The sequence below is a fragment of the Schistocerca serialis genome, chromosome 7 (assembly GCF_023864345.2).
Source record: "Schistocerca serialis cubense isolate TAMUIC-IGC-003099 chromosome 7, iqSchSeri2.2, whole genome shotgun sequence".
Lineage (NCBI taxonomy): Eukaryota > Metazoa > Arthropoda > Insecta > Orthoptera > Acrididae > Schistocerca > Schistocerca serialis.
This window is the reverse complement of record NC_064644.1, coordinates 533,648,600-533,720,688: the sequence shown is the minus strand read 5'-3', so window position 1 is coordinate 533,720,688 and position 72,089 is coordinate 533,648,600. Positions and strand designations below refer to the sequence as shown.

Genomic DNA, 72,089 nt, shown 5'->3' with positions numbered 1-72,089 from the left:
TTGTAGAGATGGCCAGCAGCCATCTGTTGCGATTGTGCAGGTGCACATTCACCATCGAAGAGTCTTGCGGAGAATATGGCAAGTCCATAAACCACCACTTGTGCACTCACAAAGTTTTTGGAATTGTCCTTAGAACCAGCAATGCTGTTATCCAGTCCCTTGCTGAATTAGTAACACACGTGCAAACACTAACAGTCCCAACTTCTCACATATTGTCCATATACTATGACCAACAGAAATGTGTGCAGTGAAATGTAACTAACAAGTTAATAATATCATGAACTGGTGGCAATTACAATTTTATAACATAAGAATACAATAACAAAGGTACAAAATACATCATTAAAAACATAACAATACAGATAACATTTGTAGTACAGGCTATACAAAAGAATCGAACTAACATATACATCAGTGGAATTATGACATGAGTACATACATAAATAAAAGATCACAATAACTTTTGAAACATCAACTTCACACATGAGCATTAACACAAAACAGAATAAATAATGTCTAAACATCTTTACAAAGTAAATAACACATTATTAATGCCAATTGTATTGGAGGATAACAGTATTCCTCATCATAGTGAATGTAACTTAGTATTAGAAGAGAAAAAAGTTCTATGAAACAGTACACAGAGACAGGAAGAAAACAAATACACAAGGGTACACAAACACATAGGGGGATAACACAATGGAAAGGACAGGGTTCGTTTTCAGTGTAACTTTTGGTACTGCAGTATTTTGCGAACAAAACCTTTTTTGTTCTTGGAGATCTCCCTTCGTTCATCATTATTCCCAAAAAGTCCTATCTGTACCTCTTTTCTGTATTCTAACCATATTTCTTTCAAAAGAAATATGGCTCATTGTACAATACTCATTTAGGCCCAAATCGTTTTCATATAACTTTCAAAGCATTCTTTCCCTATTCTCCATAGTTAGGTTCTTATATAGTCTACCCCCTCTTAAGCTAACTTAAATCTACTGAGCTCAGATGCTAAACTAAGGGACGAGGCAATGCAGCATCACATAAAACAATTAATATAAACAGCAATGAAAAAAAAACGCAGATTTGCGAAGCAAGCAGCATTAAGAAATTAGCAAAGCAATTGTAATATTACAACTAATCTAAGGCAATGTGGAGCAAACAATAAAAATGAATCATTAGTAAAACTGGCTTAACAGAATAATGTAAAGTCAAATTCAATAACACTATGCCTGGCAAACAGCAGCAACTTATACCTAAACATGACATAGCTCAAGCAGAAACAATATTACAGTAAAAACAACAATGCAGATAAGGGAAATGTATATTCACATCTTAATGTCTATGTAATTAAAGTGGTGCACCACAACAACTTACTGTAAAAAAAATATTACCATGTACTTGAAAAGAAAATTATAGATGCAGTTACTGTTATTAGTCCCTTCTTATTGTTCTCTCCATTCCAAGAGCTCCTTTTTCGAAGAATGTGGATCAGAAAATACTTATTTAATAAATCTGTTGACAGAAAGTGTTCACATTAGCAGATGCATTTAAGTTTATTTTATAAAACCAATGCTGCAACACAGCTGGAAACCAGATATTAAACAAAATGAGCAATCTCTTAACTACAAAGACAATAGATGTAAAATGTTTCTAATCATTTCGTTAGGCATTTTAGTAAATATCATAAATTACGAGCTCCACGGTATGCTTTCAATATGGAAATGTCAATAGCGAGGACAATGGCCTCCCCTTTCTTTTATTCTACCTGTGCCGCTGAAAGGCTAATGGCTTTTTTTCGGGCGGCTGTCGCCCAGGTGGGTGCCCGCGACGCATTACGTGCAGGTGGTCACTTAACTTTCTTACGGAAATATTTACGACAGCAGTTTCCGCTACAGTGACAGTCTCACATAAAAATTTCACAGGTCGAAAATTTGCGTTACAAATGTGTAGAAACAAAATCCTATAAATATAACAGCGTCCAAAAAATTTTCGCCAGCATTGTGATACATTCACGCATATACACACATAACTCTTAAAGTACGATTCTTGGTTTCCAACAACCTTTCTCACAAATCAGCGTCCCTAACCACTACTCATTATTCCTTACTTTATTCGTCGACACTTCTTCAATATTTCATCATGAGAAATACGTAGCATAATAAACATTCCTCAACAACATAATACACATCGTCGTCGTAATAATAACATCATAACACCTCAGTCAAATCTCAAAAACGTCGTAGCTTTCTGCAATAATTTCAAACCCTAAAAAAATTCTCTGCTCATGTCAAAAGTGTCATCTGCCTCAAACGTACTTTAAAATCATGCTCCCTTACCAAATATATCATTCAAAGCTCTCATAGTATCACAATGGTTCCGAAAAAATATGAGCATTTCACAAAGTACAGACAAAATACAATTTCATAAGTGTGAAGTTATCCAACTGTGTAATTGCGTAAACATCTGTCACTGATGTAATAAAAAAAGTTTATCTCTCAGTTACATGATCAGATAGCTGTGTAATTTGTGTGTTAGAGAAATATGGTACTGGTGTGTAAAGTTGTATAAGCAAATACCATATTAGCTAGGGTTCCTTGTGGTTGCCACACACATGGTACACAAAGTAAGCGTGTACCCCCCTCTGCTCATGTCAAAAGTGTCATCTGCCTCAAACGTACTTTAAAATCATGCTCCCTTACCAAATATATCATTCAAAGCTCTCATAGTATCACAATCGTTCCGAAAAAATATGAGCATTTCACAAAGTACAGACAAAATACAATTTCATAAGTGTGAAGTTATCCAACTGTGTAATTGCGTAAACATCTGTCACTGATGTAATAAAAAAAGTTTATCTCTCAGTTACATGATCAGATAGCTGTGTAATTTGTGTGTTAGAGAAATATGGTACCGATGTGTAAAGTTGTATAAGCAAATACCATATTAGCTAGGGTTCCTTGTGGTTGCCACACACATGGTACACAAAGTAAGCGTGTACCCCCCTGAGGATTAATGTAATTATACCCTCAGGTGTTACAGATTACCGCAATGAAATGAAATGTATCACTGAAAGCCTTTGTATCATTGTACTTCAAATATCTTTAAAAATAAATGTTTTAAGTGCAAAATTAATCACTCAAATGCGTGTCCTGTAGCGCTAAATGTGCGTCTTGCTGTAAGATAATTCTGTGGAAGTGTCGTACTTATCGTCCTCTGAAAGCTAAGTTCTGCAGAAGTCAATGTACTTACCTCATGATAAACAAAAGTGAAATGCTTTATGTATAGATATCTTAGTTATTACGCTTGTTGCCGTGATGAGGAAAGTACTGTGCTGTAACGTATTGTTGTGCTACGGAAAAGGCAATCTCATCGTAGCTATACCACAAAAGTTACTACTAAAACATGTTTTACTTTGTAGAATAAAACAGAAAAACTGTGCAGAAATAAAACAGAAACACTACAAAAGCAACATTGTAAATTGTCACTCATTAGTAGGGTCGTGATAAAATCGTGTAGCTGTCACATAAACTAACCACTGTGCCATCTGGTATCTCACTGAAAGTACTTTAAATCCAGAATATATTTTCAAGTCAACCAGAATGTTGCATTAAAATCTCATTAGCAGTACTGGTAAATGTTCTAAGTATGTAAGCCTTATAGTCGTTCCATAATCGTGCTACTAACAAGAAAGAATGTACACACACAATAACACTGTGACGTCTGTTCACTATAACAATGCATTCGTCATTTCTGTTTAAATAAGTTCTCTTGGTTCTTGATTGAATATTTAACTTCAAACATTGTTGTATGTTAACAGATTCTAAGTCTGACAAAGCATACTAGAAATGTGAAGTGTAAAGTTTTATACCAAAGACTAAGTTAAAAAGCAGATTATCTCTCAATAAATGGTTTTACATGTGAAATGTGGTGTAAACCTTTACTCTTCCTAGTACACAGAGTTTCAACTTCAACGCAATTATCATGTGGTATACGTCGGTAAGGAATACTGGAATTTTTCTCAAGGTTAGCGTCTATGTTATTTTTCTCTGAGCCAGCTGGCGCACGAGGGTGCCTGCGGCGCGAGTCATTGTCTGTTTCGTTGTTGGCGCGCGTTGTTATTGGGATTAGGAGACCTAACTTCTACAAATTCACGTTGTCGAAAGTGCCCTGCTCTGTTTGATTCCCGCCAGTTCTGATGCAATTCAGGTCTGTCGTTACGAATATATCGTCTGTCGTCATGTCGGTAGATTCCGTAGTTTCTTCCTTGTCCATCCCGTGGTGGAGAGTTTCTCCCTGAATCGTATCTGCGCGCTGGACCGTTGCGTCTAAAGTTATTCTGTCTCCCTTGATAATAATTGTTTTGGTTCCCATATTGTCTGTTTCTCTGATTGTCTCTGTGATAGTCATTACTACGGAAATGCGATCTTTCTCTGTAACTCTTATTACTCTGCCAGCAGTTGTCATATGGGTGGTGTCTGTTTTGTTCACGATTTGGTTGTGAGAATAGCCTTGTCGCGTCCAGTTATTATCGAGGAATTGTGACGGATGTGACCTGTAATTGTTGTGTTCCTGTTTCCGCATTCCGCGATTGTCAGTGTCAATTTCCAATTCTTGTAACAGTCCCTGAAAAGCTTCAATGTCGTCTTTGCAACGTCCTGCCAAAATAATGTGTCGTAAATGTTCAGGCAATTTGATTAAGCAAATGCGGATAAGTTCTGAGGGGCTGTATGGGTTTGAAAGATACTGATTCTTATGCAACATGTCTTCAAAATATTTCATAAGGCTGGAAAATTCAGATTGTTCGAAACGTTTCATCATTATGATGCTATGTTTTACTCGGTCTTGTGTGGCTTGAGACCAATATGCTGAGAGGAAGGCATGGTAAAATTCTCCTTCACTGTGGCAATCGTGAATGACCGATCGCATTCTTACAGCTGGTTCATTCTCTAAGTAGCCACACATAAATTCTTTTCTGTGTTCCAACGACCAGTTGGGAGGAAAACAATGAGAGAATTGATGGAGCCACGCTTGTGGATGAATGTCGTTGCCAGAATTCTTAAATGTTTTGAATTTACGTGTAGTAATGAACAGCTTATAGTCAAAATCATCATGTCGGCGAGTCGCATATCGGTCATTGTTAGGTTGTGTTGGCCATTCCATCTCAAAATTCGGTGCACATTGCCAATTTCTTTCATAACTTTCGAAATGCCCTGTGTTATTATTTTGTGGCTGTTCCGTATTTCTGTGTCCCTCTTCCCGTATTGGGGCGTGAGTATCCTCTGAAATACGTAATTCTTGTATTACCTGTGTCAGCTGATCTTGTACTTCCCGGATTTCTCTTTGGTGTTGTGTATTAATTTTATTCTAATTTTGTTTGAATTTCCTAATTTGTTCGTACTCTTCTGTGTCATTAAAGACTACCGGTCTTGCGTCAATCAGATTATCATCTACCTTCGTAGATAAATTAGTGAACTGATCCAAAAGTTCGGCTACTTTCTCCGATAGTGTACTTATTTCCTCAGTGTGTTTTTCTGAACCAAGTTTCAGAGTATCTACTGTGTCCTTAAAGTTTTCCTGAGTTTTTGCAAGTTGCGTAACCGAATCGGTAAATGCAACTGAGTCAGATTTAGCTTGCAAGGTCTCATGATTTTCATGAACAATAATTTGTAGTTCTTTTATGGCTGCTTCGTGATTCTGTAATGCATTTTCATGCCGCGAAAAAATAGGTTGAAAATGCTCACAAATTTGAGTTTTTACGTCATTACAGACTTTTTGACATTTCGATTCAATGTTAAGTAACTCACTAGTTAAATCTTCACGCGTTTGTTCAAGAGTTTGTTCCAATGAGTCTAACCTTTGAAGCTGTTGTTGTGTTTGTCTCTGATTTTGTCTCCAGTGTGTGTAACTGTTGCTGTGTTTGTCTCTGATTTTGTTCCATTGTGTCTAACTTTTCAAGCTTTTGTCCCATTTGTTGCATTAATTGTAATAACAATGCACTGGTGTCTGAAACATGTTCCTCAGTGCTTTTCGGCAGTGAAGTTGCACCGGCAACATTCACATTTTGACAAGCGGAAAATGTGTCTTGACTCATTTGAGAAAACGGTGGGAACCCAAAACCTGAGTCTGCTGTATTTGCAATATTGTGTTCTGTCATTCCCGATTCCTCAGGCGAGCTGTTGCCGACCAATCGATCGATAACGCTTCCCTGTTCACTACCTGTTTCACTGTCTGCACCATTGTTTGCCGCCCGCTCCATTTCCCTATGCGCAATTACCAAATTACTACTTTGAACATTAGTTAATTCATTACTCTGCGGCGCTAACACACTGCTTTCGTCTTCACTGTCATTTCTCAGTTTACTTTGGAGCCTAGTATTACGTTTTTCACACGCCATAATTGTCACAATATTTCACACGATAACACAGAAAAGCGCAATTTGAAGAGCAAAATAAAATAACATAGCAATGGAAATAATGTCTACTTAATTGCCAGCGCAGCTGCGAAATACTTGGTGCAAATCTACATGCATGCCACAACTGTTTTACTGTACAACAATGAAAGACTGCAACTACAAAGGAAATTCTCTCTATGATTACACGCTATCAATAAACAATAGCTACACTAATTACACAAACTACAAGAAAAAAATCAGAAGATTTCAGTGAGGTATCCTCGGCTAAGGGTCGACATATGAAACGTCCCCTTTGAACAATTACACATGACTGTCCTTAAACTGACACACAATATTTTGTTAGCGCAACGCAATCTGACTTTCAATAATCCCTACAAAAGAATGGGCCCTGACTAACAGTAAACTATACCTTTCACAAATCACTTACCTCACAAAAATCTTCGCTACTCAAGCTACTGCAATACAGCGAGCGCCACTACTGCCAGCTAAATAAAAGATTCAAACTACTGAAGGCACTAACTACTGATAGGGATAGTTAGCAAATGAAAGATATTAATAAAGAACAAACAATGTATTTACCTTGATATCATCATATATAAATATAGCAGTTCATGACAAATTTCAAAACTCCGCCATCTCTCTCCCCACATCCACCACTGCTGGCGGCTCACCTCCAACTGCACAACGCTACGCGCTGTTCACAGCCAGCTGCCTAACACTACAATGGCGAGTATTACAACAATGCAAAGCGGCCACAGACTGCACACAGCACAGCCAGTGATTTTCATACAGAGGTGGCGTTACCAATAAAAAAACCTAAACAGCCTACTTACAACTGTTGTTCCTCGGGGAAGAAGGCTGAACTTCACACAGCAGTAACACAACTGGATGTCCAATCAGCGGCGACATGTGGTCTTTCCAGATGATTCACATTTATACTCCATCGGACAGATGGCTGTTAGCGTGTACGGCGTGAAGCTCTGAATGCAAGGGACTCAGGCCGGAGGAAGGAGCATTATGGTCTGTGGAGTGCTTTCGTAGCATTACATGGTGATCTGGTCATTCTGGAAGGCATAACGAATCAACACAAGTATGCATATATCCTTGGGGACTATGTGCGCACCTAAATACAGTTTCTTTTATTTCAGCACGATGGCATCTATCAGCAGGACAAATTGTCCCGCAGCTGTATATGCGTGTTTTGAATATCAGCAGAACAAAAGTTGTCTTAGTGACGTTTGGTTTAGACCTCCTAATGCTCCAATAATACACACATCAAAAAACGTTTTGCATCACCTCGGTTCCCATAACTCCTGAAGATAGACGTTGATTGTGGATATTGTATCACAGACACAGTCCGTTTGACTGTTCAGAGATGACACTAAACTCGCCCAAAGATATAATAACCATGCATGAGTAGGGCCTATTAGATGGAGGGGGTCCGACAGCCGATCAGTTCCACTCATTACACTAGGAAGGAGATACACGGCTCGTGTTGTCTGTAGCTCAACCATGCCCAGAAGGCCAATACCGCGGTTCGATCGAGTTACTTTGTGCCAGGAAGGGCTCTCAACAAGGGAAGTGTCCAGGCGTCTCGGAGTGAACCAAAGCGATGTTGTTCGGACATGGAGGAGATACAGAGACACGGGAACTGTCGATGACATGACTCGCTCAGGTCGCCCAAGTGCTACTACTGCAGTGGATGACCGCTACCTACGGATTATGGCTCGGAGTAACGCTGCCAGCAACGCCACCATGTGCTTTTCGTGCAGCCACAGGACGTCGCGTTACGACTCAAACTGTGCGCAATAGGCTGCATGATGCGCAAATTCCGTCCATGGCGAGGTCCATCCGTGCAACCACGACACCATGCAGCGCGGTACAGATGGGCCCAACGACATGATGAATGGGCCGCTCAGGTTTGGCATCAAGTTCTTTTCACCGATGAGTGTCGCATACCTCTTCAATCGGACAATCGTCGGAGACGTGTTTGGAAGCAACCGAGTCAGGCTGAACGCCTTAGACACATGTCCAGCGAGTGCAGCAAGATGGAGGTTCCCTGCTGTTTTGGGGTGGCCTTATGTGGGGCCGACGTACGCCGCTGGTGGTCATGGAAGGCGCCGTAACGGCTGTACGATACGTGAATACCATCCTCCGACCGATAGTGCAACCATACCGCCAGCATAGTGGCGAGGCATTCGTCTTCATGGACGACAATTCGCGCTCCCATCTTGCACATCTTGTGAATTACTTCCTTCAGGATAACGACATCGTTCGACTAGAGTGGTCAGCATGTTCTTCAGACATGAACCCTATCGTTCACGCCTGGGATAGGTTGAGAAGTGGGACAATTTGGACCAACAGTGCCTTGATGAACTTGTGGATAGTATGCCACGACGAATACAGGCATGCACGAATGCAAGAGGACGTGTTACTGGGTATTATAGGGACCGGTATGTACAGCAATCTGGACCACCACCACTGAAGGTCTCGCTGTATGGTGGTACAACATTAAGGGCGGAAATGATTTTGATGTTGATCCCTATTCCAGTTTTCTATACATGTTGTGGAACTCTCGGATCTGAGGTGATGCAAAACCATTTTATGTGTGTAATTAATAATAATAATTCAGATAATTGTTCTTAATTGAATACCGTACTGCTCTGGTCACCAGAATCTCAGGAATAAAATCCATTCGAGAATATGTGCTTCCATCTGGATCGGGCTGCTTGCGCTTTCGATCCTCAACCAAAAAAACTGGCCCAGCTGAACACTGCACTGGAGTGGGTAACTCCACGTCCCTGTAGGCACCTTTCAGAACCGGCACGTCTCGTGCTGAAGAAGGTGGTTATTCAGGCTTTTGACACGCGGTCGGTGTAAGACGTAGCGCCTCAGTATAAGCAGCATTAGGAAAAAAAATTTTCTTCTTGCTGTTTTATTGAAAACTGACATTTTTAAGGTTGTGTGAAAAGAATGCGGGATTCCTGCAAAGGGGAAAACAGCAATTAGCCAATGTTATTAATGCTATTTACACTGCAAAACGAAAAAGATGATGCAGCCCGAAGGAATTATCCGAATGGAATGGATGTCGGCAGATGTGATGTACATGCAGGGTGTTTCCGTAGGAGGGTGCAAAAATTTAATAGGAGGTAGAGGATGCTCCACTGAACAATTTGAGGTAGGGAACCTGGGGTCGGGGAAGCCAGCTTAAGGAGATAATAGGATAATAGGAATAAAATCACATTAGCGTGTACTTCTTTATTCACATTAGTTAACTGCAAATATCATCACTGACATAATGAATGTACCATTTGTACTGTATGTTATAAAATGTGCTGAAACTGACGGCCATCATGTATGACGTCGGCGAACAAAATTCTGACTCACACTGACAGATATTCCTGGTGTGCTTCTAATCACATCACAAGCAGCTACAATTCCGGCAAATAATTCCATCTCCTTATCCAGTGGAGTCTCATACACAAGTGATTTTAGATATATCATAGGAAATAATCAAGGGCATTCAGGTTAGGTGACCTTGAAGGCCATGGAATAGGACCTCCCTTTCCAATTCAGCGACCAGGGAATACTGTACGGTAGTGCTCCATCGTATTGTAATGTACGTCGCTAAATAACACTGGGTAATGAATGAATGGGTCTGTCGTTGAGGGATAGCACGTTCTGTCATGGGACATTGTAAATACGGTACAATAGAGCCATCTTATGGACAAGTGAACCAAACATAGCCTGCATCGTGACTTCCTGGTAATCAGGCCTCGTCCTCCTTGCTTCCATGCAGGAAATAAGAATGTACTGGCGGAAGTAAAGCTGTGACGACGGGTCGTGAGTCGTGCTTGGGTAGCTTAGTTGATAGAGCACCTGTCCGAGAAAGGCAAAGGTCCCTATTTCGAGTCTTTTCATATGAGCGCACTGTGGTGTCACCGCCAGACACCACACTTGCTAGGTGGTAGCCTTTAAATCGGCCGCGGTCCATTAGTATACGTCGGACCCGCGTGTCGCCACTGTCAGTGATAGCAGACCGAGCGCCACCACACGGCAGGTCTAGAGAGACGTACTGGCACTCGCCCCAGTTGTACCGCCGACTTTGCAAGGAACGGTTCACTGACAAATACGCTCTCATTTGCCGAGACGATAGTTAGCATAGCCTTCAGCTACATTTGCTACGACCTAGCAAGGCGCCATAGCTTTGATAATTAATATTGTGAAACATGTATCATCAAGAGCGATGTTCTACAAATGTGGATTAAAGTTAAGTATTCCAGAAGCTACCTACTTTTCTTTATAGCATTCATTACGTATCCTGTTTCAGACCCCACGCCAGCCTGCGTGAGTTTAAGCGCGTGCCTTTCGGCTTCCTCTCATTGTGTCTAGGCTGTCTTGTCTAGACACAACACGCACATTCCACTACAGAGTGAAAACTTCATTCTGGAAATGTAAATGTAAATGATCAGTGCAGTACGGGTAAGATTGTACGCCTGTCAGATGTAAACAAGCTGGAAAATAGTATTGCTAGACAAAGCGGTAGACAACTTTGCTTCCATATCTCCTTAAGCTGACTTCTACGACCACAGGTTCCCTACTCAAATTTTTCAGTGGAGCACACTGCGTCCTGCTACATTCTCGCACGCTCTTACGGAATTACCAGTCTAACTGTCGCCCACCATAAGTCCCGACAGCGATGGACTCTGGTGGCACTTCATTTCACAGCGCGGCCTCTGTGTTTGTCACTGCCGGCACGCTTACAGGACAGTGATACGTAGACGATATTCCACGACCTACTATGTTGCGCTTCATGGCAATCTATCGTGAACTTAAATTTCAGCAAGATAGTGACCGTCCGCAAATGGCAGATGTACAACATGTACTGCCTGTCCTCGTGCTCGCCGGACCTCACCTTGGCCATCAAGTTTGCCGAATCGTTCCCCAATTCAGAAGCTTTGGGACATTATGGGAAGGGATCTCTCATCCTCTCGGAATGGCGCGATATCATCCAACAACTCTCTCAATCAACGCCAAGCCAAATAACTGCTTACATAATGACAGGTGTGGACCAAAGCGTTATTGACCTGCTGAATTTTTGAAGCTTTTCCTCTTGAACAAATCATCCAATTTTTCTGAAATTGTAATCATTTCTTTGCCTGTACATATACACCACACAACATCTTTTTTTCTTTTGTCTTTTTTTTGTCTTCGAGCGTTTTTACACAAAAAGAGCAGCCCCGGTTTCGAAGCGACGGGTTCATCTTTAGACTTTAACAAAGAATAACACACATATCGTACCCAAGAATTCATGTGATACCCAAGTATTGAACCAATCTTGTTGCCGATCACAGGTCATCTCTCACGTCTGACTCAGCAGAAGCTATCTTTCTGGGGCTGTCTACGGTTTCTTATCGTCAGGTTATGAGAGTTACAATGATACAGCGCAGCTGATATACTATTAATATTTGATACAGGGAGAAAGAGGAACGAGGGCTAAACCCTAACGAAACCCTTAAAGGACATTTTCTCATGATGACGTTTCCAACCCTCAAACAACTGTTTGATACTTATTCCACACATGTCTATTGCTCCCCATGACCGTACTGTCTGAGAACCGCAACTGGTTAATTTTCAGAACTAACGTAACGAAGTAATCGGTCTCAAATATTTAATTAATACTAAGCAAAGTTCCGTCAGTCTATTAGATGTTTGAAATAGTCGGTCACATTGATTCATGTTCTTGCCGTCGTAAAGCGCTTTTGGAAACCTGATTGGCATGTATCACATCTATAACAATTAAGATAATCCAGCAGCTTTTCATAAGCATGATATAAATCATTTGATAATGTGGACAATATGCCAATCAGCCAGTAAGAACACGGCAATTTTCGGTTGTTATTACTCAGTAGAGATCGCATTTAGCTTAGTTTCCATTCAGAAGAGTATGTGCAGTTAACAAGAATGAAATATAAGATCTGTATAAGAACCGGAATAATAATTTCGGCAATGATTTTAATCACGCCAGTTTTCACTTCCTCATTTCCTATCGAGATTATCATGATGGAAAAATCGCTTCGGTTTTTCTCAGTTTCAGCCGGAGTAAACAAAAGGAGCATCAAAATACACAAGGACTCACGTGAAACCACTGTTCCATTCCAAGTTGTCCATGAGACTCCAGGCAGTGTAGCCGATTACTGGAACGCCATCAGTGTTGACAGCTTGTAGAAGCGCCGTCAAGTAAGCCTGTAACCAACATTCAACAGGTGTAAAGAGCTGATTTTGTGGATTTAAGATCGTAATGTTTTTTGAGTTAATGATCAGAACTCACCCTGTAATAAATGATTCTATAGGTGTCATTCGGACCACCATAACCAAGTGCTCAAAGCCGTTTTCGGTGACAGTGATTGGATAACCCGGGTATTCATTAGCAATCCAGTTCAGTATGTTGCGGAACGCCTACGGATATGGCTGGATCAGGAAACAATGAATGTAGCTTGATGTAAGACCACATAAACAAAAGCTATCTTAAAAACAGTAATAAATGCACATAACAAAAACGATCATTGCTACAAACTATTTGTACTATAGACTTCGTTCACATTTCTGCTGATGATAAATTCAAAGAAAGGAAAAACAATAGTGGATTATGAAGCTTATAAACTTATGTGTCCCCAAGGGTACAATGTTAAGCCAAATTTTGTTCCGAATATGTCATCAGTGTCTTGCCATAGAGTATAAGACACGGAGAAGAAATTAGTTTTGTTGATGGTAGTTACATGTTACTGCTAAAACGCCAGAATTCCTATTACAGAAAGCAGTTGAAACCTTGAGCGATATTTTCATTGGACAGTAGATTAAAAAATTATCAATGAACATAAAGAAAACAAACAGTGTGTACTTCAGCATAAAGAGGGAAAGCAACTCTGTACATTACACAGAGATGATAAAGTAACAGATACTGTAACACACGTAAAACTCTTGGGGATGAATATTCATTGTCATTTAACATGGAATGAACACACAAAGATACTGGCAAAAAGAACGTCATCAGTATGTTATGCTCTTAGTGTTCTGTCATTTTGTAATAGCCATTGTCTTCTGCTGACATCGTATTTCTATGTACACTCAGTTCTTAACTATGGGTTTGTTTTGTGGGGATCAAAGGGATAAAGCATGAATATAGTTTTTAAATTGCAGGAAAGTGCCGCAATAGTAATAACTAGAAGTAGTAATCGGGCTCATTATAAATAACTGTTTCAGAAACTGCGCACCTTTTCTGTATTAATTGAGTGCATCTACTAATATGTTGCGCATATCAGAGAAATCATTACCACGTATTTCACTAATAGTTTTATACATAATAATGCATCAATAACCAGTCTGGACTTACATTTACCGAATGCAAACAAACAAAACATTCAAATCACCATTTTCTCGTAGGGAATAAAACAGTTTAATAAATTTCCCAAGGAGAGGAAAAGTATTACTAAAATACATCTGTTTGAAAATACAGCTAAAACATACTTCTTAACTAATGCAGTTCCTTGAAGGCTCAAAATAGTGGTCAATAACTACATTACGAAAGATGCTCAAATGTAATGCTTTTACAAGAAAATAATATGCCGATATCTACAGTGCATGATAGTAATGCCCTGTTATTCACCTGAGGGCGACATCCCAGTTATCATGTGAGAATGCTGGCTCAGTGGGCCTATGAGCGGACATGAAGAACTGCATGTGACAAAAATATTTGCATGTTTACTGGAGTGGAGTCAGTTTCCCGAATAAAATTGGGGGAATTCAAGGGAAATAGCTTAATGTTAATGGTTCTGTAGTTACCATCTTGTGTCCCTTGTGCTTGCAGTGCTGAAGGGTAAAATTATAAGGTATATGGAACAAATTATGTGTAAACAAGACGTTGCACCTTAACGACCAACCGAATGAAACATTGCGGTTGGTAAGACGCTGACCTCAAATTCGGGAGGATGGAGTTTTCACTCTCTAGCCATCTTGATTAACGTTTTTCATGGTTTTCCTAAATTAATTTTTGGCAAATGCCAGGATGGTTGTAGCATCAAGGCCGCAGCCAGTGACCTGCCCTATCCTCATAAAGATATACTTCTATATTCTGTGTGTATGTAGATCGTATATCATTGTGAGATGATCTCTGGATGAATTGGAGTATGAGAATTATTTTTTTCCTACAGATCTGTTCTTGTACTGTACTACAGAAGCAGCGCACTCCCACTACGTCGGCAGGTCAGTGGCCCCGGCGGGTGGAGACAGTTGCGTATGTCCGAGATCAAGTACTTGGCCATTAGAGGTAAATGGCGTTATAAATTGGAAATTTTTCAGCCGTGACCTTAACCGATTCTGTGTGTGGATGTGTGGAATACAACAAGAATTACACATGACCTGCTGAATGAAATGAACAACGAGTTAGGACAAAATATTGATTGACAGTGCATCAAAGGAAAAAGAAAATTTTGAGGAGTAACAGATATGAAATTAGTGACAAAAGTAACATCAATAGTCTGGACTGGGAATAGCTTATGATGGAACCTGGATATGGGAAATCGATTAGCCCATGTAAAGAAAGCTGTCCTCGCCAATTGAAGTGTGCTAGTACCAAAAATTGACCTCAATTTGAGAAAGAAATTCATGTGGATTTATATTTGAACACTGCGTTATATGCGTCAGTGAATCAATGACAGTGAGAAAACTGGCAAAGATGTAAGTCCAAGCGTTTGAGATATGTTGCTACGAAAGAATGCTGAAAATTAAAGGGTATGGTAATGTAAGAATTATGGAGGTTCTCCACAAAAGCAGCAATAAAAGAACTTAGCGTAAACAATTATCTATATGAAAAGTCATGGTGAATATCATCAAGTAACCATAGTACCAGCAAGAGATATAAGGGGAAGGACATAGATTTGAATGTACACAGCAAATAATCGAGGATGTTGCATGCAAGCGCCGTCTGAACTGCAGAGGATGAGACAAAAAAGAAAACTGTGGTGGGCGGTGTGTAACCAAGGAGGAAACCGATGAATATAAATCGAAGGTTATGAAAGCGATGCAGCAGATTGTTTTAAAGGATAAGTCGTGTTGACGTCAAGTAGGACATCCGTAATTGTTACTGATAGTGCCCACATGCAATTAGCTTATAAATGCTACTGCTCAGACAACGCCATCAGAAGCGTTAGTTGCTGTTGAGTTATTAATACAACGTGGTGGGTACGTTCAAGATGAAAAGTGGAATGGAGAGATCTTAATACTCGTTAAACCGCCGCAGTTTTCACGGTATCTTGTTGACATCGAAGTCAAACGGCGTGGTTACGAGGGTGCTATCTTGTCCCTCAGAAATGCCATGCAATGCCACTGGAATGAATTGGACACCGCAAGTAGTGTTACATGTAACAGTGGCACAACTAATTCTGTACAAAAGGGCTGATATTAAACACTGCTCACAAAAAGTTGTTACAGAAACCTGCGACAGTGGAATTGGCAAAAAATGGTTCAAATGGCTCTGAGCACTATGGGACTTAACATCTGAGGTCATCAGCCCCCTAGAACTTAGAACTACTTAAACCTAACTAACCTAAGGACATCACACACATCCATGCCCGAGGCAGGATTCGAACCTGCGACCGTAGCAGTCTCGCGGTTTCGGAATGAAGCGCCTAGAACAGAACGGCCACCACGGCCGGCTAGTGGAATTAGCAGAGACAGATGAAGGTGTAAGCGCACAGAGACGACTCCAGTACCTCTGACAGGGACACAGCACATGTGTTGCCAATATCAAGGAAGCAAATGATCCAACTGAGCCGTAAATATATTTGGTCGCCTAGAGTTTGGACCGTAGTTAAGATTTCAGGTTATGAGCGACTTCTATTGCGTTTATGTAATAACTGCCATTACGCTACTGAGTAATCCCTCTTTGCCTGTATGATGTTCTAAGAGCACGCATACAATACCGTGAATGGGATGTGTTTTGAGCACTTTTCCTTCCGGCAATTTTATTATTTGTTGGCCTCACATGAGAAATCCACATTCGTTTGACCATTCTTTCCTTACCGAGTATGAGCTATGACGGGTACACACAATCAACTAAAGTGACACCACTGCTCGTGATATTCTGCAGTGTCACTGTGAATTACTGTATGTAGTCGCAGAATTTTCAGTGTGACATCATCTGCAGCACCAGTTGATTAGGCCAAGTGTTACTTAGTAGTGCAGACTGTGGTATTAGAACTGATCCAAGAGTAGAATACAAAGAAAAGAAAGAGTAAATATATGGATACGAAAATGGATTTCCCGGAAGTATAATACTCGACCTAGAAATGCGCTTAGAATTAACATTTGAAGAGGAAAATTCTTTGTAGGCCTACACCATTTCCGAGTGACAAAAACAGATTTGAAGTACTTGTTCGAAAGTGTATAGAACTCGGGCACACGTAATTCGAATACTTCTTGTTTTTGCGTTTGTATCGGCTACATTAAGCCCAGAGACGTTTTCACAGATATTGCTCACAGTATCAATCTATACTTATTATCTCAAGCAACATTTACTTTTAATCATTTACGTATTTAAAATTTAGTTTCTAGTAATCACGTCGACAGGATTAGATATATGCAAAAGCGATGGAAATGATTTACACCTTGGTTAAAAGCTGGTAGTGGCCAAACATTTACATCACATTATTATTATTATTGGTGTTTTGCCCTTAAAGAGCGCATTTGGACTAAACTACATGGCCAGTTCCTTTTGCCGCCTTCCTTGCTGCCCAAACTTCCCTCATTCGCTCGCTGTGTTTCTGTTTCCGGTCCTCTGTCCATGCTTCTTGTCGGCTTCGTGTCTTCGGCTTCATCTTGATTGCCTTTTTGGTTGCCCATATTTCTTTCATCTTCTGGCTGTGATCTTGCTTGCGTTCTTCGGTCCATTTTATGCCTGTTCGTTTGTCGCATTGTTATCTCATGTAGTTTACTTTTCTTAATGATGTTTCTGAACTTTATTCTGTCGTTTATTGTGTCTGCTGTTATGCTGAGCTGGTTCAGGTCGTTTTCTGCCTCTGCCACCCATTTGTTGTTTCTAGTGGTTACCCAGTCAAAGATCTGTTTGGTCAGCCTGTGTGATGGCATTCTGTATAGGTGTCCATAGAATTGTAGTCTGCGTTTTCTAATCTTTTCTGTGATTGTCTCCGTATGTTTGTACAGTTCCTCTGTAGGTTTCTTGATCCATATTCCATTGTTGTTAGTTGCGCCAAATATTTTCCTAAGTATTTTCCGTTCTACTTTTTCTAATTGTCTGATACGTGTATGCCCTCGGATTAGTGTGGTCTCTGCTGCATATAGTGCCTCGGGGAGCACCACCGTGTCGTAATGGCGTAATTTGGCTTTTTGTGAGATAGACTTATTGTTGTAATGATTCCACACTACTTTGTATGCCTTGTCCAGTTTAGTCTTTCTTTCTTCATTTGAGTCTCTGTTATGTCCACTCATTTGTAGTGTTTCACCGAGGTATTTCAAGTTTGCTGTTTTGTAAATCGTGCCATACTTTGTGTTCAGAGATGAGTTTCTTTGTGCTCATAAACTGTGTCTTTTCGTAAGAGATCTGTAGTCCAGTTTTGGAAGCGATTTCGTGCAGTTTTTCAATAGCGTCTTTTATTTCCTTTATACCTTTCGTGACAATCGCCAAATCGTCTGCAAAAGCCAGGCATTTAATCTGTAGGTTTCCTAAGGTTATCCCCTGTTGTGATGTTTCCCATTCTTTTATGACCTTATCTAACACCAGATTGAAAAGGAGAGGTGAGAGGCCATCGCCTTGTCGGACACCTGTGCGAATTTCAAAGGGCTCTGATAGTTCCCCACAGAACTTTACTTTGGAGGTCGTGTTGGTTACAGTTTGCTCTATGATAGCCCGTGTTTTGTTGTCTACTTTGTATTCTGCTAGAATTTTGAAGAGAGTTTTCCGGTCGATAGAGTCGTACGCCTTTTTGAAGTCAACAAAGGTAATGATCAGGTTCTGTTTGTGTTGTAAAATCATTTTCAGGTTGCAAATTTGTTCCGCACAAGACCGCCCTTTACGGAAGCCTGCTTGGTATTCCCCAATCAAGTGGTCGGTTTGGCATTCTAGTCTGTTCAGTAAAGCTTTAGAGAGGATCTTGTATGTGACCGGTAGTAGGGATATTCCCCTGTAGTTGTTCGGGTTAGTCTTGTCACCTTTTTTGTGTAGTGGGTGTATCAGGGCAGTTTTCCAGTCGTCAGGAATTTTCATGGTCTTCCAGATGTCTTCCAAGATCCTGTGGATGTCTTTGGTGAGTTCTGGGTCTTGTAACTTCCAGATTTCCGCGATGATGCCATCTTCTCCTGGTGCTCTACGATTCTTGAGTGACTTTATTATTTCTTTAACTTCTTCTAGAATTGGAGGTTCACTATCTGGATTGTATGTGCTCGTTTCTGTCATCATTTCTTCCATGGGGGGGTCCGTGTTGAGCAGTTTTTCAAAGTACTTTGCCAGAATGTCACAACTGTTTTTGGTATTGGTTTCTAGGGTTCCATCCGGTCTTCTGAAGCACAAGTTGGGTGGTTGATATCCAGTCATATTTTCTCTGAACGTTCTGTAGAAGTTTCTTGTATTGTTCTTCATGAAGTCCGATTCCATCTCTGTCAGTCGCCGTTTGTCATACTGTCGTTTTTCACTGCGAATGATTTTGCTTGATTGCTTCTGTGTTTTCAAGAAGTTCATCCAATTCTCTTGGGATTTATGGCAACTAAATTTTTTCCATGCACTGATTCGTTGGTCAATAGCTTGGTCACATGTGTGGTTCCACCAACGGTGTTTCCGTGTTCGTGGTGCTTGTGCTGGTTTCATGGCCTCTCGGATTCTTCGTGAAAGTTGTGTCCAGTCTGTCGTTTTCTCCATTTTAATTTTGTGTAATATTTGTGTCTGGTTTAAAGTAACATATTTTGGATCTGGTCTAACAATTTTGTTCTTCTGGAGCTTTTTCTTGGGCAAAAGACGAATCATAATCTGTAGTAGGTGGTGGTCTGAGTCGAAGTAGCCTTTACGGGTGTCTATGTTCAAAATTCCTTTTTGTGAGTCTTTCTGCACTATTACGTGGTCGATTTGTAGTTCTTGCTTTCCGCTGGGGAATTTCCATGTGGTAAGTTTTCGTGTTGGTTTCTTGAATATTGTTGACATAATGGCGAGGTCGTGGCTTTTGCAAAAGTCTATCAGATGTTTTCCGTTTTTGTTGGTGTCCTTGTGTGGAGTATGTTTTCCTGTGATATGTCTGTATATCTTTTCTTTTCCGAGTTTGGCGTTGAAGTCTCCCAGTATTATTTTGACTCTATGTGCAGGAATTTTTCTGATAGTTTCTTCCATTGTCGTCCAGAAGTCATCAATTTCGTCCGGGTTTTTCCTGTTGTAGTCATTAGTTGGTGCATGTGCGTTGATTATTGTGTAGGATTTATTGGCTGATTTCACTGTGATGGTGCTGATTCTTTCGTTTGGTGACGAAAAGTCGATTATGCTGTCCGTGATGGACCTGTGTACTGCAAATCCTGTGCCAAAAAGCCTTAGGTTTTTCAGTTGTCTAGATGGTTTTCCTTTGTATATTCTGAAATTCTCCGTGTTGAAATGGTCTTCGTCTGTGAATCGTGTTTCTTGCAGTGCACATATTTTGATTTGAAATTTTTCGAGAGTGTCTGTCAGTTGTTTCATCTTTCCTGTCTTCATCAGTGTGTTCACGTTGAGTGTGCCGATGTAGTGTTTGCGTTTGGTCTTGAGGGAGTTTGAGAAGCTCCGATTCTTCTCATGATGTCCGTGAGCCCCCGGAATCCGATGCTCACGACAATCCCAGTCTATTGACTGGGGCCCGGCGTAATGAGATTTTTCTCGTTGTACCATCATGATGTTTAGTAGTTGGATGTTGCCGAGCACAACCTGACTTTCCAGATCAGGAGGTTGGTTGAGGCCGCCACTGACATGTGGAGCAGACGCCTTATGTACCCGCCCACTGTGGGAACAGACGCTACTAATAGTTTTGGTCCGCCCCGAGTATTTCATTTCCTCGGTACCACCTGTATCTAGGAGGCATTCCCCTATCCGCCACATGGGGAGGCGCTCGGATGCGGGTCTACTAATCGCGCCGAGGTTCAACATCACATGTTCTATTAAATGTAGTATATAATGGTTTAATATTGCGTTTGATCCGCACTGACTACTAAGGCTTATCTAAATTTGAACTCAATGTCGAAATATTTTTTTTTTTTTTACTTTATTGTTATTTTAAAACCTGTACAACAGGCAGGCTGTCAGCAGCACACTACGCTGCTCTTCAGCCATAGAAGACACAAGCAGCAAAAACAGGGAGAAGACACATAAGTCACAGAGCGGTGGGCAATAAAACAGGAGACACATAGAGACAATCACGGAGCCGTTCACACTCGTCGATAATCCGCACTGCCAGCTGATGAGACGACGCACAACCACGGAAGATGATGATGGCACTGATGGACGATGGAGGGGACGAGGAACACTAAACACTAAACACACAAAACACTGATGGCGGCGACCTCCGGCGCGCGAATGTCCACGTAACATGTGCGAGTCCGGGGACCTGCCAAGAGGGGTGGAAGGGGGGGGTGGGGGAGAGGGGAGAAAAGGGATGCCAATGGCTGAGAAGTCGGGGGCAGGAGGGGAGGAACAGGGGAGGGGAGGCCCGGATGAGAAGGGGGGGGAGAAAAGGAGGAGGGAGGGAATGTCGAAATAAAAACTACGACGGTAATATTGACACACAAAGATATAGTGGCTGCGAGTGGCAGCAGCGATGCTAAGCATAGACTGTTGTACATTGTATCTCTGGCTTTCTTAGCCGACTTGGATGTAATTTCGAAGATTTTTTTGTTCCGTATTGTTTTCCGCGAGAGAGTAGAGAGAGGTATATATGGTTGTGTGGTGTCACCACCAGACACCACACTTGCTAGGTGGTAGCCTTCAAATCGGCCGCGGTCCGTTAGTATACGTCGGACCCGCGTGTCGCCACTATCAGACCGAACGCCGCCACACGGCAGGTCTAGAGAGACTTCCTAGCACTCGCCCCAGTTGTACAACCGACTTTGCTAGCGATGGTTCACTGACAAAATACGCTCTCATTAGCCGAGACGATAGTTAGCATAGCCTTCAGTTACGTCATTTGCTACGACCTAGCAAGGCGCCATTACCAGTTACTATTGATACTGTGAATAATGTACCGTCAAGAGCGACGTTCACCGTTAATGGATTAAAGTTAAGTATTCCAGCAGCTACGTCCGTTTTTTCTAAATTCTAATTTCCTTGTCCTGTTCCAGACCTCACGCCAGCCTGCGTGAGCTAAAACGCGTGCCTTTCGGCTTCCTCTAGTAAACCGGTGTTGGCTCTCCTGCCAACCCACAACAGGTTGTATGAGAGGGGTAGTCTGCCATTGCAATCAGAATTGTGACTTTAAGGTTTGGTGTCTATATAGAAAAAGTGTAAGGATTAAAAACCATTGTAATTCGAAGTAGTTCATCTTGATGAACAAACGACGAATATAATCCTCGTCAAAGACAACGAAACAGAAAAAGGCAATTCATTCTTTCAAAACCCCACCACTTCACATTGGATATTAAATATGTTTAAGTTTACCAGCAAGATATACATCATGTGGCGAAAATAATTTCAAGAGCCTGCATCGATCACGGATCAAAACTAGCGACGAGCGACATTGCCGTCTTTTCTCAAAAGTAACAGTCAGTAGGCAGGACGTGGATTTATTCTCGCTACAACGATTAAGTATCTGCTGCCATTTTCATTCCCCTCCCGTTTTTCTTTCAGATTTTGCAGAACCATCAATATTAAAGCGTTGAGTTCCGGATCGACATCGCCGAGATTCAGAAGAAGAATTTTTCCTCCAGCGAAACTATATTGCTGGAGAAACAAAAGTAATAATAATGATAAAAATAACAACTATTTTCAGAGAATCTTGAAGATCTTTGTTGGAAAAAGTCCTGCAATTAACTTCACGAACATTCATAAAATTCTTATTTTTTTCATTTTTTTTATCTGCACATTCGCCCCGTACAGTAAACTTTCGTTCAAGAGAAAATTAGTACATTATTCCAATTAACTCGAAGAAACACATTGTAAGTTCTTAAGGCATGGGCGTTCCGCATACGTTTGTAGAAATTTAATGATTGTAGCTGATGACCAGTTTTTAGACATGTTATCCTCACAGAAACACAAAACACACAAAATCACAACTCGTGAAAGACAACTCAGTGAGATGGTTCTAAATTTAACCACGAAACAACAGCCGAATGACTCCACCCTGTGATGGGGAAAGGAAGTGGCGTCACAAAGTACACTCGAATTGAACTTTTTGTGGCATGACAAAAGCGACTTGGGTAACGCCACTGAAAGTCGGTGTATTTAACCTGCAGCATCGCTGGTCGACCAAATGCTCACTGCGATCTTCCTCAGTAGAGGATATTGAGCTGATTTGTGTTTCGAGCTGCGAACATTGTCGCTTGTCATGTGACTGCTTGCTTCAAAGTCACCCGAGCAGTGTTGTTGTTCAGAGTATTCCTAGGTGTCTGCGATCGTAATACACTTACACACGAAATATTTCTCTCTAGAACACACTTCAATTCTTCTAACTACGCTGAGCCGTGACTTTTTGCGATGCTCTTGGCAGAACAGTTCCTCTGTCCAAGTTACGCGCTTTGCGGCGTCCTGGTTGGCTAGCGCCCTCTATTTAGGACGACCGCGGCTCGCGAGGAGGGAGGAGACTGGGTGGGGGCAGTGTGACGGAGACTCGGTCGGCGGCAGTGACAGAGGGAAGACTGCGCAAGGATCATCGCGGGCAGTCAGTCGGCGCTTGGTGTACTGCGAGGATGCACCGTGTTGACATTCCGACGCCTGGCGAGCGGAACTGGAGTGCGGAAGCAGTCACAGGTCAACATAGGCTCTGTTTAAGAGCCGTGTCTACCTCGAATCCCGAGGAGAGCACGGGGTTTACCCTGGCGTGCATGTAAATGGCGAGCCCCTGGACTAACTGTAAATGGTGAGCCATTTTGTGGTTAAACTTTTGGATGTCACTGCTCCGTGTAGCCACTTTGATTCTCGCTAATCATTCCGTAGACCACCTGGACGTGGGTCCGGCTTCTAATGGCTCTGAACACTATGGGACTTAACTTATGAGGTCATCAGTCCCCTAGAACTTAGAACTAGTTAAACCTAACTAACCTAAGGACATCACACACATCCATGCCCGAGGCAGGATTCGAACCTGCGACTGCAGCGGTCGCGCGGTTCCAGACTGTCGCGCCTAGAACCGCTCGGCCACCCCGACCGGCGATGATATTCGGCGATTCCGTCTTTTTTTTTAATTGTTAATACGTTAAGCGGTCAATTTTAAAAATCAAAGTTTATTCTCTGTATAAAACGTCACCCGCCAATTTAAATTGGAATTGCAAACTACTTTCTTGTTGGCAACTACGAGGGTTGTTTTTTAAGTAAGGGCCGTTAGCGCGTATAGTCCCGTAGATCGCGCGGACGCCGCAACAAGCCACCGCGCCACTTGCCGGCATTCTTCCCGTTCACACTGATGCAAGTTGCAGCTCTTGTGCTGATGTGTACGCATCGCTGTGCTACTTTGTAATGTTTACGATTATTGAATCGCCCGCCGCGTGTGAGATACGGTCAGTGATACGTTTTTTGACCGCGAGAAGCCTATCAGTTGCAGAAATTCGTCGTCAGTTAACAGAAGTTTATGGCTTGAATGCAATGAGTGAAGGTAAAGTGCGTCAATGGGTTACAGAGTTTAAAAATGGCCGTCAAAACGTCCATGACGAAGAACGCTCAGGCCGGCCCTCTGTGATCACTGATGATTTGGTGGCTGCAGTCGAAACAAAGATTCGTGAGGACAGAAGATTCACAATTTCCACTCTTTCTATGGAATTTCCACAAGTTTCAAGAGCGGTTTTGTACAAAATTGTGTCTGAAAACCTAAACTTTAAGAAACTGTGTTCTCGGTGGGTACCCAGACTCCTCACAGAGGACCACAAAGGGAAGAGATTTGCCACTTCATTAGACTTTTTGATTCGTTACGAGGAAGAAAGGGATGACATGTTGAGTCAAATTGTGACTGGAGATGAAACATGGGTATCCCATATCACTCCCGAAAGCAAACGACAATCGATGGAATGGCGACACACAACCCCACCCGTCAAGGTCAAAGCCAAACAGACGCTGTGAAAGCGCAAGATTATGGCAACTGTGTTCTGGGACCGGCGCGGTGTTTTGCTAGTGGACTTTATGCCACGAGGAACGACAATCAACTCAGATGCCTACTGTGCAACTCTAAAGAAGCTCCGCAGAGCAATCCAAAACAAAAGGCGCGGCATGCTGACAAAAGGAGTTTTGCTCCTGCACGATAACGCTAGGCCTCACACCTCTTTTGGCTGGGAAGTTCTGGTCCATGCACCATACAGCCCCGACCTTGCTCCTAGCGATTTTCACCTTTTCCGGTACCTGAAACACCATCTTGGCGGGCAGCGCTTCAATGACGACGATGAAGTGAAAGCGGCCGTGAACTCTTGGCTGTCGGAGCAGGCGGCCGAATTCTTTGAAGAGGGAATTAAAAACTTAGTTGTACGGTATGACAAGTGCTTAAATAAACAAGGCAACTATGTAGAAAAATAGGTAAAAGTGTGTAGAATCAGAAAATAAAAGTTTTTTTTACAAAAGTATTTGTATCTTTTTTTAAAAATAAAAACGGCCCTCACTTAAGAAACAACCCTCGTATAACAATAACAAGTTTGCGCCGTCAAACGTTGCTTTGGTATTTAAGGTTATGTGCAGGTTGTCTGGTCATTATCACCTTGAGCTAGTCGTGGTTTATAAATTTATCAAGTGAAATTTCACGTCATTGGCGATTGTTTAATGAACTATTGCTATAATACTAACTTCGGTTGTTACATTATAACGTTTAACATCTCTTCCGGCATTTGGTGCTACTCAGTGCTTGGCTATTGGTTTTAGTATTTTAGTGAATTACGTATTAATACTAGGTTTGTGTGTTCTAGAAGCCGTTATCAAGGTTCGCAAGCTCTCCTGCCTGTTGTTGTCACTCTAGCTCTCGAGCACTGAATTCAGACGCGCGGCCGATGTGAACGCCAAACGTCGAGAATATGCTGATTGCTGTGCAGATCTTTCAGGGTATCATAACGTCATTTTGCCGAATGTTTTCCATAACAGATAATACATGTATTTATGAGATCTTATCATTTTATTTTTTTAACTTAATAGCTGTTACAAATTGTTATATTCATATTCACAAGCCCTGTTAATTGACTAGTGAGCTCTGATCTGTAATTATGTTAAAGTTATATTTGTGCAAAGTAATTGTTTATTAAAGTTGGGTCCGCAGCTCGTGGTCGTGCGGTAGCGTTCTCGCTTCCCACGCCCGGGTTCCCCGGTTCGATTCCCGGCGGGGTCAGGGATTTTCTCTGCCTCGTGATGACTGGGTGTTGTGTGATGTCCTTAGGTTAGTTAGGTTTAAGTAGTTCTAAGTTCTAGGGGACTGCTGACCATAGATGTTAAGTCCCATACTGCTCAGAGCCATTTGAACCATTTTTTGATTAAAGTTGGGGCCATAAGGCTGATTTTCCTTTAAAACTAATTTGTATTATTCTCATTCCTTTTATACTATTGAATACTCGGAGTAGCTCACCGCAATTTGCAAATTCTAATTAATCACTGTGTTGTTACCAGTGCTCTGTTTTAGTTAACGCGGTGAAAACAAAATTTTGCATCCTCAAATGGGATCAGCATCCCATGTGCCCTGCTTATTAATCAAAAAATGGTTCAAATGGCTCTGAGCACTATGGGACTTAACATCTATGGTCATCAGTCCCCTAGAACTTAGAACTACTTAAACCTAACTAACCTAAGGACATCACATAACACCCAGCCATCACGAGGCAGAGAAAATCCCTGACCCCGCCGGGAATCGAACCCGGGCGTGGGAAGCGAGAACGCTACCGCACGACCACGAGATGCGGGCACTTATTAATCCTAGACCTTACCATATGCGTTTCGACAGACTGCCATCACCAATATTAGCTTATAATCAGTAAAATTACAAACTATTTGACGACATATGTTGTACTAATTCTTTAAGTCACCGAACTGATAATGGCAGCCTCCCGAAACGCTTAATTAAAAGAAATGAAGCGTGATCTGGACAGAAAATTTTTGCTGAATGAGTCTTACGGAAGTTATCAGTCTTCAGGCCCCTACCGATTCAGGTTCTATAATATTTGCGTGCCAACCTCCCGCGTGTCAAATTAACCCGTGACCATTCGAGCTTCCCTTCCTCACATACGTTCAATGTCTGCTGATTGTCCTGTTTGGTATGGATCCCACATGCTTGTGCGATATCCCCTGATGACTCGTAAAACTGTTTTGTAAGCAAGATCATATGAAAATTGATTCCATTTTCCAAGTAGCTTACTAAAGAAACTAGCAAACGCAGACACCAGTATTTGTTTTGAGCTTAGATCATTTCAAGGGTGAGAACTAAGAGTAAAGCATTCGAACAGGCATTTTTTCAGGCGTTTTCTAATGCGAAACTGTCTGAGACCAGCAAATGCACCATGTAGGATAATATGAGATGTAATAAATTTTTTAAGTCAGTTCATCTGTTTCACATAATTTATCCATTACATTTGGCGAATACCAAGAGTAAAAGTTACAGATGGCAGAGATAGTTGATGATGTAGATTTAGATGAAAACTGACGAAAGATTATATCAGAGTGAGTAGCTTCACAAATCACACGTCTCCATAAATTGTGTTACTAATGTTGCGGGCCGAATGTTCATATTTTAACTATTTATCATTCAATAACATGTACCACAAACTGGAAAATTTGTTACATTCGTAACAGTCTGTAAAAATTCACTGGATAATTATTGAGCTGTTCTTAGAGCGCTGTAATTTGAACTTTCTGCATTCAAGGGGTGCATTCATAACTCCTCTACTTTCTCCACTTCGGTAATCAAATTTGTATGCATACAAACCACTATCATCATCTTCAGAAGATGCTGGGAATACCATTTTCACTTCAGGCTAATGCAAGTAATCAAGTACCAACGTGCGGGATAACCGCTCCCTGCGAGCGGTGAAGAGCCGGCAGTGAAGCCGCAGTATAGACCAACACTGATGGCTCAGAAACATCGTCTGGTGTTGGCAGTGCCTATATTGTTGGTGACACCCCAAATGGATTTCGGCTTCCCGACCAGTGTTCGGTTTATACTGCGGAGCTCCAGGCTGTCCAATACATCAGTCTCCATCAGCGGATACAGTGTGTTATCTGCTCAGACTCTCTCAGCTCTCTCCTCAGTCTCCAAGCTCTCTACCTTGTCCCCCTCTGGTCCACCGGATTCAGGACTGCCTCCACTTGCTCCACTTGAGGGGCGTCTCTGTGGCGTTCCTCTGGATCCCAGGACATGTTGGTATCTGTGAAAATGAGGCGGCCGATATAGCGGCCAAGGCAGCAGTCTCTCTTCTCTATTCGCATTATTCCCTTCGCCGATCTACGGACTGTTTTATGTCGTCGTGTTGCTCTTTTATGGCACGCACATTGGTCGACACCTCCCAATAATAAATTGCGGGACGTGAAAGCTCTTCCCTGTGCTTGGACCTTTTTAACTAGACTCCGGATAGGGCACTCTCTTTTTAGCCATCGACATCTTTTAAGTGGCGATCCTCCCCCACTCTGTCCCCACTGCTCTCAACTGTGGACGTTGAGACACCTTTTACTTGAGTGCCCCTATCTTACTCCGTTACGCTCCCGTCTACAGCTGTCGCCTGATATATCTTCCATTTTAGCAGTTGACACGCGATCAGCCGATCGCGTTCTCGAGTTTATTAGTGCCAGTGTCAGTAATTTGAAGCTCTTTTGGAGACAAACAACCCCCCCCCCATCTATAGTGGTTTTTTAAGCTTTCCTTCTGTTTTTCGTTTCCCCACTTTTTTGAGTTTTGCTCTCATTGCTGCTGGTTTCCAGTTTCGTTTTTTAGCTTTTCCTAAGTCACAGACCGGGCGCTAATGACCGTAGCAGTTTTGCACCCTAAAAACAAAAAAAAAGACCAACACTAAGGCCCTCCCCAGCACACTGGCGTGGCGGGGCACCAGCGCTTCTACTGGCGGCAGCACAGGCACGCAGATCTGAGTGGTCGTGAAGCACTGGATGCCACGCTGCGTCCACTGTGAGTCTGTCTTTGCAGTTACATTGAGATTTCGACTCTTATCCGGAACTCAGGAACTCGTGGGCCTTTTATGTTTTCGTAGGTGATGAACATTTCCGTTTTTAAAAATTTTAATGCTACCCTACCCGAACTGCAGATGTACCGCTAATGCCAAAAATGCAGTTTCAGCTAAGGCTTTCTCGTTGGCGTCAAACTGTAGCGTGTGCATTTCATACACAGGGTGTTTCAAAAAGAATATACGTATTTCGAATTCTTACATTAATTTAACTTTAAGACATACCAGTATGAAACTTTACGCACGTATTTACGAATCTCTCAAGTTCAGATTATAGACGTTCAGTTTGTCCTCCATCAGCGACGCGAACAGTATCACATCGGTACTCAAATTCCCCCCATACTCGGGCAATCATGTCCTTCATCACTGATGTTACAGTGGTACGGATCCGGTTCTTCAACTCTTCCAGGTTCTGTGGGAGTGGCGGTACATAAACGTTGTCTTTAACGAAACCCCACAGGAAGAAGTCAGAGGGTGTCAAATCCAGTAACCGTGTAGTCCAATTGAGACATAGTGACTTGGAAGAAATTACATGTGGTGTTCCCCAAGGTTCCATACTAGGTCCACTACTGTTTCCTGTGTATATTAATAACCTGTCATCTGTTACATTACCAGATGCCAAGTTTGTCTTATTTGCAGATGATACAAACGTTGCAATAAATAGTAAATCAAATATAAATTTAGAAAGGACCGCTAATCAAAATTTTACTGACATTAATAAGTGGTTCATAGCCAATTCACTGTCATTAAACTTTAAAAAGACCCACTATATGCAGTTCAGAACTTCCAAGAGATTTCCTTCTGGTGTATATAAAATATGATGACATGGAAATAGGAGAAGTCGAGAGTGTAAAATTCTTGGGATTACAACTTGATAATAAATTCAATTAGGAACAACGTACTAACGAACTGCTAAAGCGCCTATACAAGTATGTGTTTGCAATGCGAATGATGTCAGACATAGGAGATATAAATATAAAAAAAACTGGCCTATTTTGCTTAATTTCATTCCATTATGTCATATGGTAATTGTAATTCTGTCAGACAGCAAAGGAGGAGCAGTTGAATGGAATGGACAGTGTCTTGAAAGGAGGGTATAAGATGAACATCAACAAAAGCAAAACGAGGATAGTGGAATGTAGTCGAATTAAGTCGGGTGATGCTGAGGGAATTAGATTAGGAAATGAGACAAAGTAGTAAAGGAGTTTTGCTATTTGGGGAGCAAAATAACTGATGATGGTTGAAGTAGAGAGGATATAAAATGTAGACTGGCAATGGCAAGGAAAGCGTTTCTGAAGAAGAAAAATTTGTTAACATCGAGTATAGATTTAAGTCTCCGGAAATCGTTTCTGAAAGTATTTGTATGGAGTGTAGCCATGTATGGAAGTGAAACGTGGACGATAAATAGTTTAGACAAGAAGAGAAAATAAGCTTTCGAAATGTGATGCTAAAGAAGAATGCTGAATATTAGATGGGCAGATGACAAAACTAATGTGGAGATATTGAACAGAATTGGAGAGAAGAGGAGCTTGTAGCACAACTTGACTAGAAGAAGGGATCGGTTGGTAGGACATGTTCTGAGACATCGAAGGATCACCAATTTAGTATTGGAGGGCAGCGTTGAGGGTAAAAATCGTAGAGCGAGACCAAGAGATTAATACACTAAGCAGATTCAGAAGGATGTAGGCTGCAGTAGGTACTGGGAGATGAAGAAGCTTGCACAGGATAGAGTAGCATGGAGAGCTGTATCAAACCAGTCTCAGGACTGAAGACCACAACAACAACAACATGTCATATGGTATCATATTTTGGGGTAAATCCACAAACAGAGAAAAAAATTTTAGGGTACAGAAGCGAATAATAAGAGTAATCAGTAATGTAAATCCAAGAATATCATGTCGAAACCTACTCAAAGAATTGGTCATATTAACCACAGCTTCTCAGTATATTTATTCCTTAATGAAGTTTGTTGTAAATTATACATCTCTTTTTCCAACTAACTGCTTAGTACACAGTATCAATACTAGTAATAAGAACAATATACATAAAGATTTAAAATCACTAACTCTTGCCCAGAAAGGAGCCCAGTATTCAGCAACGCACGTTTTCAGTAAGTTACCAGCAACCATTATGAGTTTAGTTTCAGACAAGGCACAATTTAAACATAATTTAAAAGAATTTTTGGTGGCCAACTCCTCCTATTCCATCCATAAGTTTCTCAACAAGTGCAGTAGACCATTTTAATGAAAATTTATTATTCTTTGGTTTTTGACAATACTTGGTTGTAACAGCCAAGTAACTACCTACTCTGTGAATGATGGATGTATGGAATGCAGATGTAAGTCTTAAGTCTGTAAATAGTGGAAGTTTAATTTAAATCTTGGACATAATCTGACTGTTCTTAACGGAGGATCACTGAAAAGAATACTTTACTTTAATTTTTGGCAATACTTGGTTGTAATAACCAAGAAACTAGCAAATGGATTTAATAAAAGCAGATGTAAGTATTAAACCTGTAAATATTAGAAGTTTAAATTTAATTCATGGACATAATTTTACTGTTTATTGACTGAGGAGCATTAAAATTAATGAAACTCAAGTTTTTCTAACTACATTTTTGTAATGTGTTTATATGACGTGTTCCACACTCAGGAGGATTTCCTCTTTTATGGGTGTATGGCCACTGCCTAAATTTTGATAAATAATCAGCATTGGCGGCCGAAGACTTCCGGCATAAGAAGTCAGCCTCATTCTGCCAACGGCCTTGTCAAAGAGGGCGGAGGAGCGGATAGAGGTTCAGGGCACTCTCTTGTCCTAGGGGTGGGAAATTGCCCCTAAAGGCGGAAGAATCAGCAATGATCAACGACATGAGGATGCAGAAGGCAATGGAAACCACTGCATTAAAGACACGTAACGTGTATCCACAGGACATGTGGCATGTAATTGAAGAAGTGTCATGATGATCTCTCCATTGGCAAAAGATTCCGGAATAGTCCCCCATTCGGATCTCCAGGAGGGGACTGCCAAGGGGGAGGTTACCATGAGAAGAAGATTGAATAATCAACGAAAGGATAACGTTCTACGAGTCGGGGCGTAGAATGTCAGAAGCTTGAACGTGGTAGGGGAACTAGAAAATCTGAAAAGGGAAATGCAAAGGCTCAATCTAGATATAGTAGGGGTCAGTGAAGTGAAGTGGAAGGAAGACAAGCATTTCTGGTCAGATGAGTATCGGGTAATATCAACAGCAGCGGAAAATGGTATAACAGGTGTAGGATTCGTTATGAATAGGAAGGTAGGGCAGAGGGTGTGTTACTGTGAACAGTTCAGTGACCGGGTTGTTCTAATCAGAATCGACAGCAGACCAACACCGACAACGATAGTTCAGGTATACATGCCGACGTCGCAAGCTGAAGATGAACAGATAGAGAAAGTGTATGAGGATATTGAAAGGGTAATGCAGTATGTAAAGGGGGACGAAAATCTAATAGTCATGGGCGACTGGAATGCAGTTGTTGGGAAAGGAGTAGAAGAAAAGGTTACAGGAGAATATGGGCTTGGGACAAGGAATGAAAGAGGAGAAAGACTAATTGAGTTCTGTAACAAGTTTCAGCTAGTAATAGCGAATACCCTGTTGAAGAATCACAAGAGGAGGAAGTACACTTGGAAAAGGCCGGAAGATACGGGAGATTTCAATTAGATTACATCATGGTCAGACAGAGATTCCGAAATCAGATACTGGATTGTAAGACGTACCCAGGAGCAGATATAGACTCAGATCACAATACAGTAGTGATGAAGAGTAGGCTGAAGTTCAAGACATTAGTCAGGAAGAATCAATACGTAAAGAAGTGGGATACGGAAGTACTAAGGAATGACGAGATACGTTTGAAGTTCTCTAACGATATACATACAGCAATAAGGAATAGCGCAGTAGGCAGTACAGTTGAAGAGGAATGGACATCTCTAAAAAGGGCCATCACAGAAGTTGGGAAGGAAAACATAGGTACAAAGAAGGTAGCTAAGAAGAAACCATGGGTAACAGAAGAAATACTTCAGTTGATTGATGAAAGGAGGAAGTACAAACATGTTCCGGGAAAATCAGGAATACAGAAATACAAGTCGCTGAGGAATGAAATAAATAGGAAGTGCAGGGAAGCTAAGACGAAATGGCTGCAGGAAAAATGTGAAGACATCGAAAAAGATATGATTGTCGGAAGGACAGACTCAGCATACAGGAATGTCAAAACAACCTTTGGTCACATTAAAAGCAATGGTGGTAACATTAAGAGTGCAACGGGAATTCCACTGTTAAATGCAGAGGAGAGAGCAGATAGGTGGAAAGAATACATTCAAAGCCTCTATGAGGGTGAAGATTTGTCTGATGTGATAGAAGAAGAAACAGGAGTCGATTTAGAAAAGATAGGGGATCCAGTATTAGAATCGGAATTTAAAAGAGCTTTGGAGGACTTACGGTCAGATAAGGCAGAAGGGATAGATAACATTCCATCAGAATTTCTAAAATCATTGGGGGAAGTGGCAACAAAACGACTATTCACGTTGGTGTGTAGAATATATGAGTCTGGCGATATACCATCTGACTTTCGGAAAAGCATCATCCACACAATCCCGAAGACGTCAAGAGCTGACAAGTGCGAGAATTATCACACAATCAGCTTAACAGCTCATGCATCGAGGCTGCTTACAAGAATAATATACAGAAGAATGGAAAAGAAAGTTGAGAATGCGCTAGGTGACGATCAGTTTGGCTTTAGGAAAAGTAAAGGGATGAGAGAGGCAATTCTGACGTTACGGCTAATAATGGAAGCAAGGCTAAAGAAAAATCAAGACACATTCATAGGATTTGTCGACCTGGAAAAAGCGTTCGACAATTTTAAATGGTACAAGCTGTTCGAGATTCTGAAAAAAGTAGGGGTAAGCTATAGGGAGAGACGGGTCATATACAATATGTACAACAACCAAGAGGGAGTAAGAAGAGTGGACGATCAAAACCGAAGTGCTCGTATTAAGAAGGGTGTAAGACAAGGCTGTAGTGTTTCGCCCCTACTCTTCAATCTGTACATCGAGGAAGCAATGATGGAAATAAAAGAAAGGTTCAGGAGTGGAATTAAAATACAAGGTGAAAGGATATCAATGATACGAATCGCTGATGGCATTGCTATCCTGAGTGAAAGTGAAGAAGAATTAAATGATCTGCTGAACGGAATGAACAGTCTAATGAGTACACGGTGTGGTTTGAGAGTAAATCGGAGAAAGACGAAGGTAATGAGAAGTAGTAGAAATGAAACCAGCGAGAAACGTAACATCAGGATTGATGGTCATGAAGTCAATGAAGTTAAGGAATTCTGCTACCTAAGCAGTAAAATAACCAATGACGGACGGAGCAAGGAGGACATCAAAAGCAGACTCGCTATGGCAAAAAAGGCATTTCTGGCCAAGAGAAGTCTACTAATATCAAATACCGGCCTTAATTTGAGGAAGAAATTTCTGAGGATGTACGTCTGGAGTACAGCATTGTATGGTAGTGAAACATGGACTGTGGGAAAACCGGAACAGAAGAGAATCGAAGCATTTGAGATGTGGTGCTACAGACGAATGTTGAAAATTAGGTGGACTGATAAGGTTAGGAATGAGGAGGTTCTACACAGAATCGGAGAGGAAAGGAATATGTGGAAAACACTGATAAGGAGAAGGGACAGGATGATAGGACATCTGCTAAGACATGAGGGAATGACTTCCAAGGTACTAGAGGGAGCGGTAGAGGGCAACAACTGTAGAGGAAGACAGAGATTGGAATACGTCAAGCAAATAATTGAGGACGTAGGTTGCAAGTGCTACTCTGAGATGAAGAGGTTAGCACAGGAAAGGAATTCGTGGCGGGCCGCATCAAACCAGTCAGTAGACTGATGACCAAAAAAAAAAAAAGGGTCTATGGAATGAATAATTAATGTAATCTAATCTAAAAGGTCGCCAGCTCCTTGACGACCAATCCAACTGTTCGGTAGAGTTTCATTCAGATATTCACGCACTTGGCGACTCTAGTGAGGGGGGGGGGGGGGGGGGGCGCCTTGCTGGAATATAGTGTCCATGCAGCCTCGGAAACAACCACTTTTGTAGCGTAGCGAGATACAGATGATCGGGATATCGCACAAAAGTATTGACTTTGGGCGAATCTCGTACATGTTCAATGGTTGCATGTGGGTTCTGTAGGCCCCAAATTCGAACATTGTGTTTCTTTACCTTACCACTAACATGAAAAGTCGCTTCATCACTGAACACGATGCGTGGAGCGAAAGTGTTATCATTGTCAATAGCATCAAGAATCTCGTTACAAAATGTCACATTTTTGCATTTGTCATCAGAATTCAGAGCTTGTAACAGCTGTAACTTGTACGGTTTCTTAACCAATCGAAGACTCAAAACACGCCAAAATGTTGTTGTAGGCTGCTGTAACTCCCGACTGGCGCGAGTTGATTTTGAAGGACTACGTTGGAAAGCAGTTCGTGCAACATTTTCTTCAGGAACAGGAGGGCGGCAAGGACTCTCCTTTACATACACACCTGTATCTAGAAACTGTCGATACCATCTGCGAATGTTCCACCCATTCGGAGGATCAGCTTCGTACCTCAACCTAAAACCTCTTTGCACTGCAATCACGGAATTGCACTTCCCGAACTCGAGAACACAAAATGATTTATGCCGCGGAGTAGCCATTTTAAACATATCACGGTTACCGATCAAAACAGAAGGCAACAGACATCTAGAAGCTATTAATATAAACTAGACTATGTATTCGTTTCTCCAACAGCCGAGCCGAGACGCAGCGATCGATAGTTTGGACAAAATAATACTTTGTAATACGTATATTGTTCTTGAAACACCCTGTATTGAGATCCAGATTTCGTGTGTTTAAACGACTTTCTGAGTGTAAACTGCAGACTGTATATAGAACTTGCGTACGCCATAATTAGGCTACTTGAGAACTGAAAACATTATGTCAAGTGATATCACTGAGGAAGAGGAGGAAATGAGACCACTGATCACCAACTAGCTTCTGTCGCGTGTTCCAAGTGGGTGTAGCAACAAGAGTGAAGCTGTAATTCACCGGAATCAAAGATAGTATGTAACTATAAAAAGAGGTCAATACTAAAGTGAAGAACATAGCGCTGTTAATATTAAAAGTTTACTGTGAAGAGGCATATGAAATAAACAAACACATAAATCAAATAATAACAATACTTGCAATTGCTGTAACGCAATTCTTCTGCAACCTCTTTCCAATTTCATCCATTATTTCAGGGAAACAGTCTGTAGTTGCGTGAAGATAGCTATAGATACAGAAATTTCACGTACTGATTATATGGAAAAATGCTACCCTCTTTGTGTGCTATCATTTGCCAAAATCTTGCTCCAATATGTGAAACCGTTTATGACGTACGAGGTATTTTGTGAATATTTCATTCTGGCTTTTTCGCTCGCGCACTCATTCTGGACGAAGCGTTTACATACAACAGTCTTGAGACTGGAGACAGACAGCGATATCCTTCCAAGTTTAAAGAATAATTCAACGTCTGAGCATCATTTCATACATATGACCTAACATGCACCAAATGGAAAGTCATAGCGACCCCTATTTTCCAATGGAAACTAAGTTTTTTTTTTGTAGTAGTTTACGTAATCTCACTATAACCATTAACGAAATGATAGGCAGTTCGTCACGAAGTCAACGAATGTGACTATGAGATGTGCTAGAATCGATTTTGCTTATTGAATAGTTCCGTTACAATCGGTTGAGAATGCAGATCGTCCGGCCTGGCCCACTTTTACCGTTCACTCAGTCACGCACGCCTGCTAATTACCGCGCCGAATCAGCTGAAGTGGGTGCAGGGGAAGGAAACCTGTGCGGCTCGGACAGAGGGCTGCCCCAGCTAATGTCCTGCCCTGCGTGTGGACTGCGTGTAACGCGTAGTGTTTCTTTGGCAAGCGTGTTTTAGACAAGCCCCCAGTCTCTACTCTGCTCCTACTGTGTGCAGTGTGCGGCGGACCATATGGCGACCCTGACATCAAACCCTCTACCCTCGGCCGCGTTTAACCGTCGTAACTTCACTTTTCTGGCTTGGCTGTAATTTATATTCTCATCAGACAGTCATCTACTTTTCGAACTATTTCAGCAAGAAGCGCAAGCGTCTGAAACTACTACCTTCTCCGATACTCCATTACAGAAATTTGTTATGCATTTAGTGTTCTGTTGCTTATGAACTTGCTCTCAGCACAAGAGGTTCCTCGACAATTATTCCCGCTTTCATGCGAAACACTTCTTACTTCACATAACAAGTACACACTCTTTGAGGTGGGAACGGACTTGGCTGTACGGCAGAAGAAGAAATGTGTGTGCTGTAGCTAACATGGTTGATATATATACTGGTGCCCAGAATTAAAGCAACAAACCGCCACTTCCCCGTCCTGTGTCCCTAATTCACGATATAATCATACAGACTATCAACCAGACGTCCGTACGATCGTGTTCTGCACAGAAGATGGCGTTCCGGCCAACGATGACGTCAGGGCACCTATGAAACGAGGTAGTGTTTACCGGGTAGCCTCACATCAACAATTGCTGTGTACATTGTCACAGACGGTGCAGTGTGACACAGAGAAGATGCCTACCAGACTCTCTGCAGTGGAGGGCCAGAGAAAGAAAGGAAGCAGGACAGTCGCAAACTGATGTGAACCGATGGCTTAGTGTGAATCTTCTGTTGTTGTGGCGACAGTATACCAAAACTGTGTCCCGAAGACCAGAGCAGGGCGGCCACGTGTGACTTCAGAAGACATGACCGGTTTTTGGCTGTAAGGGCACGACAGTTCCGCCTTGGTACTGCACGGCAATTGGCATGTGAGCTCGCAGCATTCACACGAGAAGGCTTCAGCAGAGTACTTTCATTGTCGGAGACCTTCTGTATGTCCATCTCTGTCGCATCATCATAGAAGGGAAGGTCTGAAGAGGAGTCATCATCATACCACCTGGGTAGTCGAAACAGCAGGCCAATGTTGTTTTCAGAGATGAGTCCTGATTTAGTCTGGAGAGTGGTTCTCGGTGGATTAGCGTATGGAGGGAACCCAAACATTGTTCAAAGAGACCGATATCGAGAAGGATCTCTAATGGTGTGGACAGAGATTATGTTTACCATTCGAACAAATGTTCATGAAACTGCAAGGGTGAATCGGCAAGGTTTAACTGCTATCAGGTATCATGACGAGAAGTTGGGACTTCATTTGCGGTTGTTGCGAGTTGCTGTGATTCCACACTTCGTGTTGATAGACGATAATGCTCGACCTCATAGAGCACAGGTGGTTGATGTTTTTCTGGAAACGGAAAATATTGCACACATGGAGTGGCCTGCTGGCTCTCCCGACCTGAATCTCATAGCGCATGTCTGAGCTGCATTAGGGAGGCGGCTTGCATCACGTCACCATCCGCCAACCACTCTCCATGACTGCGAGCACCTCCGCAGGAGGAATGGGCGTTATTGCCTCAACATGAGACTGATATCATTCACAGCATGACTCGTCATTGTCAGACCTGCACTGCTGCCAGAGGCGGTCTCACCCAATACTGAGCACATTGACCAGTTGTCGGAATGTGTGTGCAAATGCATTAAGTTGGAAAAGGCGAAGAACATTTTTGTCTACCGTTATGCTCGATGCAATTGTTTACGTTCTGTATTCTTTACATAGTTTCTACTTTCCATCATCCATTTATAGTGTTTTGTGACAAAATAAACGCAACGTTACAAAATTTCCGTTTGTTGTTTTAGTTTTGGATACCGGTGTATAACCTGTTATCGATTCACTAATCATTACAACATATCGACAAGTGGTAAAAGGCGATCAGTCAGCATCTATACAAAATTGCTTTCGCCTATAGAGTACTTGAATCTGGAAAACCACCTAATAAAACATCTACTTCAATTGATCCAAGTATCAGTTTAAATTACATATCTTGTTTTGGACTTCCGGAGCTTACGTACCCGAATAGCGGTGCTGACAATGCCGGAATCCCTTGTCTTGGACGGAGATACTCCAGATTCCCCTGATGTCACAATGTTCGTGTGGTAATGATTCACCCCGAAAAAATCAGACGAACCTGTAACAGATTTTTTTTTACAGAGGTGCACATATCCGAAGAAATCATTTAGCAGTGGCTTAAACGAATTAATTTACAAATAGTTATAGAGTCTAAAATCTTTACGCTTAATGATCTTATACTGTACAGGCAGTTTGAAAACCACGGTCTCAAGTCTTATAAAAATGAGATAGGATACTATACTTTTTGAGTGACATGAAACATTTCTAACTGTAGATCAAAAATATGTGCAATGCCAACTATTAACAAAACCAAAAGACACATCAAAATAGCTGTTTGGTAGGTTCCATTTATACTTTCATATTTATAGACGTGGATTGCACACATATTTGCAGTGACTAAAGGCGAACTGCTAAATAATATCTACCCAGAATCGTCAAAATAAAGCTTTCTACTGAATCACGATACGAAATTTTATAATGAAACCCCATCAGTCTCAATTGTAATTCCGTTCAAGGCTTTATCAAAGCATCTGATTCCTCTGAACATAAATCAACAGCCGCTAAAATGTGTAACTGTGTTGTTGTTGTGGTCTTCAGTCCTGAGACTGGTTTGATGCAGCTCTCCATGCTACTCTGTCCTGTGCAAGCTTCTTCATCTCCCTCGCCCCCCCCCCCTTCCCCTCTCGCCCCCCCCCCCTCCCTGTGGGTCCGGGGTAAGAATAGGCCCGAGGTATTCCTGCCTGTCGTAAGAGGCAACTAAAAGGAGTTTCAACCGTTTCGGCCTTCCATGTGATGGTCCCCCTTGGGGTTTGACCTCCATTTTTTCAAAATTCTACAGAAGTACAAGCCTTTTGGGGAAGGACGCCTTACGTAGTGTATCACTGGTCCTCACTGCACTAAGACATTGGCATTCAGCATTGTAACGGCGTTGTAACCATACCCACTATTCCTCAAATTGGGCCTAAACGCCTGATGGGTTGTACAAGTTACGCGCAAAGTGCATCCCCATCTGCACCTACGATCATGATGGACTTTCCATGGCACCGAAATCCAGCATGGTAGCCAGCCCGTTGTGGTGGGGTCGTCATGTACCCTCTAGGTTGTAGCCCCCTGACAACACAGGGATCGTACTGCCGATACCTGAGCTGCACCCTCCCCACGTCAGCCAAGGAGTAGATGCCCATCTCCTTGGGGCATCAGGACTCCCAGCAACGGTCATCCTGCCAGGTGGCCCTTGCTGAGGCTGGGTGGCGCCTGTGGGGAGAGCCCCTGGTCGTAGTGGGTGGTATCGGGGCAGACGTTTCGCAGATGAAACGTCAACATATATCAGGTCGCTCTGCGGCCGAGTCTTTTAAAAAGAAAGGTACTGTCTCTGGTTCTGGTTCTCCTGCCCTTTCCCCCTTGGCCACTCCCTGGGAGGAAGGACAGGCCCACCGGCTTGGGGCGAAGTACTTCCCCCGCTATTTCGTCTGTTCTCGGACCAATGGGGGGACGTTCGCCACCTCCAAGCCCATGTTCTTTGTTCAGCACATCGAGGATATCTTCGGGGAAATCGAGGCTCTCAGTAAAATGCGTTCGGGGTCCGTTCTTATAAAGACCACCTCCGCCACACAGTCGGCGGCGCTCCAGGCGTGCGACCGACTAGGGGACATCCCAGTGTCCATTGTCCCGCATCTGGCACTTAATAGGAAGCAGGGGGTTATTTTTCATCGGGACCTCCTGCTGCAATCTGATGAGGAGCTCAGGGCCAACCTGGAGCGCCGAGGCGTGCATTTCGTCCAGCGAGTCCAGCACGGCCCCAAAGACCGTCGCATCGACACTGGGGCCTTTATCCTCGCCATCGTGGGGGACGTTCTCCCAGAGAAGGTAAAGGTGATGTGCTACCGGTGTGACGTGCGACCTTACGTCCCACCTCCTATGCGCTGCTTTTGGTGTTTGCGCTTTGGGCACATGTCGTCACGGTGTGAGGCTGAGCCCCTTTGTGGCGATTGTGGACGTCCTCTTCGTGAGGAACATACATTCACCCCACCACCTTGGTGCATTAATTGTCCTGGCATCCACTCGCCTAGATCTTTCGACTGCCCCGCGTATCAGAAGGAGAAGAAGATTCAAGAACTCAAAACTTTGGATCGTCTCTCTTATTCTGAGGCCAGGAAGAAGTATGACCGCCTCCATCCCGTGACGTTGGCAACTTCGTTTGCCTCAGTCCACTCCTTCCACAGTATCCTCACCCCTATCCTGTCCCCCTCCACCTGCTCCCCCCATCCAGGGTCTACACTTCCACCTCCCAAATCCCTCCCTTCCAAATCCTCCACCCCCGTGGCCCCCATCCCCTCTGCCCCAGGGGCCACCCTTCCTCCTCCTCCCCCCCCCCCACCGCCTGAGAAGCGATCCTCTTCTCAGGCGTCCATCGGGGATACATTCCGGACCCCGGCTTCAGAGGTCCGGCGTTCCAAAACGGACGCCACGCGTGAGGACCTTCTTCGGGTCCAGCCCACCATCCCTGTGCCTTCTCGGACTTCCAAGAAGGCCTCCAAGAAGAAGTCTCTATCCCCCTCTCCACCCCGGCGCGTGTCGTCTGACACTCCATCCGTGAGTCGCTGCTCCCGGCCGTCCTCAGTTTCGCCGGGACGCTCTGCTGCCAGATGCTCAGCTGGCCTCTTGTCGGCAAATGATGCTGCCCCTCCTACGCAATCCAGGACAGCGGCCGCAGCTGGCGATGACTCAATGGAACAGGATCCGCCTCCCGCCGGTTGTAGCGTTGTTCCCGCGAAACCTGGCCCTCCGCGGCCGTCGAGGTGACCAGCTCTTCCCCTGTCTCGTTCCCCCCTTTTTTCTGACTAGCGATGGCCTTGTTACATTGGAACATAAGAGGTATTCGATCTAATCGGGAGGAATTACAACTGCTCCTCCACCTGCACTGTCCGCTCGTCCTTGGTCTCCAGGAAACCAAGTTGCGCCCAACTGACCATATTACCTTTACCCACTATGCCTCGGAGCGGTATGACCTCACCCCTGTGGACGGTATTCCAGCTCATGGTCGGGTCATGTTGGTCGTTCGGGACGATGTCTATTACCATCCCAGCCCACTGACCACCCCACTCCAAGCAATAGCTGTCCATATTACTCTTCCTGCCTTTACTTTTTCAGTTTGTACCGTCTACACTCCATCGTCATCCGCAGTTAGTCGGGCTCACATGATGCACCTGATTGTTCAGCTTCCTCCGCCGTTTTTATTGTTTGGCGACTTCAATGCCCATCATCCCCTTTGAGGCTCTCCTGCATCCTGTCCAAGAGGCATCTCAATCGTGTCTGCCTCAATACTGGCGCCCCAACTTTCCTCTCAGAATCTACTCATACCTACTCCCACTTGGACCTTTCGATCTGTTCTACCACTCTTGCCCATCTGTTCGAGTGGTATGTCCTTTCTGACACCTATTCGAGCGACAACTTCCCCTGTGTCGTTCGTCTCCTGCATCACACCCCATCCCCACGTCCTTCGGGCTGGAACATACCGAAAGCTGACCGGGGACTTTACTCCTCCCTGGCGACCTTTCCGGACCACGATTTTCTCAGTTTTGACAGTCAGGTCGAATACCTCACGGCTGTTATCGTCAATGCTGCTGAACGTTCCATTCCTCATGCTACCTCTTCTTCACGTCGCGTTTCCGTCCCCTGGTGGAATGAGGCTTGTAGATACGCCATCCGTGCTCGACGACGTGCTTTACGCACCTTTCGCCGCCATCCTACGTTGGCGTATTGGATACAAAAGACTCCAAGCGCAATGCCGTAGAGTCATCAAAGACAGCAAAAAAGCTTGTTGGGCCTCTTTCACCAGCTCCTTTAATAGTTTTACTCCCTCTTCTGTCGTCTGGGGTGGCCTGCGCCGGCTGTCGGGCATTAAGGCCCACTCCTCGGTACCTGGCCTGACCTCAGGTAATGAGGTCCTTGTTGATCCTGTGGCTGTCTCCAACGCCTTTGGCCGCTTTTTCGCGGAGGTTTCCAGTTCCGCCCATTACCACCCTGCCTTCCTTCCCAGGAAAGAGGCAGAAGAGGCTCGGCGACCTTCCTTCCACTCGCTGAATCTGGAAACCTACAATGCCCCCTTTACTATGCGGGAACTCGAACGTGCGCTTGTACTGTCCCGGTCCTCTGCTCCGGGGCCAGATGCCATTCACGTTCAGATGCTGGCACACCTTTCTCCGGCGGGCAAAAGCTTCCTTCTTCGTACCTACAATCGCATCTGGACCGAAGGTCAGGTCCCATGCGTTGGCGTGACGCCGTCGTTGTTTCTATACCCAAACCCGGGAAGGATAGACACCTTCCTTCTAGTTACCGCCCCATTTCTCTTACAAGCTGTGTCTGTAAGGTGATGGAGCGCATGGTTAATGCTCGGTTAGTCTGGATTCTTGAATCTCGATGGCTACTTACCAATGTCTAATGCGGCTTTCGTCGCCGCTGCTCCGCTGTTGACCACCTTGTGACCTTGTCGACATTCATCATGAACAACTTTTTGCGAAGGCGCCGAACGGTAGCCGTGTTCTTCGATTTGGAGAAGGCTTACGATACCTGTTGGAGAGGAGGTATCCTCCGCACTATGCACAGGTGGGGCCTACGCGGTCGCCTGCCCCTTTTTATTGATTCCTTTGTAACAAATCGAAAGTTTAGGGTACGTGTGGGTTCCGTATTGTACAACGTCTTCCTCCAGGAGAACGGAGTGCCTCAGGACTCCGTCTTGAGCGTAGCCCTTTTTGCCATCGCGATCAATCCAATTATGGATTGCATTCCACCTAATGTCTCAGGCTCTCTATTTGTCGATGACTTCACGATCTACTACAGTGCCCAGAGAACATGCCTCCTGGAGTGCTGCTTTCAGCGTTGTCTCGACAGCCTATACTCATGGAGCGTGGCAAATGGCTTCTGGTTCTCTGAAGAGAAGACGGTTTGTATCAACTTTTGGCGATATAAAGCGTTCCTTCCGCCATCCTTACATCTCGGTCCCATTGTTCTCCCATTCGTGGAAACAACTAAGTTTCTAGGGCTCACATTGGACAGGAAACTTTGTTGGTCTCCGCACGTCTCTTATTTGGCGACCCGTTGTACACATTCCCTTAATGTCCTCAGAGTTCTTAGTGGTTCATCTTGGGGAGTGGATCGCACTGTCCTGCTTCACTTGTATCGGTCCATAGTCCGATCGAAGCTGGATTATGGGAGCTTTGTCTACTCGTCTGCTCGGCCATCCCTCTTACGCCGTCTCAACTCCATCCACCATCGGGGGTTACGTCTTGCGACCGGAGCCTTCTACACTAGTTCCGTTGAGAGTCTTTATGCTGAAGCTGCCGAATTACCATTGACCTACCGGCGCGACGTACTGCTGTGTCGGTATGCCTGCCGGCTGTTGTCAATGCCCAACCACCCCTCTTACCAGTCCTTCTTCGCCGATTCCCTCGACCGTCAGTATGGGTTGTATGTGTCTGCCCTGCTGCCCCCTGGAGTCCGCTTCTGTCACCTGCTTCGCCAATTGGATTTTGCCCTCCCTACCAACTTCAGAGAGGGTGAGAGCCCGACACCACCTAGGGCTCCAGGCTATGGTTCATATTTATCTCGACCTCAGCTCACTCCCGAAGGAGGGTACTCCGGCTGCAGTGTATTGCTCACGGTTTGTCGAACTTCGTGCTCGACTTGCCGGTCACACCTTTATTTACACCGATGGCTCCAAAACTGACGATGGTGTTGGCTGTGCCTTTGTCGTCGGGGCCGTCACCTTTAAATACTGGCTCCTCGACCAATGTTCCAGCTTTACGGCCGAGCTTTTTGCTCTCCATTAGGTCGTTCAGTATGCCCACCGCCACCGCCATTCATCGCATGTACTCTGCTCTGACTCACTCAGTGCTCTTCAGGGCCTTGGAGCCCCCTATCCGGTCCATCCCTTGGTGCAACGGATCCGGCAGTCCCTCCATTCTTTCGCTGATAATGGTTCTCCTGTCAGATTTCTGTGGGTTCCCGAACATGTAGGAGTGCCTGGGAATGAGGCTGCTGATGCTGCAGCCAATGTTGCAGTCCTCCTGCCTCTTCCAGCCTCCCATTGTGTCCCGTCATCTGACGTTCGTGGGGTTGTTTGTAAGAGGCTTGTGTCGTTGTGGTGGAATGCTTGGTCATCCCTTCAAGGAAACAAGCTCCGGGCAGTAAAACCGCTCCCAACTGCTTGGACAACCTCCTCCCGACCAACTCGGCGAGAAGAGGTCCTTCTGACCAGGTTGCGGATTGGGCATTGCCGGTTTAGCCACCGCTACCTGCTCTCCAGTGACCCAGCCCCGCAGTGCCCTTGTGGTCAAGCATTAACAGCGCGCCATGTTTTATTGTCGTGTCCCCGCTTTAGTCAATCTCGTGTTGTCCTGTCCCTGCCATCTACTTTACCGGATATTTTAGCTGATGACGCTCGAGCAACTGCTCGTGTTCTGCGTTTTATAACTTTGACTGGCTTGTCCAAAGACATCTAACTCTTTTACTTATTTTATCTGCATCTTTGTAAGGACTTTCTGGTGTCCCCGCCCCCCCCCCCCCCCCCCCCCCCCCTCCCCTTGAGTTTTACTAGATTCCATGTGCTCTAACGATTGTGACTGGGCGCTAATGACCTCAGTAGTTGAGTGCCCTTAAACCCCAACAAAAAAAAATTCTTCATCTCCCAGTACTTACTGCAACCCAAATCCTTCTGAATCTGCTTCGTGTATTCATCTCTTGGTCTCTCTCTACGATTTTTACCCTCCATGCTGCCCTCCAATGCTAAATTTGTGATCCCTTGATGCCTCAGAACATGTCCTACTAAGCGGTCCCTTCTTGTTGGCAAGTTGTGCCACATACTCCTCTTCTCCCCAATTCTATTCAATACTTCATCATTAGTTATATGGTCCACCCATCTAATCTTCAGCATTCTTCTGTAGCACCACATTTCGAAAGCTTCTATTCTCTTCTTGTCCAAACTATTTATCGCCCATGTTTCACTTCCATACATGGGTTGCACTCCATACAAATACTTTCAGAAATGACTTCCTGACAGTTAATTCTATACTAGATGTTAACAAATTTCTCTTCTTCAGAAACGCTTTCATTGCCATTGCCAGTCTACATTTTATATCCCCTCTACTTCGACCATCATCAGTTATTTTGCTCCCCAAATATCAAAACTCCTTTACTACTTTAAGTGCCTCATTTCCTAATCTAATTCCCTCAGCATCACCCGACTTCATTCGACTACTATGTAGCCATCCAAATTCTCATTGTAAATTTTTCGTTATGCTAATTTTTTTCTCCTAAACTCTATTCAGTACCTCCTCATTAATTACCTGATGTACATACATAATCTTCAGCATTCTTCCGTAACACCACATTTCAAAAGTTTATATTCCTGTTTCACTATTTCGTCTACACTCCAGACAAATACCTCCAGAAAAGATTTCCCAATACTTAAATCTAGAATCGATGTCACTAAATTTCTCTTCTTCAGAAAAGCTTCTCTTTCTATTGCCACTGCACGTTTTACGCCCTTTCTACTTCAGCAACCCTCAGTTATTTCGCGGACAAATAACAAAACTGTCTAATACTCTAAGTTTCCCGTTTGCTAATCTAATTCCTTCAGCATCACCTGATTTAATTCGACTGTATTCCATTATCCTGGTTTCGTTTTCGTTGATGTTCAGCTTATATTCTTCTTTCAAGAAACTGTCCATTCCGTTTAGCTGCTCTCCTAAGTCCTTTATTGTCTCTGGCAGAATTACAGAGTCACTGGCAAACCTCACAGTCTTTATTTTTTCACTCTGAACTGTAACTCCTACTCCAATTTTTTCTTTGATTTCCTTTACTGCTTGCTCAGTGTACAGATTGAATAACATCAGTGACAGGTTACAACCCTGTGTCACTCTCTTCTCAACCACTTCTTCTCTTTCATGCCCCTCGACCTTCTGGTTTCTGTATAAGTTCCAAATAGCCTTCCCATCCCAGTATTTCAAAGAGAGTATTCCACTCAGCAATTTGAGAAACTTTCTCGCAATCTACAAATGATATAAACTTAGGGTTTGCCCTTCATGAACCTGTCTTCTAAGAGAAGCCATAAGGTCAGTATTGCCTCGCGTTTTTCTTCGGAATCCATAGTGATGTTACCTGAGGTCAGCTTCCTCCTGTTTTTTTCCCATTCTTCTTTAAAGAAGTCGCGTCAGTATTTTGCAACTATGATTTATTAAACTTGTAGCTCGGTAATATCACAGCAGTCAGCACATGCTTTCTTTGGAATTAGGATTATTTCATTCTTCTTGATGTCTCAGGGTATTTCGGCTGTCTTAAACATCTTGCACACCAGATCAAAATGTTTTGTCATGGCTGACTCTCCAAAGGCTATGAATATGGTAGTTCTGACGGAAAGTCTTCTACTGCTGTGGCGTTGTTTCGACTTACGTCTTTCATTGCTCTGTCAAGTTCTTCTCGCAGTATCATATATCCTATATCATCTTCGTCCACGGCCTCTTCATTTCGGTAACATTGCCTTCGTCATCCTCGTGTAGACAGTCTGTACACTCCTTCCACCTTTCAGCTTTCTCTTCGCTGCTTAGGACTTGTTTTCTGCGGCTTAGCGTATACAGTTGTGAATTGCTATCAAGCATGCTCCCTGAAGATAATAGTCGCAGAATTGTTCTGCAGCTCAAAACTTCCGTGTTGTAGATGGTGTGTACTATCTATTTGTTTAATGTGCATAGCGTTTTAGTTGTGTCAATAAAAGATGAGTCTTTTAAAGAGAATTACAGAAGGGAGGGGTTCAAGCCATCATTACTAGTTTAATCGTGTTAGAATGTGTGGAAGTATCTCATAGAGACTTGGATGGAGGAATGGATAGTGACGCAGCACCCAGCTTACCTGTCCTCTAGGAGCTGGATGCATGGGGGATTGTAGCGCACAGCAGGGATGGCGGTTATCGCTGGAACAATTGGTTTTCGAATAAATGATGACTAACTGAAAACCTCAGCTGCCGACAGGTGTTTCAACAACCTCGATGTGGACAGCTGAAAATGTGTGCCCCGACCGGGATTCGAACCTGGGATCTCTTACGTTACATGGCAGACGCTCTACCCATCTGAGCCACCGAGGACACAGATGAATAGCGCGACTGCAGCGATTTATCCCTTGCACGCTTCCCGTGGGACTCACATTCCCAACTGTCCACAGTTCTACATACACTCCTGGAAATGGAAAAAAGAACACATTGACACCGGTGTGTCAGACCCACCATACTTGCTCCGGACACTGCGAGAGGGCTGTACAAGCAATGATCACACGCACGGCACAGCGGACACACCAGGAACCGCGGTGTTGGCCGTCGAATGGCGCTAGCTGCGCAGCATTTGTGCACCGCCGCCGTCAGTGTCAGCCAGTTTGCCGTGGCATACGGAGCTCCATCGCAGTCTTTAACACTGGTAGCATGCCGCGACAGCGTGGACGTGAACCGTATGTGCAGTTGACGGACTTTGAGCGAGGGCGTATAGTGGGCATGCGGGAGGCCGGGTGGACGTACCGCCGAATTGCTCAACACGTGGGGCGTGAGGTCTCCACAGTACATCGATGTGGTCGCCAGTGGTCGGCGGAAGGTGCACGTGCCCGTCGACCTGGGACCGGACCGCAGCGACGCACGGATGCACGCCAAGACCGTAGGATCCTACGCAGTGCCGTAGGGGACCGCACCGCCACTTCCCAGCAAATTAGGGACACTGTTGCTCCTGGGGTATCGGCGAGGACCATTCGCAACCGTCTCCATGAAGCTGGGCTACGGTCCCGCACACCGTTAGGCCGTCTTCCGCTCACGCCCCAACATCGTGCAGCCCGCCTCCAGTGGTGTCGCGACAGGCGTGAATGGAGGGACGAATGGAGACGTGTCGTCTTCAGCGATGAGAGTCGCTTCTGCCTTGGTGCCAATGATGGTCGTATGCGTGTTTGGCGCCGTGCAGGTGAGCGCCACAATCAGGACTGCATACGACCGAGGCACACAGGGCCAACACCCGGCATCATGGTGTGGGGAGCGATCTCCTACACTGGCCGTACACCACTGGTGATCGTCGAGGGGACACTGAATAGTGCACGGTACATCCAAACCGTCATCGAACCCATCGTTCTACCATTCCTAGACCGGCAAGGGAACTTGCTGTTCCAACAGGACAATGCACGTCCGCATGTATCCCGTGCCACCCAACGTGCTCTAGAAGGTGTAAGTCAACTACCCTGGCCAGCAAGATCTCCGGATCTGTCTCCCATTGAGCATGTTTGGGACTGGATGAAGCGTCGTCTCACGCGGTCTGCACGTCCAGCACGAACGCTGGTCCAACTGAGGCGCCAGGTGGAAATGGCGTGGCAAGCCGTTCCACAGGACTACATCCAGCATCTCTACGATCGTCTCCATGGGAGAATAGCAGCCTGCATTGCTGCGAAAGGTGGATATACACTGTACTAGTGCCGACATTGTGCATGCTCTGTTGCCTGTGTCTATGTGCCTGTGGTTCTGTCAGTGTGATCATGTGATGTATCTGACCCCAGGAATGTGTCAATAAAGTTTCCCCTTCCTGGGACAGTGAATTCACGGTGTTCTTATTTCAATTTCCAGGAGTGTATGTATTGTACCTTATAGACATTTGCCCGGTCGGGGAACACATTTTCAGCTGTCCACATCGAGGTATATCAACACCACCTGTCGGCAGCTGAGGTTTTCAGTTAGTCATCATTTACTCCAGGGAAAAGCTGCACGGTCATCAACAGTAACTGTTCTTTCGAGAACAAGTTACTGTCTTCGTGTAATTGGTTTTCGGTTGTATCGTTTTTTTCTTTATTTTTAAACGCCAGTTTAAACTGATTGTTAAAACCGATCAAAATAACAGGTGAAATAACCGATTTTCAGCTTTTTCTTCATGTAGTATATGCAGAAATCGAACAGTGTCTGAAAAGTTTTGTCTCCCTTAGTTTCAAGATACATAGAATCAAAATACTTAATTAAATAGACAAACGAAAGAAAACTTAGTCCGACCATCGTTCGCTGCTTTTCTCGAAAAGTGGTAAGTGGTTGAATGCTACGAAAAGTAAACAGTATTCTCCTACTGATTCAAATTTTTTGAAACTCTGCTCAAAAATGATGTTGTAATCGAGGAGCATAACACTATTTGTTTCGTGTTAATTTGTCCGTTTTCTAGGGCTACAAGCAGATAAATGCGTAATAATGTAGACACAGGCAGCAGATAAGCTACTTTATATTTTTATCGTAATCTATGAATAAATTGTGAAGTTTTAAGTTTTCTGCTCACATGAAGTCGTAAGTTGGTTGTGGTTCCTCCCGAGTTAGAAACTACCATATAGAACAGATGGGGTAAGTGTTGCACATTGCATGCATACGTGTACCATGTAACAGGCCACGCCACAGGGTAACAGTTACAGTATTGTCTCAGCAATGGTGTACCTATTGTTATGCCACATGTTTGTTGTCCGAATTGTTGTTAAAATAGTACTGATAGCATTTCCCATTTTCTACAACTAAGCAATATTTCACAGCAATGGAAAGCTCAAAAATAAAAATTCCTCGCTATTTAAAAAAGGTTTATTTAAAAAGCAAAAATTTTAGGACTGATGCAATGACTAATTGATATTTCGGTTCTTTTACCCGGTTATTAGTGAATAATAAGACACCTCTTATAACTGAGGCAAAAACACCGAAAAATATCAGTTTTTCAGAGCTAAAAACCCGCTATCGGTTTTAACCAGTCGGTTTTTCCCATCCCTAGCGGAGAATTCAGCTTCTGGCAGGAGCAAGTATCGGCAGGTTGCCGTCTGACTACGTGCCCACTTCTGTCACTTGTTGTCTGTGCACGTGTGGAGACCCTGCCCCATCTCCTGCCTGGGTATTGACAGTCGTATCCAAGGCGCTGACCGTTGTGAGAAGAAGCAGCAGGCGCACGCAGTGGCAGCGGACTGGGCCTGAAGGAACTGTGATGCGGAAGCCGCCGGCTGTAGTTTCCCAACACAATGCAATACAGATGCCGTAAGAGCCGTTCCTGCATTTTGCTAATGTTTTAAATAAAAGAGCATATCCCAATCATTCGAATCCTATCCCCCCCCCTCGTAGTGGTGGTGGCAGCAGCCGCAAGTGTGGAAAGTTGTTTACAGTGTAACTGAGCGATGTATTGTGCCTCCAGAATCTTAAGCCGCGGCCACTCTTCCACTGGAAATATTTTTCAGTTGGAAACATAGTTTCCTGCAGCGTTTCGCACCTGTTTCCGACTTTGTTTCTTATTTCTGTCCACACTGGCAGCAAACATTTCTCAGTGTGTTTCCATCGTCTGCAACGCTATTTGTTGTATTGTTTCCGTACTAACTGCCACGTCATGTCCAGAGACGTGGCAGCTGTAACATGTGTTCCTGCATGATTAAGACTCGAAGGTCCGCGCAAACAAAATGAAAGACGTCGCCGTCATTCTTTCTTTTTTTTTTACTCATTTGTCGTGACTTTTAACCGTCGCTCAGCGTTTCGGAGTTTTACAGAAAGTTGTGTTTATCAAAGAATCTAGTTATTGGTTTTAAAACTACGATACTGATGAAGGAGAGTTTGTATAGTAGCTAGTAATAATTAATAACATTGAATTAGTTGTTACATCAAATCGATTTGCTGGTTTGCATACATTCGTCGTCGTTGGTCAGCAAAAACACACTACAGAAGAATTAATGGTAAAAATTTGCTACATATAGGAAATGAATGACAGCTCTAGTTTCCTAAATTCACTCGGATATATAATAATGATGTTGGATTTCTGGCAAATATGGTATCACCATTTCCTAAAAAAGATAGAAATTTCAGGAAAACAGTTACAACCAGACGTGCTATTAATCTTCGTTTTTTGACAACGGGGGATTCATTCCAGAGCCTTGAGTATTTATTTCACATTTCGAAGCAAGCGACTACAAACGACCTTATTTTCTTTTCTATGCAGTCTTTTTCTACGAAAAGTAGCAGCAGTTCTCTGCAGAGCATCTTGCATTTTATTGCTATTCTTGTGCTGCTTGCTTCATATATTCCACAAGAGTCCTCAGCCTGTTACAAAGATAACAACTCGACAATCTCCTGCCTAGTCCACAGCATTTTTTGTTTGTTTGTTTCGGAAACGCTTATTACAGCATGGGAAAACAAAAAAGCGTAACAGTTCTATACAACAGACGACACAATGCAACATACTAACATACAGTAGCGCTATGCACCGGTGACATGCGGTAACTGGCCTGGAACATTGTTTCCTTTGATCTGTGCCGACACTGTTACAGGTAGCTGTTTCCGTGTTTCGAAACTTGCTTCAAAGCATGTTTCAAAACGGTATCAACGTCAAGTAGTCGGAAACGGGTTTCGAAAACATGTTGCAAGCTCAGTGATTCAGAATCCCATAAGGCAACCTGACAATGACTTCACTGCTTTTTAACGCACTAACAATGCAAAGACGACTTCCGTACAGTGGAGCATAACAAGAGCGTATTTTCTGCACTGTGCTGGAAACTGATGACTACTCATAATATTGTTCATTCCATTCAGAAGATCACGTAATTCTTCACTTTCACTCAGGATAGCAATGTCATCAGCGAATCGTATCACTGATATCCATTCATCTTGAATTTTAATTCCACTCCTGAACCTTTCTTTTATTTCCATCATTTTCTTCCATGTACAGATTCAACAAGAGGGGCGAAAAACTACATCCCTATCTTACAAACTTTTTAATCCGAGCACTTCGGGTTTCCCTCTTGGCTCTTGTACATAGTGTATATTGATCGTCTCTTCCTTAGCTTACCCCTATTTTTCTCAGAATTTCGAACGTCTTGCACCATTTTAGATTGGCGAACGCTTTTTCCAGGTCGACAAATCCTATGAACGTGTCTTGATTTTTCTTTAGTATTACTTGCCTGCTTGACCGCAACGTCAGAATTGCCTTTATCTTTTCTAAAGGCAAACTGGTCGTCATCTAGCACATCCTCATTTTTATTTTCCATTCTTCTGTATGTTATTCTTGTCAGCAACATCGATGCATGATCTGTTAAGCTGGTTGAGCGATAACTCTCGCACTTGTCAGCTCTTGCATTTTTCGGATTCTGTGGATGATATTTTTCCGAAAGTCAAATGGTATGTCACCAGACTCAGACATTCTACATACCAGCGTGAATAGTCGCTTTGCTGTAACTTCAACCAATGATTTTAGAAATTCTGATGGGATGTTATCTGTTCCTTCTGCTTATTTAATCTTAAGTCCTCCAAAGCTCTTTTAAACAGATGGTATGGAACCTGGATCAATGGTGTCGTTTGACCAATGAGTGCATGGTTTGACTAACGCCAGGATTGTCAGAGAAGAGTGCAGAGGCGACAGCGTGTCAGTAAACCTCTCAGGCATTCACTAATATCCTTTCGTTTGGGAGGTACTCACCCATCTCTTAGGTCAATATAATGTACTCGTATTTACGCCGAAACATAATGATCATCTTAAACATAATGACCATCTCTTTGATAGCGTGTTGGTCCACATTTGGGACCCATAGAGCAGCACTTGTGTGCAATGGCTTTGAAACGTTCTTTATAATTTTATGGAAGCTCCTGTCACCGCATGTGTATGCACATTGTAAATTGTGGGCCGATAGTTTGTGCATTTGGAGCTGGTGCCAGATAGTGTCTCAGATGTGTTCCATCAGGTCCTTATCAGGCGAATTTGGTGGCCAATATATCGACGTAAGTTCACTATCACGCTGCTCATACTATGTTATCATGATCGCGATCTTTCGACGTGAACAATTATCCAACTGAAAGATGCTGTTACTGTTTTGGAAGACATCAAACATGACAGGATGGAGGCCGTGTGGAACAAAGTCCGCAATGAACATAATTGTCATAGACGGTTTGATTACTAACGCAGGCCCTATATAAGCCCTGGGAAATGTCCCCTATCACGTAATTACTGTCCCCTCTGGCCTGTGTCCATGGACTGGTTCAGGTTCCGAGCACCTGTTCACTTGGACGATGGCATATCTGGATTCGACTGCCAAACTAGTATAACAAGACACGTGATTAATCCAAGCAGGTGACACGTATCCATTCATCCACGGCCCAACCTCGATAATTCCGTGCTCACTGCAATGATAGCTGACTGTATTGTGGCAACGTCGGAACGCTATGCGTCAAATGTGGAGTACCATGCTCAACAATGTGTGCAGAATGGTGTGTTCTCAAGTACTTGTGTCTGCACCAGCATTGTATTCTGTTGTCCGAGTTGCCACAGGTGGCTGCCTATCGTGCTTTACAGAGTGGGAAAGCCACCGACCTCCCAATTCTGTGATGAGGCGTGGACGTCCAACACCATGTCGCCTATTCGCGTCTTCACCATTCTTCAAATACTTTCCACAGATTTTCACGTTGTTTGTTCTTGAGCAACAGATCAGCTGCTCGTTCCTAGGCGCCAGGCTATAACATTCTGCCCTTTGTCATCAAAGTCGGCCATGTTAGAGAATTGTCCCCATTATAATCCGCATCGTCGCTAGGATTATTCCCCATTCGTCTTTGTTTTGTTGCATATTTTCCCTGCCTCGTGGTGGGCAGTTATCATAATGGTGGTGATAAGTTCCTTTGGGACCAAACTGCTGAGGTCATCGGTCCCTAGGCTTAATCTAAATTAATCAAAATTAAACTAAATTTAATCTAAATTAAACTATCTTACGCTAAGGACAACACACACACCCGAGAGAGGTCTCGAACCTCTGACGGGCGTGCCGCGCGAACCCAGGTAAGGTGCCCGAGACCGCGCGGCTAGCCCGCACGGCTGATCATAATGTTATGGCTCATTGATGTATAACTATTGCAACATTACGGTCTTATAAGTTCATATTTTACTATCGTGAAACTCTATAATACTGTCTTGCAACTTGTATATACAGTACATAAATCACAGCTTTCTCTTAGCATAATTCACAATAATAAGCGAGACAGTCAAAACATTGGAAGTTAACATATATAGGTGAATAACTGATCAGGAACTATTTGCCCTTCCTTCACCTTCCTATACCTGTCAATTATGGTCTTTTACAGAGGAATGATGACCGACGTTTATCGTCCTGTCTATAATTAAGTCGTTAGCGACGGAGGAAAAGGATAGGGAAGGAAGTTCGTTGTTTCAGGTGATTTATGTAAGCCATGGAAATTCTTCAGCTGGATAAAGTTTTTGGTCGCCGTCCAAATACTTCTGGATCTGAAGGCGCTGGGGTGATTACCAATCACAGATAACGAAACAGATGGCATATAAGATGTGATGAAACTCCAAAAATGGTGGATCATATCTGCAGTTTTCTAGCTATGTTTGCTGCAGTTCGAAACATTTACTTGAACAGACATGGAATAGTTTGTATTAAGTATTTGTATAACAGTGGTGGTGCTGGTATCGACACATTAAAATGGGTTAACAAAGCGAAATATATCTTATACTTAAGCAAGAGATGTTATTATTTAGGAGTAGTGTAGACCATACTTGCATCAGTATAGTAAAATACATTTAGAGGTCCTTTCTTTGTCTGGTTGCTAAATGACATTAAAAGAAAATAAAGCCATGTAGAAAGTTCATGAATAATTATTGAACATGTGCTTCGGAAATTAGTACGTAAATGTGAACTAACAGAAAGACAAGATTGTGCACTATGAAAGAGAAAGCAGCAGCCTCTGCTTTCGGAAGTTCTTGTAAAGCATAGTTCTTGAGTCTGAAGGGACAGATGAAAAAAGAAGCAAAGAAGAAGAATGCGATGCAGAAGGCTAGAATGTACAAGAAGCAAAAGAAGAGCATAATATTGTTAAATTGGCAGCTGTGTTCGATATACCACGGCGTGGTTGTTTTTTACTGTGCTTCGATCGAAGTGAAGCTGGTAGAACGACATAAGCTTACCTCTGAGGTATGCTATCTCCTCCTGAGTGAAAGTTGGCAACCGCGAGCGGGGCCGCCCCTCTGCTGCGCTGTTGGCGTCCACCCTCTGACGCATTACGGCTGGGTAGTCCCCGTCCTGGCTGAAGATGGGGTGTGCGTAGTCTCCCGCCTCATCAGCACCAAACATAAAAGTCTCTGTCATAACCAGTACTCTTCCCTCGCCGTCAGCTTATCCATACACATAGAAACACACTGACAAAGAGCAAAACTGGCGAATGTCCGAGCATAATAATAAATCATTTAACCTGAGTTTTAAATCAGTCTTCAAATTTTATAGTCACACTGTATTTGTCATTTTAATCATAGACACAGCTCTACACTGAAAACTGTTAATGAAGGTCCAAGCATACAGAATACGTGCCTGGACTGGCAGTGGCTCGAAGACATTCAAGTAATAGATCCTATTAGTTCCGCTTGGATGGTGAACATAATCGTAGATCAAGATATCATTAGGACTGCACCATATAGCGACAGCAGCAATCTCGGTTGCTTGCTGATGACGCTGTAGTTTATGGGAAAGTGTCGTTATTGAGTGACTGTAATAGGATACAAGCTGAGTAAGAGAAAACTTCCATTAGGAATTTGCTTTGAATCTGAGAAATGTAAGCTAATGAAGATGAGTATAAGAAACAGTTCTGTAATATTCATATACGGTATTAGTGGTGTGTCACCTGACCTAATGACGTCTATTAAATATCGAGGGGTAACGTTGCAAAGCGTCATGAAATTGAACAAGCAAGTAAAGTCAGCTGTAGGAAAGGTGAACGGTCGGTTTGGGATTATTGGGAGAATTGTAGGAAAGTGTAGCTCATCTGTAAACCATACCACGTACTAAACACTTCCGCAACCCAGTCTTGAATACTGCTCGAGTGTTTGGGGTCAGATTAAAGGGAGACATCGTAGCAGTTAACAGGTGTGCTGCCATATTTCTTACCACAACGTTGGATCAACACGTGCGTATTTCAGAAATTCTCCATGAACCAAAGTGTGTATACCACGAAGAAAGAAGACATTTATTTCGTGAAATGCTATTGACGAAGTTTAGAAAACTAGCATCTGCGACCGACTACGGATCTATTCTACTCCCATCGAGGTACATCTTCCGTAAACACTGTGAAGACAAGATAAGAGAAATCAGAGCTCATACAGAATAATACTCTCCAGGACCAAAAAACGAACGAATTATACCACTAGGATAGAAATCGACAGATTTCCGAAAAACTGGATAATTTATTCAGGAGAAAGAGATTCGCAAATTGGGCATGTCGATAACGCATTGGTCCACCTCTCATCCTTGTGCTAGCAATTATCTGGTACGGCTTTGGTTGACAGAGTTGTTGGATGTCCTTCTGAGGGATATCGTGCCACTTTCTGATCAACTGGCGCGTTACATCGTGTAAGCAGTGGAAAATCCCACAGTGTGTGGGTGGGCATTATCTTACTGAAATGTAAGCCCAGGATAGTTTGCCATGAAGGGCAACAAAACGAGGCGTAGAATATTGTCGACGCACTGCTGTGATGTGAGGACGATAACCAGAATGTTCCTGTTATGAGTGAGAGTTTTCCACTTCTCTGTCTTCGTGCTTACCAAACCCTACGTTGGCCAGCAAGGTCGCCGGATCTTTCCCAAATTGGACAATTATGGGCAGGGCTCTCCAACCAACTCGGGACTTTGACGATGTAAATCGCCAGCTGGACAGAATTTGACATGACATCCTGGTCGTCGGGTAGGATAGTGGGCTACAATCGGGTTTGCGTTCCATATGGGTCCGCGGCGTCTCCAGACATGTCCTCGACCTGGAATCCCATTGACAGAAGTAGAACTATCTTCAGTGATGAGTGCCACATGCAACTGAGCCCCGATGACCCACGAAGACGTGTCCAGAGACGCTCCGGACGGCGACGGGTTAGCAGCCTGGTGTCGCCCGCCATACGGCCCAACAACCAGGACTGATGGTTTGCGATGCCGTTTCGTTACATAGCAGGTCACATTTGGTTTTCATTCGCTGCAGTCTTACACCATAGAGGTACGTCGACGATATTCTACACCCAGCTTCGTTGGTCCTTATGGCAAGCCATCCTGGGCTTACATTTCAGCAAGAAAATGCTTGCGCACACGCGGCGAAAGTTTCCACTGCTTGTCTTCGTGTTTACCAAACCCTACATTGGCCAGCACGGTCTCTCAGTTTCAGAGGCCTTGGAGGATTATGGGCAGGGCCCTCCAGCCAGGTCTGGATTTTGACGATGTAACGCTCCAGCTGGACAGAATTTGGCATGATATCCCTCGGGAGGACATCCAAAAACTGTCAGTCAGTACCAAGTCGAATAACTGCTTGCATAAGGGCCAGATGTAATCCAAAGAGTTATTGACTTGTTCAGTTTGTAAAGTCCTTCCTCTTGAATAAATCATCTAATTTTTCTGAAATTGTAATTATTTTTCTGGCTGTGCACGGTCCACCTGATTGGCTGGATGGTAACATGCTTGCCTTATGGTAACATGCTTGCCTTCCGTGCAAACGGACCTGGGTTCGATTCCCGGCCGGGTTGGGGTTTTCTCCGCACGTGGACTGGGTGTTGTGTTGTCCTCATCATCATTTTATCCTCATCATCGGTACGCAAGTCGCCCAGTGTGGCGCGACTGAAATAAGACATGCACTCGGCGGCCGAACTTCACCGGACGGGGCCTCCCGGCCAACAATGCCATACACTCATTTCCATTTTGTCTGTACACGTAAATAACATGTACCTATTACCGACCCATTCGGATAATTCCTTCTTGATGCGTCGTTTTTTCTTTATTTTTCATTTGTCTTTCAATGTATATACAGAGGTCTGTCTTCTTTCCACAGTTTGTGAGCAGAAGGGAATAGGGAACGGCTCTGCTGAGCATCGTGTGGTGAGTTGTGCAATATTAAAAAAAAAAGTTCAAATGTGTGTGAAATCTTATGGGACAACTGCTAAGGTCATCAGTCCTTAAGCTTACACACTACTTAACCTAAATTATCCTAAGGACAAACACACACACCCATGCCCGAGGGAGGACTCGAACCTCCGCCGGGATCAGCCGCACAGTCCATGACTGCAGCGCCTCAGACCGCTCGGCTGTGGAATATTCAGTGGTACAGCAAGTGGATATGGCGATATAGTGTAAACGGTAACTGCTTACAACGCACCACAGTGAAGTAGAGGAAATGGAGATGAACAAAGTATGTAAGACGCTCGTGAACTATCAAGCCAGGAAACAATGTCAAGTGCCATGAGTAACATGCACCACAACACCCTCGTATCAAATTCATCTCTGAACATCGAACAGATGAGGGCATCAGCTTTCTACGTCTTAGAATAAGAAGTGGAATCCATAGCATGAAGTTCATAGAAAACCCACCTGCACAGCTCAAATGCCTTATTTCAGATCCATGTTAAACTGCACACATAAAACTCCCACTAGAACATATGCCAGAGTAAAAGACATCAATATTGTCAAATTATTACCTCCATCAGATACACTCTTTTCCTAGGCACTGTCTCACAAACACTTGCACCACATAGCACCATAACAATGACCATATAAAAAAAAATAGAGACCAAGATCAGTACACTAAGCAGATACTCAGAATACTCCAATCACAAATAATTTTAATTTTTAATATCTCCTCAAACATATATTTATATTGGTATAGCCACTTACGATGTCAGTATAAAGTTAATTAAATTTAAACTGTAATTCTGAAGAACTGTTTTGACCTCCTTCCACCCACCGCCTTTTTTAATTTTGTGCTGCCCTCAAACAACTTAAAAAGTCTAATTATCATCAAAAGTTCTGTACATAATATAGGTATGTGTGTGTACATACAGGGTGTTTCAAAAATGACCGGTATATTTGAAACTGCAATAAAAACTAAACGAGCAGCGATAGAAATACACCGTTTGTTGCAATATGCTTGGGACAACAGTACATTTTCAGGCAGACAAACTTTCGAATTTACAGTAGTTACAATTTTCAACAACAGATGGCGCTGCGGTCTGGGAAACTCTATAGTACGATATTTTCCACATATCCACCATGCGTAGCAATAATATGGCGTGGTCTCTGAATGAAATTACCCGAAACCTTTGACAACGTGTCTGGCGGAATGGCTTCACATGCAGATGAGATGTACTGCTTCAGCTGTTCAATTGTTTCTGGATTCTGGCGGTACACCTGGTCTTTCAAGTGTCCCCACCGAAAGAAGTCACAGGGGTTCATGTCTGGCGAATAGGGAGGCCAATCCACGCCGCCTCCTGTATGTTTCGGATAGCCCAAAGCAATCACACGATCATCGAAATATTCATTCAGGAAATTAAAGACGTCGGCCGTGCGATGTGGCCGGGCACCATCTTGCATAAACCACGAGGTGTTCACAGTGTTGTCTAAGGCAGTTTGTACCGCCACAAATTCACGAAGAATGTCCAGATAGCGTGATGCAGTAATCGTTTCGGATCTGAAAAATGGGCGAATGATTCCTTTGGAAGAAATGGCGGCCCAGACCAGTACTTTTTGAGGATGCTGGGACGATGGGACTGCAACATGGGGCTTTTCGGTTCCCCATATGCGCCAGTTCTGTTTATTGACGAAGCCGTCCAGGTAAAAATAAGCTTCGTCAGTAAACCAAATGCTGCCCACATGCATATCGCCGTCATCAATCCTGTGCACTATATCGTTAGCGAATGTCTCTCGTGCAGCAATGGTAGCGGCGCTGAGGGGTTGCCGCGTTTGAATTTTGTATGGATAAAGGTGTAAACTCTGGCGCATGAGACGATACGTGGACGTTGGCGTCATTTGGACCGCAGCTGCAACACGGCGAACGGAAACCCGAGGCCGCTGTTGAATCACCTGCTGCACTAGCTGCGCATTGCCCTCTGTGGTTGCCGTACGCGGTCGCCCTACCTTTCCAGCACGTTCATCCGTCACGTTCCCAGTGCGTTGAAATTTTTCAAACAGATCCTTTATTGTATCGCTTTTCGGTCCTTTGGTTACATTAAACCTCCGTTGAAAATTTCGTCTTGTTGCAACAACACTGTGTTCTAGGCGGTGGAATTCCAATACCAGAAAAATCCTCTGTTCTAAGGAATAAACCATGTTGTCTACAGCACACTTGCACGTTGTGAACAGCACACGCTTACAGCAGAAAGACGACGTACAGAATGGCGCACCCACAGACTGCGTTGTCTTCTATATCTTTCACATCACTTGCAGCGCCATCTGTTGTTGAAAATTGTAACTACTGTAATTTCGAAAGTTTGTTCGCCTGAAAATGTACTCTTGTCCCAAGCATATTGCAACAAACGGTGTATTTATATCGCTGTTCGTTTAGTTTTTATTGCCGTTTCAAATATACCGGTCATTTTTGAAACACCCTGTATATAGGGTGAACATAAAGAAAACCGACAAACTGCATGGACGGATTCCTGACGACAAATGGGAGAATAAATGTCTTATCAACATGTGTCCGGAAATGCATCGTTGTCATTGTAGATGGCGCTGACCATTAAAAGTTCCTCTGACCACGTGCCGTGTGTTCCTTGTGTGTTGCAGGCTGTGCGAGTGACGCAGCGTACTGCAAGCAGCAGGATGGCCCGGTGTCCATGTCGGGAGTGTACGGCCAGGCAGATGGAAACGGTCGAGAGGCACCGAGGCTATACAAAAGCGAGTACCCTCGCAGACACCGACCACATCACACAACATTTGAAGCCCTTTTGGGGCGTTTTTGTGCTGTTTTCAGACAGTCGAGTGTGCAGCTAAGCGGCGGACTGTGTGTACATCAGATGTGGAGGACAAGGTTCTACAAGACATTGAGATGAACTTCAGTAGAAGCTCCAGGCAAGCGGCCAGCCAATATGGTGTAAGCCAAAGTACGGCTATGTGTGTCATGCATGACAACCACCACCATCCCTATCAATCAGGACAGCGGATTTCGCTATACAGGAAAGAATTTGTCGATGGTTTTTGCACTAGACCATCACAATTGTGGGATTTCTGTCTTCAGTTTCCTCTACCGACAAAGGAAATTTTACCAGAACTGACATCAGTCGACATAATCGTTATGTATGGGCTACAGAAAATCCTCGGAGAATGGTTGAGGAGTAAGAACTTTCTGAGGAATAGCCTGCCTGGGCTGCTTGAGAATCTGCTTTTGGCAATACGACAAGTTATGTGCTTTTTGCACGACGCAGCACCACCCAACTTCCGCGTTACAGTTCGCCGACAACAACATTTCCCCCGGACTTTACATAAGACACGGAGGCACTGTATCATGGCCTGTTAGATTATTGGAATTAAACCCCTTAATGTGCAGACCCTTCCACAACGCGTTCACAACGTCTGTGACGGTATTCGGAGAGAGGCCGGAACGTGCGAAAGAGTGTAGCAGATCATGATGCGACGTGTGAATGCGTGGATCGCATCCCATGGGGGCCACTTTGAACATGTGTTGTGACGTGTATGCGATGCACTTCTGTACAGTGTTCAGGGATGATCTGTTATCCAAAAAATGAAAAAAAAAATTTGTGTGAAATCTTATGCTGCTAAGGTCATCAGTCCCTAAACTTACACACTACTTAACCTAAATTATCCTAAGGATAAACATACACACCCATGCCCGAGGGAGGCCTCGAACCTCCGCCGGGACCAGCCGCACAGTCCATGACCGCAGAGCCTTAGACCGCTCGGCTCATCTCGCGCCACACCGTCCATTTTCTGGACCTTTTTTCCTCCATTTCCAGGCAGAAATCCCCTCCTGCAGTTTGTCGGTTTCATTAATGTTTACCCTGTAGGTATAATTTATAGTATCCAATCTGATGTCTCTGATATGTTTTGTTAAAATTTCCGCTGCCAATTGATACTAAAAACAATAAACGAAATAAAAGACGATGCTGAAAACAAATTGTCTTAGAGTCTTTAACTAATAAGTTCATTTTTCGAGCAAAAGTCTTTTCTGTGCCTTCGACATATTTCCTTTGCTTAGCTTAGATCTTTTCTCAATAATAAAACCAATTATGTATTTGCTAAATGGTAGCTCTTTACTTTGTAGCGGGCCTGGGTGGCCGAGCGGTTCTAGGCGCTACTGTCTGGAACCGCGCGACCGCTACGGTCGCAGGTTCGAATCCTGCCTCGGGCATGGATGTGTGTGCTGTCCTTAGGTTAGTTGCCGGCCGTTGTAGCTGAGCGGTTCTAGGCGCTTCAGTCCGGAACTGCGCTGCTGCTACGGTCGGAGGTTCGAATCCTGCCTCGGGCATGGATGTGTGTGATGTCTTTAGATTGTTAGGTTTAAGTAATTCTAAGTCTAGGGGACTGATGACCTCAGACGTTAAGTCCTACAGTGCTTAGAGCCATTTGAACCTTAGGTTAGTTAGGTTTAAGTAGTTCTAAGTTCTTGGGGACAGATGACCTCAGCTGTTAAGTCCCATAGTGCTCAGAACCATTTGAACCAATTTTTACTTTGTAAACAAAGACATCAAGAGGAAAGTAGATGTTTGAAGCTCGAACTGATTTGGAGACTATTTTCAAGTGTGTTTTACGTCCCGCACTGATTTATTTACAATGTGTGTGCTGTTATAGAGCACAACAACTTGTATATTGCCCTCGAAAGGTATAGGGAGAATGGCACGTCGAAGCGCTGTCCAGTGAAACGTACGAGTATTTAGGTGTGTACAACTTATAGCCAAATAAATGCAGGAATATTAGCATGTATTTGCCATGAAAAAACAATAAAGGAGCACTAAACACTCAAATATTTTTGTGCAATGCTGGAACTGACAACATGTTGCCGATGAAAACATTTACGTAATTGAAAACTTTAGCCATCTGATAATGGGAATGAATGCCTGTTATGGTTCTGAAATAAAAGCATTTAAAAAGTATTTATAGGTAGCTACGCTGGACACCAACAAATGTTAATGGCCGTTGAGTACACATAATGATGCAAGGATAAAATTATGGAAGTCATGCATAACACAAATAATTTGACCTTTCATTGCACTTCCTGGCTAATATCCTGGATGTCGTGAAGACGAGCCATTGTCTGTTCACGGTTTTTTGTCTCCTATGATAGAGTATACGACTAAAGGCAAACCGAAGTAATTAAAACTAACACAATAAAAAGCATAAAAATGTAATTAAATTGAGTTGCATAGAAGTCTGCTTAAAATTTTTGTACAATTTGATCCCACTACAGAGCAGATGCATGCTGGGAAAGGGGGAGCGTGTGGTTGTTGCCGCTTACACGTCAGTCCTGCAGTGAGGTGACTTTATTGTCGCAACTACGCACTTTCTTCAGGATGTAGGCTGCGGTGACGGTGACGGTGTGGTAACGGGAATTCGTAAGTACGCTTGTCGAAAATGTATTTATTGTGACAAATGAGTAAATGAACAAGTGACAAAAATGGAAATCAGATCGCAATGTCCATCGCCCTGCGATTGCGATAACTGTGTTTGCATAACAGTTCAGCTCTAACAACGATCCCGGCGGGTGTGTGGCGAGCACGTGGTCCGATCGAGTGAGCGCGGAAGAACAGTGGACGCGTGTCCGCAACGAAACGAACCTTTTTCTCTCGATAGTGGGGCACCGCGTATTTCGCGGACGCGGTGAAGCGAACACGGAAACCAACGGAGAGCGCCAAGCTTCCGTAAGCGTTTGTGGAGAGCTCGCGCTACCATCTACCCACGTGGTTCTGAAGTTAGAGAGTCGCGGAAAACGCGTCTGTGCCGTAGGGCGGCTCAGTTCGCACTGCCGATGCATTTTTTTTGTCGACCCGCGCCCGTGCGCCAAACGTTGACAGAATTTTGCTTGTCGACATCTATGCACGCCAACGCATGCAAGACGCGGCAGTGAGTGGCCACGCCCCGTTGACACATTTCTGCGGCACAGCCGCCAGAAAGTGCAGGCTTCCTGTTTGTGCGACACATGTCTGGGCTACGCGCACTTCGTTGTGACGTCAGCGCGAGCGCGACTGAGGCTGGGCGGTCTGTGGAGGCGAACCTGTCGGCGGTGATTTGCCAGCTTCGCGTGACGTCAGCGCAGGTGTGCCCGGTGGCCGTGCCCTCGCGGGCCTGGCTATACCCCGTTCATCATAAGAATAAACCTCACGTAAACAAACAAAAACTCGAACCCGTAACATTCTTACACTGGCGCTGCTCCGCTCTTGGATGTGTGTCCTACTTATTATTAGATACATTACTACTATGTTACATTAAATGAAACTTTAAGATATTCAAATTTATTAACAACCATCAACATTTGTCTCGATCACGCTTTGGCTATGTAGTTTTCATTTCAAAAATCGTGTAGTCATAGTCTCCGCACTGTTGTGCTCCGATTGTCGCGCTGTTGATGCGCAGTATGATAATGGCTGAGGCTGCTCCCTGTTCCGTGGTGAAACACGCGTGTGGAACCCGGTTAAAAAAGTGCCGAGAAGTAGGTGGATGTTAATGTTTGTCATAAAATTACAAAAATAGTCGGCTTTGAAGTTTTCCGAGGGACTGTATTAGATTCAGTTCAGACGCAAATACCTACTGGACACGTAGCGGAATCATTAGCGTAATTGACTAAAAACCTCTTATAGTTAAAGGTTTGCAGGTTCCAATCACGTCTTAGTCTTTGTTTTTTCTCAGTTAATTTCAAATACCCACATCTCGTAGATTCATCATCATTTTTTTTAGTAATGCACATCTTATTCTTTCTAATTACAGATTGCACACGAAATTCCTGCTTTCATTTCAAATATAAATTCTTAATTATCAATATTTTACGAAAGACTATTAATAAAAGTTGCTTAAATTAAGGACACATAACAATTTAATTTTAAGGCAAAAATGAAAAACCAAGCCGGCCAGGGTGGCGGAGCGGTTCTAGGCGCTGCAGTCTGGAACCGCACGACCGCTACGGTCGCAGATTCGAATCCTGCCTCGGGCATGGATGTGTCTGATGTTCTTAGGTTAGTTAGGTTTAAGTAGTTCTAAGTTCTAGGGGACTGATGACCTCAGAAGTTTAGTCCCATAATGCTCAGAGCCATTTGTACCATTTGAAAAACCAAATACTTTGTATTTGGAGTATGTCAGTACCACAGGTGTGGATAAGTTTCGTAGGAACATGGAAAATTATCATTTTCACAGCATCGAGTACACCATACATTTTACATTTGGCACTTTACCATTAAAATATGAACAGAACTGATCTGGAACCAAGTTACGGGATTTGGGCCTAGCTGTAACAACACTGTTAAGCTGCCAGACGTACTGGAACTAACGCAAGCAGTTTGTTCACGTGTACTGCCGAACGCTGGCTGGATATAGACGTCACAAAAGAAGAGGGGGAAGGGCAGCACCCGGTTGGCTTCGCAGATTCTGTTGTTCATAGGCTCGTTACCAACGTAGCAGGTGACGCTTCCAGAACTGAAATGTATTTCTCCGATTGGGATAAAGAAGGAGCTAAAAGATTACCAGACGACTGACTGTCATTAATACTTTCAGTGGCTTCAGTATTCAACAGTACGGTGAAATCTCTGCAGTACGCTTTTGCATCACACACAGCTCACTCAGAAAAATTATCCTGTGTTTAAAAGCTAGAAATTTTCAACACTCTTGTTTGTAATTAGAATTTGTAATTAGAATACTATGTCAGGTGAGAACGGGAGTATTTTATGCCCTCCGTCTGGTCGCCTATGGAGCGTGCAGTAGTCCTGGAGTTTTGCTGAATATTATTTCATTCCTTTAAAAATTAAATGAAATTCGAAGCTATATAGTTTCAAATGGTTCAAATGGCTCTAAGCACCATGGGACTTAACATCTGAGGTCATCAGTCCCCTAGACTGAGAACTAATTAAACCCAACTAACCTAAGGACATCACACACATTCATGCCCGAGGCCGGATTCGAACCCGCGACCGTAGCAGCAGCGCGGTTCCGGACTGAAGGGCCTAGAACCGCTCGATCGCAGCGGACGGCTATATAGTTCCTTTGCTCGTCTCTCTTTACGTCTGATCTGCAGCTGGTCACGTCATTACAGGTTAGTTGGACCGCTGGCTGGGCAGTGCTGTCCAAAGCTTAATGAGTCGGTAAAGCTGTTGTCCCGCATTATCGCTGTCACTGCGCATGTAACACAGCATAAAACGTATCGTTACGACCGTACTTGACTGTATTGTTCTCAGCTTGGCTTCCGCTCCACGTGAAACGAAATCCAGTTGAGAGTCAAGCAAACGCGGAAGAATACATGGTGTATTTTAGAACAAATAAGTCGTCAATCACAAATATTAAGTCAAAATTGACCAGGTTTCGACGCTACTATGAGCGTCGTCTTCAGAATTAAACTAACTGTTCGAAAACATAATAGGTATATGAGACATTAATAAACTAAATTATGTACTGACTGGAAAGAGATGCAGTACTTCCAAAACATGTTCTCTATATCTGATGGTGAAAGCATTTTGAGAAAAAACGGGACCAGTCCCCTAAATTCATCCTTCGCCGATCATCTCTCAATTACTGGGCACGTGCCTAAAGCCATTGGTGATAGCAATATTCGGCATACCGAAAAGAAGGGGCGTAGGTTAGATGTTTTAGAGGAATTGGAGATTTTCAAACATCTATCTCGTCATGATGGCCTTATTCTCAACGAACAGCTGCAACTGCAAAATGATAACTTTTTCGACTGTATAAAGCCGTTGCTTGATCTTTGATTCAGATTTCCTCATGCAGTTTGCGAAAATGTTATTTTCCTGCTACATCTATGCTGTTTTCTTGTATGTCATAAGTGACGTTTTTTTTTTACGTTACAAAATATATCTCTGTTTAAAGCAGATAAATATGTAACTTCATCTTATTATTGTAATTATTATTAGTGCTTACGTTATGCCTGAATCTGCTTCATTACAATTTTATGTGTCTAATTCTGAACGTACAGTAGCCTAGTTGTTTCTGTGGCTACTAGATGGCGCTCGTAGCAACACCATGTTTACTTGCCCACACTTTCTAACGTGGGCACCTCAGTTTTGTTGCAACCCTTGTTCACTCAGGTACGAGCAGCCCTTAGCGGCTCGCCATCTTATCTTATTTACAACTTTTCATGACGTCGCCTTTCCGGGTGAGATTTTTTTAGAATGTGGCTTGTAAGTACTGCATCTTTTTGCAGTCAGTGTACACTTTGCCGGCCAGAGTGGCCGTGCGGTTCTAGGCGCTACAGTCTGGAACGGAGCGACCGCTACGGTCTCGGGTTCGAATCCTGCCTCGGGCATGGATGTGTGTGATGTGCTTAGGTTAGTTAGGTTCAATTAGTTCTAAGTCCTAGGTGACTGATGACCTCGGCAGTTAAGTCACATAGTGCTCAGAGTCATTTGAACCATTTTGAGTACACACTTCAGTTTATTAATGTCTTATATACCTATTATGTTTTAGAACAGTTAGTTTAATTCTGAAGACGACGCTCATAGTAGCGTCGAAACCTTGTGAGTTTTGACTTAATATTTGTGACCGAGGGCTTATTTGTTCTAATATAATTCTGACACGTTCACTGAATCTTAGCAGCTATGTTCAAAGTTTTATAACATTGTCTATTGTTTACATCAGGTTTATTCTTGGTTCAAAAACATGATTCAATGGCTCTGAGCACTATGGGACTTAACATCTGAGGTCATCAGCTCCTAGAACTTAGAACTACTTAAACCTAACTAACCTAAGGACATCACACACATCCATGCCCGAGGCAGGATTCGAACCTACGACCGTAGCTGTCGCGCTGTTCCAGACTGAAGCGCCTAGAACCGCTCGGCCACCGTGGCAGGCGTTTATTCTTATGATGACAGTAGCGGCTGGCAAAGCTGGTGTTGAGTTACATGAAAAGATGTTGTCTCGTGGAGGGGAGGGGGAAGAAAACAGTACTGATGAAAACGCGTTCACGAGCTTCACTGTCCAAAGTACGCAGGCATAGCCGGTCGTGGGAGCACGGGGCGGACTCGACTCTACGGCACAGCGGAGTTACGGAGGCCACACGAAGTGTCTAGACTCGCGCGAGTACGGTGTGGTCGCGCGAACACGGTTCCCGGAACTACGACCGAAAAGCCCGGCGGCCCGGAAGCTATTCCGGCCTCAACGCTCGACACGGCTGAGGCACAGGGACGCGTACGCGAGTCCGGGAGCCGAGGGGAACGAGCAGCCGTTTAGGCAGGAAATGGCTTTCGGAGCTCGACTGAAGTACCGGTCACACGGCTCACTGGAGCTGGGCTGGGTAGAGCAGGCAGCGGCTGGGGCGTTGTTATGACGCAGGACGGGCGCTTAAAAAGGACGCGGCGGCCGGAGCGCGTGACGTAGTCTGCCGGCAGCTGTGGTGGGGGCGACACGGGCGGTTGAAAGAGGTAGGGTGGGACTGCGGCGCACGTGGCGGCGCGGTGACGGCCGGTGGCGGCAGTGCGTCATTGGGAGCCACGTGTAATAAGCCGTCGGCACACGGACCGTGCTGTCGAACGTTAACATTGAGCGTGCCCAAGTTCAACGAGCTGCTGAACACTCAGGAACGATGCGACTTGTGCATACGGTACGTGCGCCCCAACGTGGTAGACGCGATCGCAACGCACTCCAGCGGCAGTTGAGAGATGTTTCTAGTTCGTAAATCACACTGATTACTTAACGGCCGAGCGTAAAATTCCCACGTTAGCTCTATTAAAACGCACATTTCCTCCTTCGTCCACGAAAAGGAAAGTACCATGTCCAATCAATAAGGACACAGGCTTATAAAAGTTCCGTTACAAACAGTGCGGTACAAATTTGGAATGCTTCTCCGCGTAAGATGAACATTATTTCATCATTCCCACATTTTAGTAAAATCACAAGGTCAGTCTTATTTGATAACTGTTCCTACACGGTAGCAGAATCTTTGCAACATGTGAATTACGAAGTGTAAAAGAAAAAGGAGCAAAATATCTTTATACAAGTAGCGCAAGCTGTGCTATAGATTAAACCAGTCGAATAAAGTTACCCCCCAAAATAAAAAAAAAGGAACTTATATTTACATAGCATCAAATATTATAGTATATACTTATATTAAACTAATATTAAAGAGTCAGAACGTAATAAAAAAGCGAATCTTAAGAAAAAAATTTGGGAGTGTCAAGTAACGAACCAGCGCCGTCAATAAAATTCTTGTCATGGGATAGTGGCGCTACTCATTACGCTTTTTTTATTTTTTTATTTTATTTTGTTCGTTTTCGTTCGTTGTATCTGCTCTGGGCGGACGTCGAAAGATACCCGTTTCAGTTCGTTGTTGATCCATTAACTCATTTTTTTTTATTTTTTATTACAGAGGGCCGCTAGCCCTCTGACCGAACACGCTGAGCTACCGTGCCGGCGCGCTAACCCATCAACACGTGCAGAGTCTCTGATCACATGATGTTACCCATGCTCAAAACATTAATCGTAGACATCTTATTAACTGAAATTTAATTAAAGCAAATTGTACCAAGAACAATGCGTTTTGGGTGGATCTTCAGTGTGTCGCTCTCATAATACCCAAGTTGCAACAATTCTTTTGCCACGAATATGATGTTTCTCATTATTTTATTGGAAGGAATAACGCAGTTAACAACGGGTTTTACAGTGACTCTTAATTTGCTGGTGCTCAGAAACGGCATATATACATATAGGCTTGAAATGAATGCCAATATGGCGCCTCACAACTCTGTACTGAAGGGAGACGGCGTGTGTGTGACGTAGGTGGCGTTCTGACATCTCATTGGTCAAAGCTCAGACGCACGCTCACATCTGACATGCCAGATATTGCTCTGCACGTTCGGAAAGACCCCCGAACGTGCTATTCCACGGTATGACGTCAGAAACTCGGCACGCTCAACGCTCAACGTTCGGATTCACGGTCCGTGTGCCGACGGCTTTAGGGTGTCTGTCTGGCAGCTGGCGGAGGAAGCGTTGTCCCGCCAGTGGCTCGAAGAAGTGAGCGGCGGCAGGAGCGGTCGAGATGTAAGGTGGCTCGACTCGGTACTGTTTGTCTTTTGCACTCGATGTCGAGAATTCTCTCGCCGCGAGTGATGACGCGGTGCGGACCCGAGTACGGCGGCCGAAGTGGTGACCGTGCTGTGTCAGTGCGCAGCATGACGTGCGCACAGCGCTGTAGTTCGGCTTGTACGCACACTTTGCCGGTGCCGTGCTGCCTCGGTGCGTGCGGTCAGAGGCGGGCCACGTGAGCACGCAGGCGTCCTGCCACTGGAGGCGCCGATGCGTCGCACGGTGGTGGTGCACCCTCCACAAAATCACCAGGGAACGATAGACATTGTCCGTGTACGAGGTCTGCAGGTGAAGCGCCGATCTGTTCTTTTGGTGTTACTCACAAGGGAACCTCCCCATCGCACCCCCCTCAGATTTAGTTATAAGTTGGCACAGTGGATAGGTCTTGAGAAAACTGAACACAGATGAATCGAGAAAACAGGAAGAAGTTGTGTGGAACTATGAAAAATATAAGGAAAATACACAAACTGAGTAGTCCACGCGCAAGATATGCAACACAAGGAAAGCTTGAGCTCAGTAGCGCCGTGGTCCTGTGCTTAGCGTGAGCAGCTACAAGTCTTCCCTCGAGTGAAATGTTTACTTTCTTTATTTTCGCAAAATTATGATCTGTCCGTTCGTTCATTGACGTCTCTGTTCACTATAATAAATGTCTGTGTTTTGCGACGGCACCGCAAAACCCTGCGATTAGTATACGAAAGGACGTGCCTCTCCAATGGGAACCGAAAACATTTGGTCGCAAGGTCATAGGTCAACCGATTCCTCCAGAGGAAAACACGTCTGATATATTCCATACGACACTGGTGACAGCATGTGCGTCACATGACTGGAATATGTTGTCGACCCACCTAACTTGCCGGCCGCGGTGGTCTCGCGGTTCTAGGCGCTCAGTCCGGAGCCGCGAGACTGCTACGGTCGCAGGTTCGAATCCTGCCTCGGGCATGGATGTGTGTGATGTCCTTAGATTAGTTAGGTTTAATTAGTTCTAAGTTCTAGGGGACTGATGACCACAGATGTTAAGTCCCATAGTGCTCAGAGCCATTTGAGCCACCTAACTTGTACACTTGGCTAATGGCTAAAAAGATTCTTCTACCTTGCCCGATTTAGGTTTTCTTGTGGATGTGATAATCACTCCCAAAAAAGTGATGAAAACATAAGGGTCTGTGACATC

At 43.8% G+C, this 72,089-nt stretch overlaps 1 long non-coding RNA gene across 1 annotated transcript; it reads right to left on the bottom strand.

The window, feature by feature from the left end:
• Positions 1–38,821: 38,821 nt before the first annotated feature.
• Positions 38,822–68,867, bottom strand: LOC126412081 (uncharacterized). The gene is made up of 3 exons (XR_007575223.1): positions 68,743–68,867; positions 55,840–55,987; positions 38,822–38,924 (listed from the first exon to the last, which is right to left on the bottom strand). It is a non-coding gene; the product is annotated as an uncharacterized LOC126412081 (long non-coding RNA).
• Positions 68,868–72,089: the final 3,222 nt, after the last annotated feature.